At 56.8% G+C, this 60957-nt stretch overlaps 4 protein-coding genes across 8 annotated transcripts; 2 read left to right on the forward strand and 2 right to left on the reverse strand.

Moving 5' to 3' along the window:
• The first annotated feature begins 1885 nt into the window (after window positions 1-1885).
• LOC135191319 (inositol 1,4,5-triphosphate receptor associated 2-like) lies at window positions 1886-8947 on the forward strand. Of its 5 annotated transcripts, none has more exons than XR_010308794.1 (14): window positions 1886-2262; window positions 3062-3108; window positions 3449-3525; window positions 3679-3742; window positions 4042-4117; window positions 4290-4317; window positions 4901-5041; window positions 6277-6408; window positions 6671-6818; window positions 7302-7354; window positions 7932-7982; window positions 8103-8166; window positions 8249-8362; window positions 8696-8784. XR_010308794.1 is itself a non-coding variant. In XM_064173522.1 (14 exons), exons 1-14 carry the CDS (start codon window positions 2108-2110, stop codon window positions 8853-8855), a joined length of 1314 nt encoding a protein of 437 aa, XP_064029592.1. In that variant the 5' UTR covers window positions 1886-2107; the 3' UTR covers window positions 8856-8947. The 5 variants fall into 5 exon arrangements, 4 of the variants coding, with proteins under 4 accessions (XP_064029592.1, XP_064029593.1, XP_064029594.1 ...); XM_064173522.1 differs by having other exon boundaries at window positions 8099-8166; window positions 8696-8947; XM_064173523.1 differs by lacking the exon at window positions 7302-7354 and having other exon boundaries at window positions 6671-6823; window positions 8099-8166; window positions 8696-8947.
• A 1256-nt stretch (window positions 8948-10203) lies between these two features.
• Window positions 10204-22717, forward strand: LOC135191364 (F-actin-monooxygenase MICAL1-like). The gene is given in 32 exon segments (XM_064173590.1): window positions 10204-10478; window positions 14202-14410; window positions 14487-14765; window positions 15540-15704; window positions 15706-15765; window positions 15840-15939; window positions 16067-16102; window positions 16105-16164; window positions 16246-16307; window positions 16309-16402; window positions 16630-16730; window positions 16976-17233; window positions 18058-18108; window positions 18110-18161; window positions 18239-18294; window positions 18296-18402; window positions 18635-18708; window positions 18775-18785; window positions 19176-19315; window positions 19395-19582; window positions 19696-19758; window positions 19761-19801; window positions 19887-20120; window positions 20455-20627; window positions 21281-21477; window positions 21480-21532; window positions 21534-21676; window positions 21790-21850; window positions 22005-22103; window positions 22226-22330; window positions 22414-22505; window positions 22597-22717. Coding segments are annotated over 30 exon segments (3201 nt in total). The 5' UTR covers window positions 10204-10478; window positions 14202-14410; window positions 14487-14504; the 3' UTR covers window positions 22661-22717.
• Window positions 22718-24585: 1868 nt separating this feature from the next.
• On the reverse strand, window positions 24586-31365 carry SMPD2 (sphingomyelin phosphodiesterase 2). Its single transcript, XM_064173591.1, is given in 14 exon segments — window positions 24586-24684; window positions 24686-24727; window positions 24729-24770; window positions 24772-24860; window positions 25103-25259; window positions 25333-25437; window positions 25513-25645; window positions 25836-25918; window positions 26270-26359; window positions 26447-26540; window positions 26809-26885; window positions 28909-29005; window positions 29930-30013; window positions 31091-31365. Coding segments are annotated over 14 exon segments (1467 nt in total).
• Window positions 31366-34854: 3489 nt separating this feature from the next.
• Window positions 34855-47346, reverse strand: TEAD3 (TEA domain transcription factor 3). The gene is given in 14 exon segments (XM_064173780.1): window positions 34855-34944; window positions 34946-34969; window positions 35693-35845; window positions 36048-36188; window positions 36344-36370; window positions 36372-36518; window positions 37197-37330; window positions 37721-37782; window positions 37887-37933; window position 38031; window positions 38170-38306; window positions 41287-41349; window positions 44159-44223; window positions 47132-47346. Coding segments are annotated over 14 exon segments (1227 nt in total). The 5' UTR covers window positions 47268-47346.
• Window positions 47347-60957: the final 13611 nt, after the last annotated feature.

Here is a 60957-nt window from a genome sequence, read left to right on the forward strand (position 1 = left end):
GGACACGAGACTGGGCCACCCCTGCTCTAGGGCTGAGAGCTATCTTTTGCTGACTGATCTCTCAGGGCTTATGCAGTTTGCCAGACCCCCAGAGGGCTTGCCTTGTTCCTCATTGTGCATCGCAGTCCCCAGGCACGGGGAGACTAGCAGGAGCTTCTGCATGTAGCCTGGTCCTCTGTAGTGCTGAGCATTGAGTTTGACTCCATGTAAGCTCATTAGGGGAAGAAAGCAGCTTTAGAGGATGTGAGGGATTTGGGCAAAGAAGTCGGGCAGGAGCAGGGGAGGTGATGGCTGGGTGAGAAGTGGGGCTGCTAAGAGGGTAGGAGGGATGGGAGTTTCCCAAATCATCAAATATGATGCTACAGGAGCTCCTTATCAGCCATTCTGCTTTAATTTGCTGCTGTCTCTTCCATGAAGTCATTTGGGGATCCCCCATCTCTGTGGAGATCCTGAGTGCCATCATTCTGCCCTGAGTCTCCAGCTAAGGAGATGCTGAGACTCATCTCTGCTCCGCTCTGCAGACACTGGGCACAGAGGCAGCAGGTTTGGGCTCTCCTGACTCTGGGTCCTAGCTCTCACCTCCAAAATATGGGTGCAGGATCTGGCCCCACACCAAAGGCAGAGGCCTCTTGGCTACCGTTCGGCCCTCCCCGGCCGCAAGCAGGGAGCTCCCAGCTGTTCTCAAGCATGTCCTTTAAAGGCCTTCTCGCCTCCAGCTCTTCCCTGGGCACATCCTTCTGCCTCAGGACGACTTCACTTTCCCCTCTGGCAGAATCTGCCCGCCTGCAGCTTGACCGTGCGGGGCCCCGCACCTCTTGACCCACCATCTGCCAGCCACGCAGCCTTCCCTGACCCACTCCTGGCTCTGCCAGGGACCATACAGCGCTGAGTGCCGGGTCCGAGCTGGGTGATCCTGCGTCTGCCTACAGCTGCTTGAGACAAGTTCAGGCTGGTAACGACCTGGGGAGCATTTGGTGGAGCCACCAAGGCGAGGGACAGTGCTGGGGCTGGCTGCCGGGGGTTCTGGGTGCCACGCTGGGCAAACGAGCTGCTTGTGTCTGTGCTGTCATCCGTAAAACAGAGCCAAGGAGCAGCTGCAAGGCTGCCTGAGCTGCAGCTCTCCCTGCCACAGAGCTTTGCAGCAGGGACCAGCCCCTCGGAAAACTGATGAGTTTTGACTGGTCCTTGGTGGGCTTCCAAGCCCTTGGATGGAGGTGTCAGGGACAATTTCCAGGGTATAGGCATGAAGTGGACTTGCTGTGGCAGATGCAGAGTGCTGGTGGCTTTATCACTTCCATCAGGGCTGAGCAGGCTCTGGGAGATGTTGATGGCCTCATTTGGCATGGGGGCAAGGCTTTGCACAGGCATGTAAGGCTTCACCCAGTCCCTGCTCTCTGTCCTCTTCAAATTCTGCTGCATTCTGTATCCCAGATGAAAAAAAAAAAAAAAAAACATTTCCTCTGCCCCATATCTGCATGGGTGTGGGCATGGGCATGCACATGGGCACAGCTTCCAACATGACGTCCTGCAGGAGAGTTGCTGCTACGGAGTCACTTCACCATGGGCTAGGAGCGTGACTCTGTGGACTTTCTGCCAGCTTCTTCTGAGCTTTAAAGATTCCAAAACAGCTTAAATGAGATGTCCAAACTCTCTTGGCCTCAGGAGTCTCTTACATTTGTCTATCTGGGGACCAGCCTGGCTCAGGAATCACTATCCCCTGCTTAGGGTACAGTGGGCTGCTCCTGCTCTGCACTGGGTGCTCACACCTGTGGGTGAGTGCAGACACCTCTGACCTAGGGAGATAACCCACATCAGCAGGCCCTAGGCAAGGGCTCAACCCCGTGGGAGGGAAACAGGGCGGGGTGGCTAGCAGGTAGGTCCACCCTCAGCGCTGCACAGAAATGGGGCTTGTGTTCAGTCCCTTGCTCACCTCGTCCAGTGCCCACTTGGATCCCAGCAGCATCCCCCCTGGATTGCAGCAGACCTCCCCACTTCTTTTCCCACAAATGCTGCCACGCTGAGTAGAGGTGCTCAGAGCTCCTGCTGGGTGAGAAAAATGCTTTAAGAATATAACATTTAGAGGCGTTCTCCCATCTGTGCTCAGCTAATGTGTGCCTCTCGTGCTAGATGTGCAGGCCCTGCAGCTCTGCAAATGAAGCCGCTTGCAGGGGCCTCGCTGGGAGAAGGGCAGGAGGAGACCCAGGGACGCCAGTGGCGGCAGCGACAGAGGACAAGCTGCCAGCCCAGCCCCTTGCCTCGGAGGTATGTGCATGAAGAGCTCCCGCCGTGTTCTCAGGGTGCTAACAAGGATGGGGACAACGGTGCCAGGCAAGGGGGGGATGCTGATGGGAGCATCACCCAACTCTGAAGTACTGAGTAATATTTTGGCACAGCAGCCCCTTCTCCTGTGACCTCTGCTCCCAGGGAATGATCCTCAGGCTTGCAGGGAGGAGAGGGAAAAAACTGTTGTAGCACTGTCCAGAGCTGGGAGCAGTTTGGGGTTCAAACCCTTTCCCAGATGGGCGCTGAGCTCCAGCACAAGGCTTCAGAGGACTGATTGCACAGCAGCTCCTGTATCTCCATGCGCCTCTGCCTCACCTGATTTGCCACCCCCATCATGTTCCAGCATCCCCAGCCCCAGTGAGCAGGGCTGCTGCAGAGCTGCCAGACTCTGTTGCACCCAGGACAAGAGTTTGGGGTGGTGAGGTCATCCTGATTTAAGAGGCAAGAGCATGGGCCAAGGCCTGCTGTCCCTGTGGTGGCGTGAGATGACACCTGAGCTCTGCCAGCAGCGTGTTTGTTGTGGTGCTTGCAGCGAGGTCTGGCTTGCAGCTAGGGCCAAGAAAACTAAACCCTGATGTGTGGCAGCCACAGAAGCAGATGGGGCTGCTCTGCCCGTGTCAAGGGCAGCAGGGATGGACAGAGATGAGGACAGGCTGCAGAGGATGCTCAGAGAGGACCCAGGTCCAGAGCAGCATCCTGTCAAGGGATGGCAGAAGGAGTGGGATGCACCCTCTGCTGCTGGAATTCCTTTGGACCTTATTCTGGTTTCTCTCTGCAGGGAGCAGCAGGTAGAGCTGCCCAGACTCTCCGTGTCTCCAAATGAAGGTAAAGGCATCTCAGGCTGGGAACAGGGGCAAAGGGATGAGTTTTACATTCTCCCTTCCATGAGCACCATTGCATGGATCCAGAAAGAGACTGTCCCACAGCCCAGCAGCACTCCCCTTCCAGCCCTGGCACCCCAACCTCGATCTCTCCTCCCCCTTCCCTGGCCCAGGCTGGCTGCAGTCCCCTTAGACACACAGGGGTATTCTGGAGAGCAGTTGCCATCCTGTACCTCCTGAGAGCCTGCAGAGATGCTAGTGGTGCTTTTAGGTGTCCCCTGAAGTAGTGCCACATTGGAGGGAGCGTGCTGCTGCCCAGCTCCCACCACCCTTTCTGACTCCAGGGAGGATGAGCAGTCCCCATGGGCAGCCAGACAGGGCTCTGGCCAGGAGTGAGCAGAGTGTGGAGTGCATGGAAGAGGTGAGAATGAGGGGAGGGTGATGGGTTGGAGGCCTCTTCCTTCTGTGACCCCTTGGGCTTGACTGGACCCCCAGATGCTTGATGCTGCTCTTTTTGGGGTGTGTCCAGCATGAGGTGAGTGGGTTGCTCTGATAGTGTCCTTCTGCCCTTCAGGTACCAGGCATGGACAAGCAGAAGCTGGCTGTACATACTGGGGACAGTGATGGGACCGAGGCAGGTGGGTGAATCCCCATCCCACACCCTAGCTGAATCCTTTTAGGAGAAAGCATGAAGCAGTTGGGGATGAGTGTGGGAAGAGTGTGGCCTAGTGGGGTTTGGTGGGCTCCTTTGGAGGGGACGTGCAGAAGGCGGCCTGGCCTGGGAGGACCTGCAGCCCCACTGATGCTGGAGGAAGGACTGGGACAGTCCCACACTGTGGACATCTCCCTGCTGGGTCAAGAGAGCAGACAGAGAAAAAGGTGCTGAGGAATAGCCTTCATGTGTGGTCTTTCCCACGGCTTTGCTACCTTCCTGCAGATGTAGAAACCCTGGAGGAGCCACTGCTGAGTCTTCCCAGTGAGCTGTTGGTGCTGGAGAGATTAGGCTTGCACAGGTAAGACCGGTAAACACCTGCATCCCTGAGGGAATATGGGACAAGGGGTACATGTGGTCCAGGGACTGGACTTTCCTTTTTTCACTGCACAAGACCTGCTCTCTAGGCAAAGCATTTTCAGTGTGTGGTCCCCATGGTGCCTCCAACCCTGAGGGAACTTATCTTTCTGCAGGGCAGCTTTGACAGAGCAGGATGTGGAGGTGAGGACTACCAGGTGGGCGGAGGAAGGAGGGCAGAGATATGGACATTTTGCTGGCTCACAGTCCCAGGGCTGTCCCCTGCTCCTGGCCACCCTCCAGGCACTGCAGTCTCCTGGCAGCTGCCTTACAAATCCCTCACCTGGTGATGCTGTTGGCATTTAATGGCAGCTGCATTTCCACAGCTTCTGTGTACCCAGCAACCCCACAAAGTGCTCTGCAGCTCACCCAGATGTCCTCAGCCGGGGAGGTGGCAGAAGATGTGCTAATAAAAATAATTTTCCTGTGAGTGCCAGCACTGAGTCAGGCCCCACTGCCAGCCAGGACCTGCAGCAAGTGCCAGTGTCTCCCTGGTGTCTGCTCTTGCCAGGAGGACCTGGGATTTCCACACGTTGTCAGCTGTGTCTTGCTCAGGCAGGCAGCTCACAGCGATTGTGCCCAGCATGCAGCAACCTTATAAGCAAGTTCTAATTATCCTTAGTACTGTCCTGCTTGGTGGTCTGTCTGTGCCTTGGAGACAGTAATGTGTGGCCCTGGTGGCTTCCCCTTCACCCTGTTTTCTACCTCTTGCCCTCTCACCCCACAGGCAGCCTTTGCCCACCTTGCTCTGGCTTTTCGCTGTGACATGTTCACTCTGCAGCAACGAGTGCAGGTGGAGAAACGGGCACGGGATGCAGCAGAGGAAAATATCCAGGAGGAGCTGGGGCAGTGCCATGGTGCCCTGGAGGTAAGTGGGCACCAGAGCACGGTGATGGCATCTGCTGACAATGAGACAACTCAAAATCCTGGCTCTCACAGCTCCATCCTCTCCTTCTGTGATACCATGACCAAATGGATAGATGAAGGCAGAGCTGTGGATGTCACACACCTTGACTTCAGCAAGGCTTTTGATACTGTCTCCCACAACATCCTCATAGAAAACCTCAGGAGATGTGGCACAGACTGCTGGTCTGTGAGGTGGATTGAAAACTGCTTGACAACAGAGTTCAGAGAGTTGTCATCAGTGGCACAGAATCAAGTTGGAGGCCTGTAACAACTGGTGTTCCCCAGGGACCAGTATTGGGTCCAGCTTTGTTCAGTATCTCCATCAACAACCTGGATGAGGGCACTGAGTGCACCCTCAGCAAGTTTGCTGATGATACAGAACTGGGGGGGGGGGCTGACACCCCTCAGGCTGTGCTGCCATCCAGTGACATCTGGACAGGCTGGAATGTTGGACAAAGGCTAACCACATGAAGTTCACTAAGGATAAGTGCAGGGTCCCACATATGGGGAGGAATAACAACAGGAAGTAGTACAGGTTGGGGCTGCCCTAGTGGAGAGCAGCTCCGTGGAGAAAGACCTTGGGGTGCTGGTGGGCTGCCAAGAGAGCCAATGGCAGCCTGGGGGGCATCAGGGAAAGTGTGGCCAGCAGGGCTAGGGAGGTGCTTCTCCCCCTCTACTCTGCCCTGCTGAGCCCACACCTGGAATACTGTGTCCAGTTTTGGGCTCCCCAGTTCAGGAGAGACAGGGACCTGCTGGAGAGAGTCCAGTGGAAAGCCGTGAGGATGAGTAAGGGACTTGAGCGTTTTTCCTATGGAGAGAGACTGAGAGCCCTGGGGCTGTTTAATCTGGAGACAGCTGAGAGGAGATCTGTTCAATGCATACAAATATCTGAGGGGTGGATGGGGCCAGTCTCTTTTTGATGGTGAGCAGCAATATGACAAGGAGCAACGGGTACAAATTGGAACAGAGGTTTCACCTCAAGATGAGGAGAAACTTCTTTACAGTGAGGGTGGCAGAGCCCTGGAGCAGAATGCCCAGAGAGGTTGTGGAGTTTCCTCTGGAGACCTTCAAAACCTGCCTGGACGCATTCCTGTGCGAACTACCCTGGGCGATCCTGCCTTGGCAGGGAGGTTGGACTGGGTGATCTCTGGAGGCCACTTCCAACCTCTAAAGTTCTGTGTCTCTGTGATTCCACAGAAGCTGAGCCCATTCTGCACCGACATGGGCTGCAAGGAGACACTGGAGCAGCTACAGTACAGCCTGACTGTGCTGGCAGCTGCTGTTGAGCGGGCAACCAGAGCTGCAGAGAAGTTGGGGGCTGTACATCAGGTCTGTGCATCTCTTGGGAGACCCCCCACCAGGGCTGGGAGGGCTGGAGGGTGCTGCAGCTGGGCTTGGGGAACCAGTGCTGGCACTGACCTCATGTTTGCATGTACCAGGCTGCAAAGGATCTGCCTGCCCTTAGGAGCAGGCAGGACATGCATTTGCACTCCCCAGCTGGAGGCACTGATAAGATACACAGTGAGGGGCTGGTAGGCTCCTTCGGGACTGGGAGATGTGGGGCCTGATCCCCCATCCTGCCTGCCTGCAGGAGGCCCGGATGAGCCGAGCAGCAGAGGTGATGGTTCAGCACGTGGAGAACCTGAAACGGCACCGCCTGCGTGAGCACACGGAGCTGGAGGAGATGAAGCGCCTGATCCAGCAGAACTCCCACAACCGGCAGCTGGCAGAGACCCAGGGTGAGGTGGGCTCTGCACCAGGGCCTGCATGGGCTGGCATTCAGTCCCAGAATTCCCCAGGGGGTCAGTATGATCCCATGCTGCAGAGCTGGTGTGTTGTGCAAGCTCAGGATTGGGGGTGGGTGACAGCTGGGACAACTGGGACTGATGATGACAAATGTGAGGGGCCAGTGTAACAGCAGACACAGTGTGAGAGTAGGTGCTGGAGGCTGCAGAGACATCATTCCACAGCCCAGCTGGGAACGTGGGGCAGAAGGGCAAGGCGCACACAAAGGACACTCTGTCCCTGGATGCCAATCCTTACACACCCCATTGCTACACATGCAAATGAAGTCCCCCTGGTCCCCTGGGGCACCTTGGAGACTTGTGCCAAGCACAGAGCACATGGGCAGGACAGCTTTCAATGGGAGAGAAGTTTGCAACCATCTGTGCATCCCTCTGAATTTTGGAAGGTGACATAAAGCAGCTTCATTTTGCCACCAGATGACATGGAGCCATGGCTGAGGCCTCATCCTCTGATGCGAACCTTCCAGCAGGTAACTGGTCCCAGTTCAATGGCACTGGAGTCCCCTCCGCAGCCATGCCCTGCTGCTCTTTCTCACCCAGTGGTCCCCGCACTCTTGCTAGTCCCTGGACAACGCCACTCCTGCCAGCTGCTTGCTGCAGATGAGGTCTGCTAGAAATTGCCAGAGATGAGGCAAAAAGTAGGGATAGCCTCAGAGGGTTGTGAGGAGACAGGCTGCCCAGGGATGAGGAGTTCTCTGCTTTGCAGGGTCATTAGCACCAGAGCTGCAGGCTTGGCTGTTCTCTAGCACCAGCTCAAATCTGGCACCGATTCCCCAAAAGCTCAAGAGGTAGGGGAGTGCTCGGGGAGGGGCCTATGCCACCCTGCCAGCACAGCTTGAAGCAGTAAGGACAAATGCAAACCTTCTGGTTTTGACCTCCTCTCATCTCCTCTCAGCTTTGCCTCATAGCTCCAGGGCTGGTGGGATGTTGGAAGTGGCCTTTCTCCTTGGTGTCCCTTGCTATGCTGGGGAGGCAACAAGAGTAGAGGGGACAGGAAACAAAGGGAGGCAGTTGGCACAGTGCTCACCCTCAGCCACTCCATTGCAGGGGTCTGCCCGCCGCAGAGTCAGCATTGCCGTCATCCCCAAGCAGCTCTTGGTAAGGACATGGGCAAGGCGGGGCTGGACAGGAGCTGTGCCCTGCTCTCAGACATGTCACCAAGCTCTGTGCTACTGAGGGGCTGGGTTCCCCCTGATGCCCCCTTCGGCCTCCAGCCAGGTCCCAGCCAAGCAGCCCCAGCTGGTGAGCTGGAGAGGGCCCAATGCCAGCACAGCACCCAAAGGTAACCATGCTGGGTGGCAGAGGCCACATCACCAGCTGCTGCTGGCCGATGGAGCACAGCACCTCATCCCCTCCCTCCACAGGAGCAAGCTGGAGCTGCAGGGTCAGAGCAGCACTGTGACTGAGGAGTTGGCAGCAGAGGTGGACAGCAGAGGTTCAAGTGCAGAGGTCACGGAGCCAGAGCAGCTTGGGCATACGTGAGCACCACCCTGTGTGTGCCCAGCATCCCCCCCACAGCTGGTGGACTCTCTGTGGTCCCATATTGGCCAGCATATGGGAAATGTGCTGGGAGATTTGTTGATGGAAGCTGAGATATTGTTTGGCTGCCCAAACTCAGTTCTGCTCTGCCTCAGCTTCTGCAGTACATTGCAGTCACCCGTGCCCTCCTCAGGCCTGTTTCATTTGGATTTGCAAAACAGCCAGTGAAGTTTGGGATGGAGTCAAACTCCTTCTTCATCCCCAGCTGGGCTGGAGATGGGGTTTGCTCTCCCTGCCTGGAAGACAAGTGTCCCTGGTCACCTTCTCTCCAGGTCCAAGGGGTCTCCAGGAGAGCTCTGGCAGCCGTGGTTGTTCTTCCCGCAGCACTACTGGGTTTTCTTCTGGCTGCTTCTCTTGAGCATCACTTTCCTCGTCCTCATTCACATCCTGGAGCTGCAATCGCTGCAGCCTGCAGCATCGCCCAAAGCCTAGCCAGAGCCGGGAGGCAGCTGGGAGGTGTTCCCTCTCCATCACTGCTCCTGCCTCACACCATGGAACACCAAAACGCTAGAATAATAAAATTGGAGGAAAACCAAGGAATTGTAATGCTGGAGCAGGGGGGCACAGGCCGTGCTCAGACCTAAGGTATGGTTGGCAATTCCTTAGTGGTGCAAGGGGCTCAGGGAGCTGCAGGCACCCTAACTAATGCTGTGAGTTTGCTTGTTCTCTTGGCTGGGGACAGACCAGGCTGCCCATGGCCAGTAGGTCTGCATCAGAGCTGTGTCCCACCGTGCTGGCCAGGTGCCCTCTGCCACGGCACCTTCTTGGTCCCTGCTGTAATTGAAGATCTAAGGCTGCTCTGTTGCTGCCCGCGGCACAATGCTGGGGATGGAAGGCGCGGGCCAGCGCTCAGACTTCCCCCACGGCACCGCGGAGGCCTCACACACGGAAGGAGCCCACCGGCGGCTCGCAGCCCCAGAACTTGCGTGGGCTTCCTCGTGCCCGAGCCCAGCAGCTCCGCAGCAGGCTGGGTGGGCTCAGCGCGTTCCGGCCGAGCTAAGGTGGAGAGGTCCTTGGGGGAGGGGCGGTGGGGTGTCTCCACGAGGACCGCCAAGAGGAGGCCCGAGGGTGCGGTGGGAGAGAGCGACGGAGGTGCTGAGCTGCCCGGCCCCGCTCACCGCGGCCACGGAGACTCCGCCCGCTGTGGCAGCTCGCCCCGTGTCCCTGAGTCACCACGGCCCCAGCGTCGTGACACATTATCTCCGTGTGTCCCCGGCCGCGAGCCCCTTCGTCGTGACGCCGACCCCAGCATGTGCCCAGCGGCCAGCAGTAACCAGAGGACGTTACCATCAGAAACCAGCAGCGATCTGCGGTGACCCCGGCGACTCCATCCTCTGCCCCAAGGTACCTTGACCCCGGCGGCTCCATCCTCTGCCCCAGGGTACCTTCGTCCCACCGAGGTTATTCCTATCCGGGATCCCATCTGGAACGTAATCCCAAAAGTTTTCCAGGAGGGCTGTGGTGATTTGGGACAGAGGTCAGGGATCCGGGCTGGCATCGAGCAGGTCCCTTCATGCCCACAACTCCCTTCTGGCCCCTTTTTCTAGCTGGGGGGGAAGGAAGTGGCCAGAGCCGTGGCGGAAAGCGAAGCTATTTGGTTTCATCACTTGAATCTTTTTAGTTTGCTTTACATAAAGACTGGTTTCTCACCGCAGAATTCAAAGCACTCACCTGGGTGGTGCTGTGCATCCCCTCCAAAACCTCCCGTCGTGGGGAGGGCGGGGCCTGTCCGGTGGGGGGAGGGTGGTGGTGGTGTCAGCCTTCAGCAGGAAAATAAACCCGCAATTGCAGCACCATTTGCAGCGGCACAAAGCAGGAGCAGCCCACCCGACCCCGCCAGCACCGCGTCCCAGCAGCCAGGGCGCCTGGATCCCCCCGGCCGTGGGGGATGGGGAGGGGAGGGGACAGACGGATAAAGAGGGAGGAGAGCGCCAGTCCGCAGCTGCTTGCGGAGGCGAAGCCCGTTTCCTGCTCATCCTCGCCCTTCGAGCAGCCTTGAGCCCCTCCCCAGCCCCCGGGCTCTGCCTCAGTTTCCCTCTCCGAAAGGCTCTGGAGGTGAGTGGGGGGGCGGCCACGGGCAGCGCATCCCTGGGGAGATAGGGGAGTGAAGACTCTGCTGTCCCCTCCCCGTGCCCATGTTCCCAGCTCTCGCTGGGATGTGGGCACGGGAGAGGATAGCGTCTCTCTGGCTGGTCCCCTACGCTCCGGGCTGTGCAGGGTGGGAATGGAGGTGGGAATGTTGCCAAATCCGAGGGGTGATGTCGGGGTGCTGGGAAGGAGTGGGGTGTGGGGGGGCTGTCCTGCGTGCCCCCGGGTCACCCAGCAGGAATGCTCGATGGCAGAGTGGCAGGTCCCTCCCCACAGCTTCTCCTGGAGGGAAGCAGGGTCCCCCCCCACTCCCTCCTTGCTGCTTTTCCCCTCCAGCCTGTGGGCTCTGCTCCCCCTTTGACAAAGGGAAAAGAGAGCAACACCCACTCTTCTCGACGCCATTCCCAGTACCAATCAGTGCTTCCAGTGCCAAGTGAGATGGGGGTGGGAAAAACTTTGCCAAGTGCTTTTCTCCCATTCCAGTGACTCCACCCAGTCCCATGGGGACAGGTGCTCCCTGGACCCCCCACGGTGGAACTTTGGGTCTGTGCCCCTACCCTGGAGTTGAGAGTAGAGTACACATTCACGCCCTGTGCCTGGGCCGGATGAAGTTCCCAGTACATTTCGGTAACTGGACTTGGGTCTTAGCACTGTACCCCAAGACACAGACCACAGAGAGAGGCAGGAGGAAGAAGGGGATGTGGGGTGTGAAGCCTGGCTGGGAACAGACCAACACTAGAAATTCTGCTTGCCAGAGGCACTTCTTACCATGAGATTGGTGCTGGCCAGAGGGGCAAAGCTGAGTAGCCAAAACAGGGGGGACAGATTTGCTTCCTTTGCTAAATGTTGTCTTCTGCCCAGGGCTTCCTGGGACATGGCTGAGCTGTGGTCTGTGGATCCCCTGCAAAGGGTAACACCAGAGTGTCCCAAACTGCCCATTTCTGCCGACAGCAGTTGCAGGGTCCTGCACCTCTGAGGGGGGGTTTTGCCCTGTGGATTCCAGGGAGGGTTGTTATGCAGCCTTGAACAGGAACCCGCTCCGCCGCTACACCCCTGCTGCTGCCAGTCTCTGCCCTCGACAGTGCTGGTGCCAGATTTGTCCTCTCTCCTTACCCATGCTCCTCACAGCTCCATGCTGGGCACTTGCTAAGGGATCTCATCTGGGGTGTGCTCATGCACCCTCATTCCCAGCTCAAACCAGAGGAACTAGCAGAGGTTCTTTTCCTCCTTCCAAGGTTCAAAACCCAGCCAAATTAGGGCAGGTTTCCATGGCATGAGCCAAGGCAGTATGCCCACTTGGTCTTACACCTGGGGTGGTTGTTCTGAGCATAGCAATGGTGGGAAGAGCTATTCCAGTACCAGCTTCACTCAACCCAAGGCTTGGGTTGACCCCAAACGGGATCTTTGGCCAAGCTTTTGAGTGGCAACAAGAATACCTCTGTCTTCCCTGACAGCCTTGGGGCCATCCCAGAATTTTACGGAAGGATTTTTTTGGATCCTGTCTGCCTCAGCAGCTTGGCCCAGGGGTCTTCAAGCTGGATCCCAAACCCAGAGCAGCCTGGTTCATGCTGAGAGCCAGCGCAGTGATGAGGCAAGGTGCTCATCTGGAAGGGAATCTACTGCTGATGGAAATCCGCCCAGCTTTCACTAGCTCAGTATGGAGCTGTGTCCTTTTCCACCACATTTCCACATGCCTGGAAGACAGTGAGATCACAACAGCCTAGCACCACCAGGGTTGTTCCTCCACCATCTCCCAAAGGGCTGCTCCTCTCCATGCAAGGACAGTGGGGGGGACCCTGACCAGCAAAGCGTGATGGGGTGTCCCTGCTCCAGGGATGCTCTCCATCTACCAATCCCTCGTAATGTCCCTATGGGCTGCATGTCTGCAGCCACCCCAGCTAGAACCATTGAGCTGAGTCAGGGTTGGCTGCAACCCCCCACAGTTCCCCACCTCTGGCCCCCAGGAGAAGCTTTAAGGGAAGGCAAAAGGGGAGAGCAGAGCTGGAAGCAGCCTTCTGTGCTGGCACTGGCCTTTGGGAGCTGCAAGCTGTCTATGCATCTAACCTGCAGGAGCTGAATATCCTGGGGATTTCTGTCCTTGTGTGCAGTTGCTGGGGGTGGTTTAAGAGTGTCAGAGGGGATGCAGTGTCCTGGCATGAGTGGCACTTCCATAAGAAACTTGGTGAAACACAAGGCTTGTTCTGCCTTCTTGAGGCCTCCCTGCCAAAGCTTTACCAGACACCATGCTCCTCCCGACGTTATGTCTGGGGGGATGTTTTTTTTTCTCAGAGCCAGGAGGTGATGATGCTGGAGTGGGTGCTCCCAAGCAAGGCAGCTACCTTTACCCCACCCCCATGGGGCTGCTGTGTGGTGGTGTGGAAGGCACTGGTGCAGTAATGTGAGCTCCTGGGGGAAAACCCCTTGTGCTCAGGCAGCACAGGACACTGGAGCCTGCCCAGCCAGTGGTGGAGGAGGGCAGGTGGCTGAGGACATGCGTGCACACTCTGGTGAGGCTTGCAGGTCTGCCTCAGTTTCCTGAGGCTCATCCTGTTCCACGAACAGAGCCAGAGGGCTGGTACCACTTGGGCCAAAGGCAGAAATCTGTCCCCAGGTCTCGCAGCCCTGCCGTGAATGCATTGCTTGTGTCCTCTGTCCCCACACTGCTGCTCTGGGGACCAGTGAGTGCCGGCTCCTGCTCTGGCCCCCAAATGGATATTTTATCCGTGTGTCTGCCCAGGAAGGAAGAGGTTAAAAATGCCAGCATTTCCTGGCTGCGGTGCTGGGGAGGGAAGGTGACCTGCAGAAATGCTTTTGCATCCGCTGTGGCTCCAGCTGACCTTGCAGAGTGCCTGCGGGTGTCAGGAAACTGCTGGAGCAAGACTGAACTTAAAACCCTGCTAGAATTTAGCCTTTTCAGCTCAATTATAAGCCCAGGTTTAAACAACTGCTTTCCCCTACCCCACTAAAGGCGGCTTGGCTCAGACATGGCATCCTTCCCTTTCTGGTGCCCTGCTGTGGGGCTGGAGCTGGCTGACACCTTCAGGGTGCCACCACATGCCCAGTGGTAACACCTAGCAATGAGAGGGCAAAGAGCGATGGTTCAAAGGTAGCAGTGCTCTGGTTTCCTGACTCTTTCACCACCAGTTCCTCTCTGGTGGTGCCACATCTCCACCAGCTGCTTTGTTCGGTTGGGGGAGGTTTTTGCAGTCCCAGGCCATGGTGACGATGGTTGTAAAGGGCAAAGATTTGTGCTTGGAGTTGTGAGATAGAGGTGTAACTGGACAGATGCAAGGAGTGCTGATCCCCTCAGAAATGCCAGGAGGCCTGGGGGGGGGGGGGGGGGGGTGCTGCACCTCTCCTCGCTGTGGGTTCCTTGGCACAGTGGGGCTATTTGTGCAATGGCTTGTTCTTTTTTTTTTCCCAGCAGTGCTTCCTCTGTGCTAATCTGCTTCCTCCTGTGCCGCGGGTGGCAGAGGCAGAGGTGGTGCTGGGGGAAGTCTCTCAGGTTCAGTTGCAAAAGCCAGGCTGCTGGGATGGGTCCACTTCTGGTCCTTCCTGCCCAGGGGCGGATCTTGTTGGTTTCTGGGGCAACTGTGATTTGTCCCTGCAGCCAGGACCCCTCTGTCCCACCGTGAGGCTGAGAGTGAAGAGGAAGGAAGTGTCACGTCGCTCTGTTTCTCACTTCTGCAGGTACACAACGTATGGAGGGAAGCTGCTTGCTGCTACTGTAGCCTTCCCCGTCCCCTCCCCTGACGTCACTGCAGCAGGGTGACACCGTGGCTTGCTGGGTGCAGCACTCCAGGGAGGCTCCACCAGCTGCTGCTGGGAAGGGCCCCCGTTTTGGCAGCACTGTCACCCAGCAGGGCCCCTGGCTGGGAAACCTTGCACCAAGACAGCAGGTCTGGTATGGGATGGATTTGAGGGTGCGGGTCCAGAAAGATCCCCTCTCTGCTTATCTCCATGGTCCTTCTTCAGGCTACTGGGTGAAGCAGGATGAATATGCCAGCTGAGGAGCCAGGCAACCTGGCCCATGCCACCTTTGAGAGATTCCTGCATGCCAGCGAGTGCCGGGAGGTGCTGGGCTGCTTTGGGGAGCTGTGCCAGCAGCTGGAGCTGCAGGGCAGTGGACTGCAGCTCTACCATGGCCTCAAGGCTGCCCTTAACTACTGGAGTGCCAAGGCCCTGTGGAGCAAGCTGGATAAGAAAGCTGGTCACAAGGACTATGAGCAGGGCACAGCCTGTGCCAACACCAAGGTACCATGGACATGGGGGTGTGGGGTTTGGGTCTCTCTTTTCCCTGGCCCCTACCCCAGGAGGATTCAAGATGTGCCAGGTGGGAGGTTGATGGAGTTTAATGGGACAGGGTGTTAATTACTGCTAATCCTCTTGTCATGGTGTGATGCCACCCTGGTGTCACCCAGCCAGTGATCCTCCCAGCTGCTCTTTGCTGGGGCATCCTATGGTGGGCTGTGAAGGGGCAGAGAGACCTGCGTGCCCTTTCCTGGGGGACTGGAGCATGTTGGTTTTAAGATGTCCCCACTGAGGGTGAGTTAGGATGTCCACATGAGGCCGAGGGACCCTCTTTCTGATCCTTTGTCGCAGAGCTTTTTGTCCTCACTACTGGTGCTCCCCTAGTCCCCCATACTCTGTGCAGGAGATAAAACCAAATCCTGGGTTTGAGACTGTTGCTGGTGAAGTCTCCCTGTTCCGGGGCTGTGGCAGGCAGCAGGTGCGCAGCTTATCTCATCCAGCACTTTAATTGCTGTCATGGCCCTGTGCAGAGGCAAGGTTCAGGCAGGCAGGGAGGGGGGCGACACTCCACACAGCCCCACTTCAGAGGGGAGAACCCAGCTTGAACCCTGGGGAAATGAGGGAAGAGTGGTAAGGGACAGATCCTAACTCAGGGGAGTTCCCACTGTCCATGGGTGGTGCTGAGCTCCATGGGGATTTTACCTAAATCCCTGCTCTTGGGTGTCCATCCCCTTTGTGCCACCCCAACCTCTTCATACTCCCCTGACCCCTTCACAGTGCCTGGTGGTGGGGGCTGGTCCCTGTGGGCTCCGGGTGGCCATCGAGCTGGCGCTGCTGGGTGCCCACGTGGTGCTGCTGGAGAAACGCGACTCCTTCTCCCGCAACAACGTCCTGCACCTCTGGCCCTTCACCATCCACGACCTGCGGATGCTGGGCGCCAAGGAAGTTCTATGGACGCTTCTGCACTGCATGCTGGACCACATCATGAGCTTCCTGGGGGCAGGTTGGAGACCAGCTTACTGTGGGGTGCAGCTCTGAATACCCCTCTCTCCCCTCGCAGGGTATCCGGCACTCCAGCTGATCCTGCTGAAGGTGGCTCTGCTGCTGGGCGTGGAGGTGCACATCAACGTGAGGTTCAGTGGCCTCATCCCCCCCTCGGGCAAGGCAGGCGGACAGGGTAAGGTATCGATAGGTGGCATCTGTAGGGACAAGAACAAGGCTGTGGGTGGCTGCTCTGCTCTCCCCACCCTGAAGCAGGTCCCAGCTAAGACCCAGCATGCCGATGACTGTCCTTGTCCCTACAGGCGGCTGGCGCGCTGTGCTGCAGCCTAACTCCTCTCCCTCAGCCACTATGAGTTTGACGTCCTCATCTCAGCTGGTGGTGGCAGATTTGTCCCTGAAGGTGACAGCAGTGGGTCCCTGCACCCCTGGGGACTAGTACTGGGTGGGCTGGTGGGCATTCACATCTCCCCCAATCCCACAGGGTTCAAGAGAAAGGAGACACGGGGCAAGCTGGCCATTGGCATCACCACCAACTTCATCAACCCGCCACAGCCGGGCAGAGGTTGGAGGTGGCCGAGATCAGTGGTGTGGCCAGATCTACAACCAGAGCTTCTTCCAAAACCTCTACAACAGAACAGGTCGGTGGGCCTGACCTGGGGGTGCTGATACTCCTTGTCCCCTCCTGGTGCAGCTGAAGGCACTGCTCTGGGATGTCCCCTGTGTGATTGGATGCATGCCCCTGCATGGTACTTGTGCTGGTTTAAGGCACCAGTAGTGCCACTGTAGGGGGGCATCTGAAGGGGCTGAGCATAGTGTGGGGGCTCCCCATGGCTGTGACTCAGCTCTGCCCCTTTTTCATCACCAGGCATTGACCTGGAAAACATTGTCTACTACAAGGACGACACTCACTACTTTGTCATGACAGCCAAGAATCAGAGCCTGCTCAAGAAGGGGGTCATCCTCCAGGTAAGGAGGGCAAGATCCAGCTCTGGGATCCTGTAGCAACAGAATGGGATGCAGACATGGGTGCATGACCATGCACCCCTGGGATAGTGAGGCTTCAGCAGCTGTGGCCAGTTCAGGGGAAAAATCTTTCGGGGGGGCTCAGTCCTGAAGCCAGTGGAGTGGCTTTGCCTTCCAGCTGGCTACACAGAGGCTGGGAGACAGCCACCAGCTCCTGCATCCCAGCCAACTTTACCCCATCCCTGCAGGACAAAGTGGACATTGAGGAGCCTCTTGGCCCAGAGAACGTCAACCGTGATGCCCTCCTTAGCTATGCCAAAGAAGCTGCCAACTTCTCCACCAACTACTGCCTGCCTGAGCTGGAGTTTGCCCTCAACCACCGGGCACTGCCAGACGTTGACATGTTCGACTTCACCTGCATGAGGCGCTCGGAGAACGCGGCGCTAGTGCGGGAGCACAACGGAGCCCGTCTGCTCCTCGGGCTGGTGGGCGACTGCTTGGTGGAGGTGAGGGTCCCCTTTCCAGCACCTCTGGGGGCCTCAGTTTCCCTTGTCCTTGAAACCTGTGTTGGTTGCAAGGTGTTTCCCCTTCTATAGAGCTTCTTGCTCCAAACTGGCCTAATGCACCACATCCCTGGGGGCAGACTCCCCAAGTCCCAGCAGTTGGGATGTTTTGGTGGGGTTATAGAATCAGAGTCACAGACTGGTTTGGGTGGGAAAGGACCTTCAAAGCTCATCCAGCCCAACCCCTTGCAGTCAGGAGGGGACATCTGCAGCTAGAGCTCAGAGCCTCAAATAACATGACCCTGGAGTGATACCAGGGATGGGGCATCTCCCACCTCTCTGGCAACCTAGGCCAGTGTCTCGCAACCTCAGCACAAAAAAAACTGTAACTTTATCTAGTCTGAATCTGCCTCTTAGTTCAAACCATCAGCCCTTGGTCCTCTCACAACAGGCTCTGCTCAAAAGTCTGTCCTCAGCTTTCTCATCCTCCTCAGGTCTCCCTGGAGCCTACAACCTCAACTCTCTCAGCCTGTCCTCACAGCTGAGAGATTCCAACCTTAGGGTTATCCCCTTCCCAGGCCCCACAGGAGAACTGGGGTGGGTTCAGGGTAGGGCAGCAGCCCAGGGCAGCAGCCCAGCTCCTCCCCAGACGCAGCTATACCAGCTGGGCAGGGACACAGCCACCCATCCTCTCCTCTTCCTCGGCGTCCTGCCGCCGCTCCCTGCTTTCATTCCCCAGCCAAGCCCAACAGTTTCCAGTCTCCTCCCAGCCACTCCAACCGGCACACGACTGCAGCTCCACCTCTCTCTGCTTTTTACCTTCACAGCCCTTCTGGCCACTGGGCACTGGCGTGGCCAGGGGTTTCCTTGCTGCCTTTGGATGCAGCATGGATGGTGCGGCGTTGGGCAGCTGGGATGCCCCCCCCTGGAGGTGCTAGGCTGAGAGGTGGGTGTCCCTATCCCACTGGGCCAGTGCTGGACTGAGCAAGGTTGTGGCACTGAGCCCAGTCCTATCCTTCCCACCCAGGGAGAGCATCTATCAGCACCTCTCACAGTCCTCCCAGACAACATCAACAGAAGAACATCAGCCAGTACAGCATTGACCCAGCCAAGCGCTATACCCCAACATCAACCTGCAGGCCATCAAAGGCCAACCAGGTAACCCTGACCAGGTCCTGCCATGGGGCAGCCACCCAACCCAGCCTCCTTAGCAGTCAGGGTGACATCAGTTTACATGGTCCTCTGTCCTCAGAGGTTGTGAGGCTGAAGCTGTTGGGTCCCCTGGGCATTGTTGTGGGATATTGGGTTCTGGGGATGTCCTGAAGTGTTTCTGAGAGTTCCTGTGTGGTGTTACTGGCTCTGTGCAAGTGACGGACCTGACAGTGGCATGTCCCCCATTGGCAGGTCCCGGGACCTCTACCTCGTGGGCATGGTTGATGTGGACCACAAGAGGAAAAATGACAACCAGCTCAGCACTGGTAGGAACAGTCAGCCCTACCTTGGTGCCCCCAGCACCAGGACCCCCCAATTCCTCTTGGCCGCAGCAGCTCCTGCCGTTTTTCCTCCCCATCCTTCTTGAGCCCTGGCTGGTGTCCAGCTGGCTGCCACGCTTCTTCCAGCAGCAGTTGTACTCCCATCCCAGTGACACTACCGGTTTCTGTTCCCTCTGCCCATGGCCCTGTGGGGCTACAGCTCCCTGTCTCCAGCTGCCTTTGCTGGGGGTGGGTTTTGTCCTCCTCCTCCTGGCCTGCAATAGTGCTGAGCTGTGAAATTGTAACCGATGCTTTAGCCTATGTGGGCAGGGTTGCATGGTGGGGTCTTGCATCACTCTCTGGGACCCCCTTCCCCACTATAGCACTGATGTTGGTGGGGGACAGTGGGGTGACGGAGTGTTCCCTGTTCTTTGGGATGGGGACACTTGTTGCCTCCCCAGCAGTCTCTGGAGATGGCCTATGAAGAGCTGCTGAGCTGGTGTCAGGCCAGCACGGCTGGGTACCGTGGAGTGGCTGTCACTGACTTCACCACCTCCTGGACCAGCGGCTTGGCTCTCTGTGCCCTTATCCACCGCTTCCACCCTGACCTGGTGTGAGTGCCTGGAATGCCCTCCACCCTGGGACCCCTACTCTGCAGAGCCCACCCTGACAGCACCCATGTCCCCTCACAGAGACTTTGATTCTATAGACCCCCAGGATCCCATCCAGATCCACCAGATGATGCTGGACAAGGCGGAGCAGGAGCTGGGCATCCAGCCTGTCCTCTCCAGTGCCGAGATGGCTGCCATGGCAGAGTCTGACCAGCTGGGGCTCATAACCTACCTCAGCCAGTTTTATGACACTTTCAAGACCTCTCCAGGTGTGAGATTTTGGGGGGGCGTTTATCCCATCCTGTGCTCCACTGAGGCTGGCTGGATGTCTCCAGCTTGTTAGGGTAAGTCCCACAAATATGGCTGTGCCCCCTCTGTGCAGAGGAGGCGGTCAGCAAGAAGCCACTGTCTCCTCGTGGCACACGAGGGGCCATCCTCTTCCTCAGCAGCTGCAGAAGAGCTGGAACCTGACACACAATCGTGCCCAGGTGAGGGACCCCCCACCTAGACCCTTAATCACACCCCAAAACCATGACCCTCCTCCCCATCCTAGTCACTCTTTGCATTCACCAGGACAATTCCCAGAAGGATGCTGAGACCAAAAGGATCTGCAGGGGACACCAAGGTGGGTCCCTTGCCCTGGGTACTTTAAGGGATGCTCTGTTGGGGCTGCAGCTGAACCAGGGAAAGAGCAGGGGACGGACCCCTCCTCTTGGGTTGCTTGTTAGGTGGACATGGGGGCTGGATGGAGACACTCCAGATGCTGCCACAAGCTGCCACAAACCCCCCACGATGCACCCAGAGCAGGTCAGTCCTTGTATTGTCCCTGGAGTGAGGGGACACAGCTCTTGACAAGTGGGTGCTGTGGGGACACTGGGGACTTGTGGGACTGAGCCAATGGCTGGGAGTGGGGCTGGTGCAAGAGAACACCCCACACTTCTGCTAGGCTCCTCCCTGCCTGCTTCCTGACCCAACTGGTTTTCCCCGGAGCCAGGACTTGCCGCTCCCCTTACTGGTGCCAACAAACCGAGCAGCCCAGACCCACCTCTGCAAAGCACTCCTTGGGCTGCCAGCAGAGCCCCGGGCCAGGGTGAGTGCCGGCCCCTGATATCACCTCAACGTGCCCTGTCCCCCACCACAGCCACTGGCCCGTGGGGACAGCAGTGACGCCTGCTACTTCTGCGGCCTCCGCGTCTACATCCTGGAGCGAGCCAGTGCCGAGGGACGCTTCTTCCACCCGCAGCTGCTTCCAGTGCCAGCGCTGGGCGGGGCCACCCTGCGCCTGGGCGACTACGGCTTCGACGAGGCGGGACAGTGAGTGGGCTCTGGGTGAAGGGGCTGCCCAGGACAGGGCTTGTCTGCCTTGCAGTTGTTGCATGGCTTTGGACACCGCTTCCACCTCCAGGTCATTTTTACTGCTCAATTCACTACCCCACTCCACCCAGCATGGACGTGCTCCGGATGAGCCCCCGGTGCTGTCTGATGGGGTAAGTCATTGTAAATCCTTATAGGTGGTGCAGGAAAGGCACTGTCATGGAATCATAGAATGGTTTTGGCTGGGACGAGGCCTTCACAAGCTCATTGAGTCCAACCCTGTGCAGTCAGCAGGGCAATTCTGCAGCTAGAGCAGGCTGCTCAGAGCCCCAAACAACCTGACTTGCAATGGTTCCAGGAATAGGGTAGCTCCCACCTCTCTGGACAACCCTGGGCCAGGCTCTCACTAATCTCTGTAAAAAATTTCCTTACGGGGGTGATGCTCAGGCATGGCCCTGTACTGAGCATCACCCTTTTGCTGCTGGCTATGCCCTAGGATGTCACTGCCACTGGCCTGCCCTTGAATCTGGGAGCCCATGTACATCCCCCCAAAGAGGGGGCACCCAGTCCCCTGCAGCCCCTGATAGCAGCCCCACAGCCAGAGAGGGAGCCTGGGACAGCAAGAAGATGCAGAGAATGCTGGAGACATGAAGCAGCAAGATACTGTTGCCATGGAGAAGCAGGAGGATGCAGGTGATATGGACGAGCAAGATGATGCTGGTAACTTGGAGGAGACAAAGGATGCTGTATGACATGGAGGAGCAGGAGGTGCTGGCACAGCCCAGCAGAGATGCGAGGGAGGAGGAGGGTCCCAGAATGGAGCCCCAAAGGTTGACAGAGGAGACTGAGAGTGGGGGGCAAGAAGGAAGATAGTCCTCTCACCGCTGGAGAAGTTCAAGCTGTCCCACACTGAACCTCGCCAGTGAAGCAGAGCCTGAGCCACCAAAGCCAGCTCGTTTGCGGCTCCAAGCCCACCTGAGGCTGACCTTGCCCTGTGGGGGGGAACAAGGCACCTGGGAGGAGGAGGACATAGCCATGGAAGGAGGTAGGTGGCTACAAGCTGGAGCCTGACTGAGCAGGGCTCTCTGTACCTCTGCTATCCTGCTGTGCCTCACGTTTTGCTTATGAGGCACTGACCCAAAATGGCTCTTCTTTGGGACAGCTTTGGAGGAGAGGTGGACAGTGAGGAAGAGGACACAGACTTTGGCACCATGACACAGTCGGTGAGTGCTTTCCCCTGAGTAGTGGCAGCCTCACCTTGGGCAGTGACTCGGGCTTCTGCCAGCACCCTCCTCTCACAGGAGGGCACGGGCGTCTGGCTCTGCTGTGGCTACCTGGGACTGGACCTCTTTGCCTGTGCCCCCTGGCCCCTCACAGCTCCTGAACCTGGGGCAAGATGGGAAACCAACCACGCTGGAGCGCACGTTCAACCGCCAGGCCCGGAAGGCCCAGACCAAGCGCTTCCGCAAAGCCCAGGTAGCTCCATAGGAGGAGCTGGGGTCCCCAGCCCAGGGCCATCCCCTGTTCCCTCCATCAGCTGCCTGGTGGCCACATCCCAGGAGGTGCCAGCCCCATTGGACAAGCATTGCCCCTCACAGGCCATCCAAAGGCGGCTGGAAGAGATCGAGGTGACATTTCGGGAGCTGGAGCAGCAGGGCATCAAGCTGGAGAAGTTACTCGGGAGGAGGGAAGGTAAGGCCAGGGTGGACAGGGCATCATGCCCCCCATTACCCAGTGTGGTCTGCACCCCACTCATACTCCCCCCTGCCCCACAGACACCCCCCAGAAGAGCAGAAGATGCGGTGGATGAACCAACTGCCTGTACCTGGTCCAGAAGAAGAACAACCTGCTGTCTGAGGAGTCAGACCTTATGATTGTGTAAGGCACTGGGGAGTATGCTCCCCGGTCAGTGTAGGGGGTCAGCTCACCCCAAGCCCAGTACCCAGCACCCCCTTTCCCCTCCCTACAGGGTGCAGGAGCTGAAGCTGGAGGAGGAGCAGTGGCAGCTTGACCAAAAAGCTCCGGTACTATGAGAGCAAGGAGGGTGAGTGCTGGCACGTGCCTGTCTGGCTCCCTGTGCACAGTGGTGGGGGAGCAGATCCGGGCTTGTTGCCCATCCAACCTGCTCCCAGCCCCCCTTGCTCCTGCAGAATCCCTGAAACACCCGAGGATCACATGGCTGCACAGGAGACCCTGGCACAGCTGCTGGAGGGTGGTGAGGAAGCGCGACACGCCTCATCCTCAGGCAGGAGGAGAAGCGCCTCAGTGAGCTGCAGGCCTGAGCCACGTAGTTCTAGAGCATGCGGGGACATAACGGTGGTCCTCCTGCCTTGGCATCACCCTGAGCTGCCTCCTGATTGTGGGGGATGCCTGAAGCCTCCCTGCAGCAGCTGCTGCAGCGATTCCAGGCCCCCACTTGCAAAGCCTGCCAGGAGAGTGACCAGACCTGCAGGCAGTCCCCCAGGACTGTCTGGATTGCCTTTGTCTTGTGCTTGCTTGAAAACAAGATTTGCAGGGTGGCTACAAAACCATGGCAGCTGTGGTGACTCTGCCCAGGGGTTTGCTGCAGGAGGATGTCCCAGAGGGTGTCCCCCAGTGCTGGAAGTCCCTCAGCCACCACCTCTTCAAGAGTTTTGTCTAGCTGAGCCCCCTCATGCTTGAGCTTCGTGGATGGGATGCCTCAGGACAGGCTCCAACTGGAGCACTGGATCCCATCACTATCTGTCCAGCCCCCATGTCCCAAAGGGCTTTGCTCCCAGCGGCAAGGAAGTGACCATGGCCCACCACTGTGCAGGTCACAGTGGAGATGCCAAATATAGGAGAGGCAGCACTGGGACTGGCCCCTGAAAAACCACCCTAGGACACCCTACACAGCATCTTAACTCAGGACCTCCAGCTCAACTGTAGACATCTATCCCAGCCAGGGACATCTATAAGTGTGGCCACTGGCAAGCAGACTGGGCTGATGCCATCACTCTGTGTTGCTGCTTTTGAATGCCACAACCAGCTGTCTCTGGCCACTGCCAGAAACCAAGGTCAGAAAATTCTGTGAAGTCCCAGGACCAGGAAAGGGGATTTTTGTCTAGCAGCTCCCCAGGAATATTGTGCCCAGGGCTGGCACTGTGTGGATGCCAAGAGCAAGGGATGCTGGGGGCTCTGGTCTTGCCTCTTGGGGTTTCTCCTTTCTTGATGAAGTCACATTGACCCCCCTCAGGCTTTCTGGGAATCCCCAGTTGTTGGGTGGCCTCTGTGGGAAAAATGGTGCTGTATGGCATCCCCAGCCGTATCAGTCTCAAGGGCCCTGGGGCACAGCTCCTCCATCAGCCATACCCAACATGGTCAACACTCATCCTACGGCTCCCTTCAGTGCCTCCCCAAACCCTACTATGTGGCCTTTATTTTTGTACCAGCCTGCTGCAACCCGTCCCTCTCCGAATAAAATCTTCCTGACCAGCACCAAGGGCTCAAATTCCACCTTTATTTTCTACCCAAATTGAACCTGTTACCGGAGCAGTCACAAGCTTCCACCAGGAGCTCCCCACGACACCATGGGCAAGGGGAAGGCTGAGCCTCCTGCATCTTCTGGCCACACTGATGGGTGCCCCCAGGTAGAAAGAGTGTATTAAAAACCTCAGCAATTAAAACCGGCCTCTGATGGCGTTTTCCATGGGGAGGCAAAGTGCCAAATTTTCCCCTTCCAAATCTTCATTCCACCCAGAGAGGCAGTTGCTGACTGCATTACTGAGCCAGCCACAGTGCTGCTTGCCTAAAACCAGAAATCACCTAGAGAAAGGGGACTAAAAGACCAGGATGGGATTGGAGTGGAATGTCATGGGAACATACATGAGGCAAACCGTTGGACCACCCACATTCCCAGCTTCAGCTGTCTTGGGGCAGCTCTTGTCAGTGCCCGCCAATTGCCATCCGCATCTGCTCCTCTGTGGCCCTGCCAGCTTCTTCACCTCTGTGGTGTGATAAGAGGTGCAGGCCGGGTGGGCAAGGAGGAAGATGACACGGCAGCAAAGGCCAGCAGGGAGAAGGAGAGCTTGGGGAGAGGGCTGTTCATGGCCCAGCCCCACCAGTGTGCCCATTGCAAGGCTGTACCTGCACCACCAGCAGCAGAAGGGCCAGCACAGCCATCCTGTCCTGTGGAGTAGCGCTGCCGCTGTGCTGCTCGCAGCCCCACGCCCACCTCCGTCTGTGCTTCTGTCACCACATCTGCCATCATTGGCTCTGCAGAGAACAGGGTGGGGCTCAGCAAGGGAGACCTCCCTTGCATCCACTTTTCACCCCCTTGGTGCCCTTTATTAACCCCATTTCTACCACTCTGCCCTGTCCATGCATTCCTCCACAAGCAGCCCCCCTAAGAGATGCCCCAAATAAAGGGAAACACCACTCTCTACAACTCCATCAGTCCCTCCACCAGTCCACCCTCCTGGTACATGGGATACCCCAGCAGCACCCCCCAACCTTACCAGCTGTGCCAAGCGTGTCACCTGCAGCCTGTCCCTGCCTCTTGATGTGCAGCGTTGCCATCACAGCTTCATGGTCTGAGAAGGGGATATCTCTGCCTGGAGCTGTCCCTGTGGTGGTCTTCAGCTCTTTGCACTTCACTGTGAAGCTGGAGATGGCCTGGGCATGGGGACAGGAGGGGTCATGCTGGTCCTCATCCCACCCACGAGTGGGCTGAGGGTAGCCCTGGTACCTTGTAGAGGATGTAGTCGATGCGGATGCCCAGTGGGAAGGGCAGCAGCTCTGACTTGTCAGTGAAGCAGTTCTTGGGGATGAGGGTGCAGCCATCCTCACAGCCCTGAGAACAAACCCCTGGATAGGTGGGTGGCTCTTGTGGTGCCCTGGGACCCCCCTCTCACCTCCTGATGCTCACCTCAAAGTGTGTGGCCTCAGCAAAGGCATCTCGCAGTCCTGTCCAGCCACGCAGCAGCCGGATGCCCACGTCTTCAGGGTGCATGTTCAAGTCCCCTCCCAGCAGCACCACGTCTGCTGCCTTTGAGGTGTGTCTGTGGGCACAGGGATGGCTAAATCCCTCCCCACCCTGCCCCATATTGGACTGGGTTCACTGGGACTTCCACCAGTGCTCCCCAGCCTTACTCCTGGATGGGACTGGTGCAACTGTGAGCTGTCTGTAGTGCAAGCCTCAGGGGTAGGTATGACTGCAGGGACCTTGTGGGACACTGTGGGGCTGCTCACCGGATGAACTGGGCCAGCTCCCAGGCCTGCACCAGGCGGTGGGGCAGGTAGGCGTCCTTCTCCCGGCAGTACTCAGCATGCAGCTGACGAGAAAGGGGGAACAAAGAGACTGTGACCTCCTCCACCATGTCAGTGTCTGCCCTACTCCTAGGCTCCCTGCAAACACGCTCAGTCCCTGTACATGGTCCCTTTGGGGTCTGTCTGACCTCTCTGCCTCATCTCACGCCTCCTGGGGACTGCATGGGATGTTCACTCCACTGGACAGCCAAGTTGTGGATCCCTGTCCCCCACCCCCCCCCTCCAGAGCAGTATTTAATTAAATCAGTGTAGTCCCAGGAGAGATGGTGCAAAGCAAGGGGACAGTGAAGGAGAGATACAGCCACTTGCCCCACTCCTCATCAACCACATGCCAGGTCCTCCTGCAGGGCACTCACATGAGTGACATAGACATTGAAGAGGATCCCAGAGATCTTAATGATGACGAGGCCGACAGACTTGCCACAGAACCAGTCCCCATGCTGGAGCTGCCAGAGGGGAAGAGAGCAGGTTGGGGCTGGTGAGGCTGCATGGGAGCAAGCACCATGGTGCCAGGTGCCCCCCACCCCACTCACCATGTAGGGGTACCCATTCAGGGAGTACTGGTAGAGGAGGGTGTCCAGGATGGGGAACCTGGAGAAGATGCAGAGACCACTTCCAATCACCCCGCTGTTGAAGGGGAAAAGAACAGTGAGGAAGCATGGTACCCTCCACCTCTGCCTACCCCCAGCATCAGGCCATTGGGGCTCCTCCAGTGGCTGGGCACCCCTGTGCTACCATAAGCATCCTGCTTTCAAGGTGTGGGGTCTCCCATGGGGACAGAAGTGACCTACAGCACCCACACCAGTCTTTCTACTTGGCAAACACGGAGGACATGGCACAGACCTGCCACCACCCCATGGACAGCCCCAGAAGGAGCTGCCCCAGCCCCTCTCACCTGCGAAAGTAATGGCAGAAGGGGTAGCAGCCTCCCAGCTTTCCCTTCAGGTTGTTGTAGTCCTGCTCACTCCACACCTGGAGAACAGTGGGAGGGGCATGTTCAGCTCAAAATCCCAGAATTCCATCATGCTGGGGGTTGGAAGGGACCTCTGGAGATCATCCAGTCCCACCTCCCTGCTAAAGCAGGGGCACCCAAAGCACCACAATGCCCAAGTGGGTTTGGAAGCTTGCCCAGGAGCACAATGACATGGGGGGTTTGGAAGCTCTCCAGAGAAGGAGACTCCACAACCTCTCTGGGCAGCTGCTCCGAGGCTCCAGCACCCTCACACCAAAGAAGTTTCTTCTCTTGTTCAGGTGCAACCTCTTGGCTTCCAGTTTGTGCACACTGCCCCTTGTCCTGTCACTGGGCACTACTGAGAAGAGTCTGGCCCCAGCCTTTTGCCCCCCACCCTTTAGCTCTTGCTGAGCATTAAGCAGATCCTCTCTGGAGCTGCTCTTCCCTAGGCCCAGCCCAGGGCTCTCACAGAGCTCCTCTCGTGAGCTGTTTCCAGGCCCCTCTTCAGCATCTTCAGAGCCTCCACTGGACTCTCTCCAGTAGTTCCCTGTCTCTCTTGAACTGGGGAGCCCAGAACTGGACCTCAGGACTCCAGAATGTGGGCCTGACTAGGTGTTGTGGTAGGCCTCATAGGCCCAAAATAGGCTTGTACATGTCCTGCCTTGCCTAGCATGTTTTTCTGCTCCCACCAGAGGAGGCAAGTGTGGGAAAACGGATGCAAAAGAACCTGGAGTCCACTGAATCTGGCCTGCCCAGGGCCCTGTGGTGTGAGGTACACACACTTGGCTTGTGCCTGCCTAGTGCAAGGCCTGTGCTTTGCCCAAATTAGGGAATAAGTGAGCCTGTGCTTAGCCTGATATGGGTAAGGTTTGGCTAACTGCCATCCTGATTGGCTATGTTGCGTCCAAAGGGCAAATTAATCTCAGCTCGACATTGATAAATAGGAGATATGCAGGTGAACAACCTGCCTTTGCTTCCCTGCTTTGCTTCTCTGCTCGTGTGCCTGCTCTCTCTGCTGTGCCCAGCCCTGCTGGCCATTGCACACTGCCTGTAATTGCTGCCTGCTAAACTCCACACTGCCACCAGTTTACCAGGAGCAGACCCCTGGAATGTCTGCATGCATTTCGGCCTGTGTGGCCAGCGTGACACCGTGCTGAGACTGCACCACATCTGCCTCTGCACCTGAAGGTCCTGCCTAGAATCCCTGGGACACATACACAAATGTCCAGAAGAAGCCAGCAGACAAGGGCAGAGATTGTCTGTGTCCTGTCCCCAGGAGCTGGGAAGATTCAAGCCTCAACATCCAACAAGACAGAGTCCCCTGAAAAGCATTTGGGCACTGCCTGGACTGTGGTTAAGCCTCCACAAGGGTAATAATAATAATCTGTGAGTAAATGCTTAAGTGCCTCTTTGTAATTCTCTGTTGCCTTCTGCATGTAGAGCAGAGGGAGCTTGGGCCCAGCTACTGGTGCCAAGGGCACGCTGGCTGCAAGCGGCACTGACCGCAGAAGTCTCTCCCGGTGCAGTGCTGTCTCTGGTGTTTTGCTGTTTACATCAGCTGCAGATGGTACCCACAGAAGGGTTTCCACAACCGTGCCAGAACCAAAACAGTATTAAAAATCAGTGCCGGAGGTGGGCAGGAGGCTGTGAACAGCAACAGTAATACACAGATTAATTTTGGAAAATATCATCTCGCATTAATTAATTTCCCCTCCCCAGCACTAGGGCAGGGCAAAGCGGGAGGGAGAGGCTCCCTCAGCCTGCTGTCCACACTCTTCTTCACACTGCACAGGATGCTTTTTGGCTTTCTTGGCCACAACGGCACATTGCTGGCTTATGGTGAAACTTGTCCCCCAGAACTCTCAGGTCCTTCTCCCAGAGCACTGTCCCACAGGTCCCCCCTCACCTATACTTGTTGCAGGGAGTTGTTCCTCCCCAGGTGCAGGGACCCTACACTTGTCGTGAGGGTTCCTCTCCTTCCAACTCTCTGCCCAGGTCTCACAGGATAAAAACAGACACACCCAGATCGAGGGCTGCCCTCACCTCCTGGAGAAGCACCAGATCAAAGTCCTCCTGGTGCAGCGTGTCCCCGATGAGCTCCACACGCTCCTGCCGCCGCTTGCTCAGGTAGCGGATGCCCCTGTGGAGAGGTCACAGCTTGAGTGTCCAGTTCTGGGCTCCTCAATTCAAGAGAGATGTTGAGGTTCTGGAAAGTGTCCAGAGAAGTGCCACAAAGCTGGTGAAAGGGCCTGGAACACAAACCTTCTGAGGAGAGGGCTGAGGGAGCTGGGGTTGGTTAGCCTGGAGAAGAGGAGGTTCAAGCAGACCTCATTGCTGTCTACAACTACCTGAAGGAGGTTGTAGCCAGGTGGGGGTTGGTTCTCTTCTCCCAGGCAACCAGCAACAGAACAAGGGGACACAGTGCCAAGTTGTGCCAGGGGAGGTCTGGGGTGGATGTAAGGAGGGAAGTTGTTGGCAGAGAGGGTGATTGGCATTGGAATGGGCTGCCCAGGGAGGTGGTGGAGGCACCATCCCTGGAGGTCTTCAAGGAAAGACTGGCTGAGGCACTTAGTGCCATGGTCTGGTTGATTGGCCAGGGCTGGGTGCTAGGTTGGACTGGATGATCTTGGAGGTCTCTTCCAACCTGGTTAATTCTATGATGGGACACAGGGTGATGGAAGCTGTTGGGACATGATGGGGCACATTCGGGACCCAAAACTGGGGAGAGAAGTCTCCAGTACTGGGACGCGTAGGATGCTGACCAAGGGCAGATGGGGAGGGAAGGGGGAGAAGGCCATGGGTAGCAGCTGTGTGGCAATAGCTTTTCCCCCCTGCAGAACGGAGGCAGCTCAGCCCTGGCTGGGGTGTGAATGGGTGGCCCTTTTCTCATGGAGGAGACAGGGCACAGTTTGGGCCAAATGTCTCATGACCCTCTGAGGGCTGGGAGAGCACCATGACCTTGAAACAAAGGGGGACACAAAGGTGACCCTAACGTGGGACCTCTCTTCCAGTGCTGGTGTCCTGGTCCCATAACCCACTGTAGCCCCAGTGAACTTGGACTCACCAGCAGTTGAGGTCAAAGACTCGGAGCTGCAGGGAAGATCTGCCTCCATCACCAGCTGGGGGCCAACAGCAGATAGAAGGGGGTTCCTGTGCCGAGTGGGTGAGGGGTGACAGTCCCAGGGAGGTGACAGAAGGTACAGGGCAAGAGCTAGGGTGTCAGGCTGCTGCAGCCACCGGGCCAGTCAAGCCAAAGGCCCAGGAAGAGCACTCGGGGGTGCTCCAGCATGGCCCATGCTATCTCTTCCTCCCTCACCTGCAAGGCCCATCCCAAGCCACAAGGGTGGCCCCTCCACCCCACAGACACAAACACTGGCGGGCCAGAGATGGGGTATGGCACTCAAAGCCTTTGTCTGGTTCCCTCCTCTCGTCCTGGGGGACTTCACACCCCAGGTTCAAAGCAGCACTGTAAAGGGTGGGGCATTGGCCACCCCACCACCCACTGTCCCACCTGAGGAGCCCACAGATCCTTCTGAGGAACCCCAAAACCTGGAGAACCCAGCAGCTCTTGGAGCAGCTCCAGTTGTGGGGCAACTCTGCCAGCTTCGCTCCTCCCACACCTTTCTCCGGGGGAAATGGGTACAATCTGTACCCATTTTAGAGCCCAAAAGAGCAAACCCAGGGCCCTGGGACGCTGGGGATCAGCAGCAAGGGCAGGAGGCAGGTGTAGCAGTACAACCTGATGGGGTGCAGGCAGCTGGCTACGGGCAGATGGGCAGTCTGCTGGGGAAAGGCAGATGGGCGCAATCATTGGGGTACAGGCAGTGGGGTACAGGTAGTGAGCTACAGGCAACCCGGTACAGGCAGTGGGGAACGGGCAGCCGGGAACGGGCAGCCAGGCTCTGCTCATCCTACCGGATTACCGAGTGCTCGTCCCGTCCCTGCCCTGTGCCAATATACGAGGTCGCCTCCTGAGCTGAGCCCCCTCGAGGGTCGCTTTTCTACCCCCATCTCTTCCTCCTCGCAGGTCCCCGCAGGACCGGGCGAGCAGCGAACCGGGACGGGAGCGAGGAGCAACAGGCGGAACCCAGAGCGGGGACACGGGAGGTGGGAGCGGAGCAGAGCAGAGCACAGTGACAGGCAGGACCAGGGACCAGGACCGGGACCGGGACCGGGACCGAGACCGAGGGAAGCGCGAGGGGAAGCGGCGAGAGCGCGGAGCAAACCTGGGTCAGGCGGGGAACGGCTCCGGGCAGCGGGACTACGAATCCCGATAGGCAGCGCTGGGGCGGAGCTGGGACAGGAACGGGAAGGGAGAAGTGGGGAGGGAAACGGGAACGGAAAAGGCTCCGGAGGCGGGGCTGGGGTGGGAACCGGAAAGGGGTGAGGCGAGGGAGGGGCTGCGAGGGCTGCTACGGAGGCGCGGGGCGGGCGGGAGCGGCTGCATGGCTCGGGCCGTGTTAGGTCGTGGCTCAGAAGCACGAACTGTAAGAGCCCCATCGGTCCGAGCCCCTGCAGGCAGCAGGGACTTCTGCAGCTAGAGCAGGTTGCTCAGAGCCCCAACCAACCTGCCTGCGGTGGTGCCAGGCATGGGGCAGCTCCCATCTCTGGGCAGCCTGGACCCGAGTCTCACCCAGTCGTAGTGTAAAACATTTCTGCTCTCGAGTCTGAATCTCCTTTTAGGGTCAAACCATTACCCCTTGTCCTGTCATAAGAGGGAGCTTCCTCCAGGCTGAGCACCCCCAACTCTCAGCCTGACCAGTGGGGGTTGGTCTCTTCTCCCAGGGCAACCAGCAACAGAACAAGAGGACACAGTCTCAAGTTGTGTCGGGGGAGGTCTAGGCTGGATGTGAGGAGGAAGTTGTTGGCAGAGAGAGTGATTGACATTGGAATGGGCTGCCCAGGGAGGTGGTGGAGGCACCGTCCCTGGAGGTGTTCAAGAAAAGACTTGGATGGGGCACTTGGTGCCATGGGTCTACTTGATTGGATAGGGCTGGGGAATAGGTTGGACTGGATGATCTTGGAGGTCATTTTCAACTTGTTGATTCTATGGTTCGTGATTTCCAGCCCGTCTGTCATTGCTGTGGCCTCCTCTGGCTCCACTCAAAATGTTCCATTATTCTGTGCTGCAGGGCTCTTAAGGAGTCCAACCATCAACCTCAGATAATCTTGGCCACAAAAGCAATGTCCTCCAAGTGCCACGTCCACACCTTTGTTGAACACCTCCAGGGATGGTGACTCCTCCAGCTCCCTGAGCAGGCTAGTTCAACACCTGACCACCCACATCACCCAGGCAAGGAGATTTTGCAGTCCCTCAGAGTCCTCAGAGGAAATCCACATGAAATAAAGAACAGGAACTTCAGAACCGCTTATCCAACCCATGAACAAATAATTTTAATGTTTGTTGGGTTTTTTTTGTTGGTTTGTTTTGGTTTTTAACAGACTGTAGTTTTCCTTGAGCTCCACAGTCTCCTCTTCAAATTTGGGACAGATACAGTAAACACTACAAATATATGATACAACCCATCCACAACTGGATTAAAAAAATACACACACAAAAATATAATACATTAAAAAATTGGATTTTTACCATTGTGGACTGACACAGCTCTAAAAATGGTGATTGTAACCCTGGAAAGCTTTACAAAGTCTTTAAAAAAATAAAACAGTACTTCATGTGAAATTCATAAATACATTGGAGGAGACTGAGGGGCTGAGGGATATGGGGAGGGGATGGGGAGGGGCTGGTGTTTGAGAAAGTGTTTCTGGGATTGTGCTAAACCTGGCCAGGGTCATGGGGGCACCAGGCAGCATGTGCATGGGGTGGAGGTGGGCACCCTAAGCTTGGTGCAGGTGGGATGCAGGGATGAAGGATGGAGACACAAGACCAGTCCAGTTTCAAAGAGCTTCATGCCCTGATGGGCCAAGAGCAGGGCAAGCTGTGTTTTATGGTGTGGTAGTTTGGGGGTTTCTGTTCCCAGAGTTTTAGGTCAGTGAGTGAAATGGAAGAAAGGGAAGAGCCACAAAACAACAAACAAAACATGCTACATATGAGAACTCGGACAGGCAGCCCCTGCAGAGTCCTGCCATGGGATGCCAATTGCCGTTCCCTGGTGATTTTCCCTCTTCCCCCATTGCTCTCTGTCCCAGCCCCAACACTAAGCCCAGAGTGGCCCTCCCAGCAGCAACAGGTTGAAGTCCCCATGCGTTCGTGGGACATGTGGCAATGGTGATGGCACCTGCTCCTTCACACCTGGCAGCATCAAGCCTAAACCCCCTCCACCTGCTCTGTCCCAGGCTCCAGCACCCCTCGAACCACTCCTGCTCTCTTGCAGTACCCAGCTCTGCAACTCGTGCTGCCTTTGCTCCCCTGCCAGCGCCAGAAACCCATCAGAGACCTGCCCATCCTGAGCTACCCATCCCCCTACCAGCCTCCAGCCACCCTGCTTTGTGCCATTGCCATCAAACCTGACCTCTGTCCCTCTGCATCTGTCCTGCACCCCATGGATGCTCTCCCTATGCCGTGTCCTTCTTTTGACCTGGCACACTGTCTTGGCTTATTTTCGCTGCAACTACAAAATACCTCAAGCAGCTCCCTGTCCTGGTGTCCTCTGTCCTCTTCCTCTCTCTCTGAAGCTATGCACACTCACAGCCTGCCCTGCTTTGCACAATGTGCTTCTTCCACAGGAGCTGAGTCCCCAGCTGCTTCCCATGGATGCAAGTGAGTGGGAGAGCAGCTCAACCCGACCGGAAAAAAAGGTGGGGAAAAAAGACAGAAAATGTGCATGTGTGAAGAGGCAAAGCTGCCTGCACCGCCAGTGCCCCTCGGCAAGCGACTGCAAGGGTAACATTTGCCCTGGGACTACTTCCCTGAAAGCAGACACAGAGCTCAGGGGATCCCACTGCCACACGAACACTAGGCTCTGTTCTGCAGTGACCTCAGGGAGAATGGGAGACATCTCCAAGCCTTCCCTATACAAGCCCCATCCCCATCTCCAACCCAGCAAACCCAATTGTGTCACTTCTTCTGGTCACTGGCACATGGAAGGTGGAACAGAGCAGGTCCAGGGCCCTGGGGTGGCATCATCCCTCCTACAAGCTTGATGCCTTTCAAAAAAGTATTCAAACCACTTTCTTTCCTTTTTTTAAAAATTCAAAACAGAGCCATAAATAAACAGGTTTGCATGGTCGATGCCCTTGCACCTTCAACACCCACTGGTTCCTGGTGCTCTAGGGCAGGTGTAGAGAAGCATCATTTCAGGTGCCAGTCCCCAGAGAGGGAGCATCCCAGGTGCCAATCCCTAGGGAGGAGCATCCTGGGGTGCTGACCCCCAGAGGAGGAGGATATGAGGTCCCAGTACTCAAGTTGAAGAAGCATCCCAGATGTCAGTCCTCGGGAGGGAGCATCCTAGGTGCCAGCAGCCATCAGCATCCCTCCTCTGCCATGTTGCCCTGCCTGCTCCCCACCTTATCACATCCATCCCCACATTTCCACCACTGCCTGGGCTCTGCCAACCACCACAGCCACTGCCAAGCTGATGGGTTTGGGACCAGACCTGGCACAATGCCACATCCTCCAGCTCATCCATGCTGCTCTCTCCACTCATGATTAGGATCACATCTGACAAGGGAGGGGGCGGGAGGAGCGGTTGGGCTTCCTCCACTCCAACATCCCACTGCTGGTGGCACACTGGGCTCCCAGCCTTCCTTGGGAGACACCGAGAGCCAGTCTCTCCCCATCCAGTGCTGGCTGTAGGGTTTCCTTCCTCCCTCTGCTTCTCTTTCCCATTCTTCCTTTTTTTTGTTTATTAAAAAAGAAACGTTCCTAAGTAGAAAACATCTGCAGTCACAATCAATAGTCTTTTGGCTATTGGTTTTCTTCCTCCTCTTCCTCCTTCAAAGACTTCTTGCGAGGCAACAGGCACAGGTGGGCTTTCTGTGTGCCCCCCCTATACCCTGCAGCACTCATTCCCCATCCCTGGGGGGGCCCTAGTCCTTGACCAACTTGTAGACATGGTGCTGAGGCACCGTGCTCGCTGTGGACACCTCGTAAACGGAGGCAATGCAGAGCTAGGTCTCCCTGGGTGTCTCTGTTTGTCACAACCTGTGGCATAGGGGAGAGTGGGTGAGGAGGGGACTAAGCCCCTGAGGAGATGCTGTGGTTTGTGGGGGGTTGCATGGCTCAGACATAGGCCAATTTAATTACTCCACGAAAATTGCTATACCCAGTTTTGGAGGGAGTGCAAGGGGGTGTCACAGAGGCTCAGGTACAGCCAGGGCAAGCAGCACACAGTGGGGGTTGCAGGGTTGGTGCTGCCATGGTCTCCCTACTCCTTATGGGAATCATAAAATCATGGAATGGGTTTGAGTTGAAGGGACCATAACTGGATCACCCACTCCAACCCCCCTGCCATGGACAAGGACACCTCCCACCAATCCAGGTGTCCAAGGCCTCATCCAGCCTGGTCCTGAATACCTCCAGGGAGGGGACATCCACAACCTCCCTGGGCAACCTGTTCCAGTGTCTCCTCATCCCCACTGTCAGGAATTTCTTCCTAGTCTCCAGTTTCAATCTCCCCTCTTCCCTTATAAGAAGTTCCTCCCTCAGCTCCCTGTAGCCTCCTTCACGTACTGGAAGTATGCTCTGAGGTCTCCCTGGAGGCTTCTCTTCTCCAGGTTGAACAGCCTCAACTCCCTTGTCCTGTCCCTACTGGGGAGATTCTCAGCCCTCTGATCATCTTTGTGGCCTGCTCTGGACCTGCTCTAACAGTTTGATGTCACTTTTGTGTTGGGGGCAGCAGAATCCTTGGAAAAGGCAAGGAAATACCTGCAGGATGGTGAAATTCTCCAGGACGCTGTTCATCATGTACTTCTCCGGGAGGTGCTTGAGCTTGTGGATGAAGTTGATCATGTACTCACACATGGGGGAGCGGTGGATGCGGTAGACAAAGCGGCCATTCTCCAGCCGCGCATACTCTGTCTGCAGGGGACAGCTAGAGTCAGCAGCCACCTCAAACATTGTGAAAACAGGGGCATGGGCAAGTGGTGGCCAACTAGGACATGAGTCTTCTTCACCCATGGGCCAGGCATGCAAACATGTCTCCTACACCCAGCTCTGGGGACTTCTCCATCTTAAGACCAAATTCCCAGCCCTTCCCAATGCAGCGGGGCATAAGACTCACCTCCACTTTCTCCACAACCTGCTTCCCAAAGGAGCACACCTTGGTGGAGACTGTGATGGTCATGTTCTCTGCACTGCTGTACTGGCTGCTGACACCATAGAAAGTCCCCGGCCCATCCTGGATCGTGCTGTTCAGATCCGCCTGGAGAGATGCGAGTGAGGAGAGGGTCCCATTAGGCGCCGTTACGCTCAGGTGACAGCGCTGCCCAGGATGCTTCCTCTCCATTGGAGCCTAAGCTGCAGCAAGCCCATGGCTCAAGGACAACCCTCCCTATCCTCATCCTCCCAGCTTTGTACCCAAAATTTGACGAGAAAGAAGGAGTTTCTGGGGGCCACGCTCATAGAGCTCCTTGAGGCCACCTTTCTTCTCGGGGAACTTGTCATAGATCTGGCGGATGTCCACAGCCTCCAGCAGTGGGTCGCTGTATGAGGGGTTCGTCTGGCCAATGTGCACAAAGAGGTGTTTGCTGTACTGTAAGGACAAGAATGGTAGTAGTGAGATAACAGCAGAGAGGTCAGATAGAGCCTTAGAACCACAGAACTGGTTTGGTTGGAAAAACCCTCTAAGATCGAGTCCAACCACAGACCCAACACCATCATGGCTGCTACACCATGTCCCCAAGTATCTTGGCCACACCTTTCTTGAACATCTCCGGGAATGGGGACTCCACCATCTCCCAGGGCAGCATGTTCCAGTTCCTGACCACTCTTACAGGAACGAAATTGTTCCTCATGTCCAACCTAACCCTCCCCTAAAACGGCAAAACTTCAGGCCATTTCCTTTCCTTCCATCACCTGATACAGGGAGAAGAGCCCAACTTCCACTTGGCTCCAGCCTCCTTTGAGGGACCTATAGAGAGCAATGAGGTCTCTCCTCAGCCTCCTCTTCTCCAGACTAAACACCCCAGTTCCTCAGCTGCTCCTCACCAGCCCTGTTCTAAAAATCCTTCAGCAGCTTTGTTGCCCTACTCTGGATCTACTCCACCCACTCAATGTCCTTCTTGGAGTGAGGGGCCCAAAACTGAAGCCACGATTCAAGTTGTGGCCTCCCCAGTGCTGGGGACAATCCCTACCCTGGTCCTCATAATGACAGCAGAATGCCACCAAGCACAGTAGGGATGGACACCAATGCAGCTGAGGAAGCTGTTACCGTTTCAGCATCCCGTGGCACCTCCATGAAGGCTGAGTACTCAAGGAGCCGCAGCTTGGCGGAGGCGATGGTGCGGTCCTGCCAGACAGGCACGGCCGAGGCAGCTGGCGGCAAGGGAGCCAGGGGCTCGTAACCTGGGACACACAGACATAGTGACCACCCATGAGCTGGGATGAGCCCACCTCTGCTGTCCTTACTGTGTGTGTCCCCCCTCCCAGCACACCCCAGCAGGGAGATTTTCAGATATTTTTGGCTAAAACATGAGATTTGCTTTGGAGTTTTGGTGCTTGACCAAAGCATGGGCAGTGCCAGTCCTGCTCCTGGGTCAAAGGGGACTGGGGATGATGCAGCAGGAGCAGCAAGATCCTGCCCACTGTGGGGCTTTTCACTAGGTTTAAACTCATTAATTTCCCCTGGCAGAGCCGGGAAGTGACTGTGAGTGAGACAGTGGCACAGAGCAGGGAACAAATGGGGACCTGGCAGGGGTGCAGGGTGCCCTGCTACAGGGCAAGGAGGGCACTTACTGGCTAGTGATGAAGGCATGGGTGGCTGGATGGGGTAAGCTGGTTGTGCAAACGGTTTAATGCTGCAGAGCAAAGAGTGTCATTAGCTTATTGAAGTCCAGGCTGCCCCAGCCCCTCACCAAAGTGGGGTCCTGGCCAGTGCAGCAGCAGGGGGTGGGTCTCATACTTACCCTGAGAGGGTCCAGGCTGTCCTGGGATAGGCCCACTCCAAAACTGGGGGTACAGCACAAGGAAGAGTCAGCAGCTTCTGACTGCCCCCCACTACAAATTCCCCTCCTCTCCTGCTGCAAACTGCAGAGTTCCCCCAAACCCTGTCCTGCATTGTGACCACAGCTGAGGGTGGTGATCCTATCATCCCTTTGTCTCCTATGCAGCATGGGCATGCGGAATCCCTGATCCCACTCCAACCCAGAGTGTTTTTCTCCGACCCCCCCAAGGGTGGTCCTTACCCTGGGGCAGCAGAGAAGACGGCCTGAGGAAGAGGAGGGGGGGGGCTGAGCTTGTTCTGCAGGACGCTGGCCGACACGATCTGTGCGGACGACATGGAAGCCATGCTCTGCAGAGCCTTATCCTTTGAGACCTGGTCCTGGCAGGGACAGGGAGAAAATGGGGGAGGTTACAGGGGCAGACTGAGACCATCCACCACAAATCTGTGTGCCCAGCAGGCTCTGCAAAGCTCTGAGCTGGGTGTGCAGCCTGGCCAGGGGACCAGGGCAGGGAGATTCTCACCCATCCTCCCAAGATGCACTCAATATGCTTAAAGCTTGCAAATGTCTGCTGGGCAGGGAGCTGATGGGTCTGGAAGGTGTCCCCTGCTTTGCCAGGGAGGGGAGCAAAAGGCAATGGGAAATTAAAAGGTATCACAAAGGCAGGTTCAACTTACCAGGTTCATAGCCTGTGCACAAAAGAAAGGAGACACAAAGGTTAGAGCATGGTGGACACCCACAGGCATCACGCACCCCCCAACAATGTGTGTCCTACCCCAGCTCTTTGCACAGCCTGATTTGGGAAGCAAACCCCTCGATCTGGCTGGTCACTAAGGGATGAACGTGGTGGGTGCCAATATCTGGACTTATGCCACCAGGAAGGGGAGGGCAAAGCCTCCTGCTGCGTTAGGGGGTTGCTATGGTGAGCCAGGCTTGTGGCTATAAAGGCCTTTGCAGCCTTTAACATCCTCCGAAGCCCCCAGGGTGTGCAGCCAGGGCATGGAAAGGAAGATCCTCCTGGCTCCTGCCCATCACAGGGCACATGCAACCTGGCTACCCTTGGCTGTGGGCACCAACACCCCTATAAGCACACTGGGCACACACACTCTGTGCGGGGGTGGGTGTTTACACAGGACACCAATGTTTTGTCCTTTTCCATTTTGCTCCAGGGGTCACAGCAGCTCCAGGCAGAAGCAAGGGGACTCTCAGATCTTGTTCCCAGAGCCAGGCTGCTCCTCCAGCTGCATCACTGGGACATGGGTGTTCTGGTTTCACCACATGCCCTCCGCTTTCCTCTGAATGATCCTCAGGGAGGAACTGTTTCCTTTGTCTTCACCTGGGGCGGGGCAGGGCAGGAGCACGGGCAGGCAGCCACACACTTGGCAGCACCAACGCAAAGAGGGCTGCAGCTTAAAAACATCTCTGTATAAATCCATGGATTCTGGGAGGGAGATTCCATTCGACAGAACAAGTGCTGGATGAGGGCAAAGGGCTGCCTGTGCTGGGCCCTGCCTCCCAGTATGGTTGGGAAGGGATGTTTTGTACACACAGCTCAGGAGGATCTCTGTCTTGGCTCTTCCCTGATGAATTCCTGCAGGCAGTGGGACCAAGGATGGAGAACGGAACCAAGAACACCAGCCCTAGACCCTGGGGGTGCAGGGGTGTCTGCTTTCCCCTGCTTTTTGGACCTTGAGATTGTGGCCTCTGACAGTGTGTCCTCCACCTCTGCCTCCCCCTTGCCCTGTGCTGTGTGGTAAGGAAAGGTGATTTTATAGTCTTTTGCTGTTATGTTTATTCTCTTCTATTCCTTTCTGGTTTAGCTTTTTGTTTTTCTGTGCAAAGGTTTCTGCTGTTGCTGCCCCTGCCACCTGTGCTCACTTCTTAGCTGCCTGTCTTGTGCTTGGGAGATGGGTTTGGGTTTAAGACATCCCAGCCCAAAGAATCCTCCCAGAAGAGTTTTGGGTGCCCTCTCTTGGCTTCTCCCAGCAGACCAAACCCACTGGGGTGTGTGTGGGTGCTCTCCTGGCTTACAGATCATGGGGCAGCCCTTACTGAAGGGCTCTGGAGGGCATGGCTTGGTGGGCTCCCAGGCAATGTGACCCAGAGCTCCTTAAAGCTTTCAGGACCAAAATGGCAGTGCTAGCTTATGGTGGTCCCTGCTGCCAACCTCAGTGCCAGAAGCTTGGACACAGCGCCCAGGGCAAGCAGATGGGCTCATGAGGAGCTGGTGATGCTTTTGGGACCTTGAGGTCATGGCAAAAGCTACAAGTTTTCCATGGCTCCCACAGCCCTGGCAATGCAGCAGGTCCTGGTTCCCCCAGATCCTGCCCAAGAAGATGCCCCCTGGTGTAATGGTGCAGGGATAAACCCAGGAGCGTCCTGGGCAGTCAGGAGCCGGCTGTCCCCAAGGATCAGTGGGGACCGCTCTGTCCCCACCTCACACCATGTGGGTCCAGCTCAAGCAGGGCTTGCTCCCTGGGCAATGTCCCCAGTTCTGCCCACATCCCCACCCATCATCGCCCTTCCACCGCCAGAGCTCACGGGAATAGTTATGGAAGGGTTAGTCGGGCTTCAGTTAGGAGGAAGGAAGGAAAGAGAAGCCAACAAGAGAAGAGGATGATCCAGTTTTTCCTTGCTCAGTTCCCTTGGCCCCTGGAACCACAGGCTGACCTAGCACTGCCGTGTCTCATCCCTGGCACTGCTGTGCCCTCTCCCTGGCAGCATGGCCTGATCAGACCTGCTGCCACCTGCAAACAGCCCTGAGGTGTCACATGGGCTGTATTTGGACCCTGGAGCATCACAAGCTGTGAGGCTGGCAGCCTGCACAGACTCTGAGGACAGCCCTACTTCTGCCCCAGCACCTATCCTGAGTGGAGCCAGGTCTCAGCTGGGGTGGAAGCTTTGCACCCCTTACCTGAATGTCACTTTCCCTCCCTGGATGCTTTGGGGAGGTCCTTCCTCTCCTGATAGAAGCTGAGAAGAGGGGGCAGTTGTGCCTCACAAGAAGAGGGTTTAAACCCCCGTTTTGCTACAGTGAGGTCCTTATCTGGGCTAAAAATGGGGATTTGGCACCCAAATTCACACTCCTGGAGGTGAAAAAGGCACTCTGGGGTCCTCACCAAGCCTTGGAAGTGGAGTCCTCTCCCCACACTTCTATCTGGGCATCACACAATGATGCCACTGAAAACGATGACATTAAAAACCCATCCAGTCTCAGGAGCCAAGGGAGGGGGAAGGAAAAAAAAAACACCAAAAAAGAGAGAAATACAAAGGCAAGCAAGCAGCACACCACAGAGTCCAAGGTGTTAGTGGTGAGGTGAGTGGGCAGGGCAGGGGGCAGGCAGGGCAGGGGGCGCATACCTTCAGCTTGGACTGAATCTCACGAGATTTCCGCCGGGCAAGAACCTGCAAGTGGCTAGAGACCTGCAGAGAGAGAGCAGAAGGAGAGGGGGAACAGCAGAGCCGTCAACCAGAGGAGAGGAGGAGGAAGGAGGAGGGGCTGCCCATGCTCACAGAGACACCGCCGCAGACACCTGGGCAAGGGCGCCAACGTACCTTGATGCCAACCTGGTACTCCCGCACCTTCTTCCGAGCTAGAACCTGTATGTGGCTGGACACCTAGCGCCCGCCACGCCGTTCGGAAAGGAAAACACAGAGAGCGTGAAGATGCGTTCCCCACTTCAGGTGGGATCTCTCCCCAGGGAAGGGAGTGTGGAATGGGGAAGGGAGCATGTGAGGTGTTGGGGTGATGGTCCTGGAGATGCTGCTGAGGGTCCACCACAAGCTGAAAGAAGAAAATTGATGGGGAAGCCCTAACGCTGCACTGGTTGGTGCTTGTTTGTGGCCCTTCTTGAGAGTGGAGCTCCTGAGAATGAAGTTGCTGCAGTTGGGGCTTCCTGGACAGAGCACCCCAAACCTGAGTGCAGTGAGGTGCTGCTTGCATGCATCACTGAGGACATGGCCCAGCTGGTCTGGGGTGCCCCATGTTGCCCCAATTCGGGCGCAGCAAGACTGCTGGTCCCAAGGGAGATCTGGGAGGGACTGGCTCATTCAGTGGGCTCCTGATTCTGCAGGTGAGAAAGATGAGAAAAAGGGTTTTATGTGTCCTGAAGATGAGCCAGTATGTGCCCAGCTGGGCAAGAAGGCCATCAGCATCCTGGCCTGGATCAGCACTGGTGTGGCCAGCAGGAGCAGGGCAGGGATTGTCTCCTTGTACTCAGTAGTGGTGAGGCCACACCTCCAGTGCTGGGCTTAGTTTTGGGCCCCTCACTCCAAGAAGGACATTGAGGGGCTGAAGCAGGTCCGAAGAAGGGCAACAAAGCTGGTGAAGGGTCTGGAGAACAGAACGGGGGAGGAGCGGCTGAGGGAGCAGGGTTGGGTTCATCCTGGGGAAGAGAAGAGACCTCATTGCTCTCTGCAGCTCCCTGAAAGGAGGCTGAAGCCGAGTGCGGGCTGGCCTCTTGTCTCAAGGAACAAGTGACAGGATGAGAGGAAATGGCTTCAAGTTGCACTAGGGGAACTTTAGGTTGGACACAAGGAACAATTTCTGCCCCAAAACAGTTGTCAAACCATGGAACAGGCTACCCAGGGCAGCAGTGGAATCCCCATCCCTGGAAAGACATGGTTCAAGAGTGACCTGGCAGTGCTGGGTTAACGGTTGGACTCAATGATCTTGGAGGTCTTTTCTAACCTTAACAATTCTGTGATTCTATGACCCCAGAAGAGCAGAATCCAAAGAAAAGGGTCTGATGTACAGGCAGGAAAAGTTCAGGTGCCTGCCCATAGCCTGGGTGGGGAACTCTGTACCCACTCGTACTGATTTTGGCTGATCCTTCTCCCACTTGTGCCAAGCTGTCCAAGAAGGGGATACCAGACTGTCCAGGACACAGAGGGGACAATTCCATGTGCATATTTCCCCTTCCTGAGTCCTTTTGCCCAACATCACATCCCTCCTCCCATGGAGGTGGGGGCAAGCAGTCCAGTGAAGACTTTAAGCCAGAAACCAGGAGCTGCTCAACATTGATCCGAACACAAGGACCCATCCCTCCCTATCCAGCACTCTGGAAGGTTGCTTTCCTCAGTGGGACCAGTGTCTGTCCTTTCTGGAGACTCCAGGAACAACAGTGCCAACTGTATCCCCATGTCCCACATCCATCCATCCACCTGCTTCCCAGCACCCTGGGCCACCAGCTCTGCCAGGACAGGCAACACAGGGATCACAGTCATTAGGGGACAAGCTAGAGGCCACCATGGAGGGGAAGGAAGTGCCACCAGAAGTGTGACAAATGGACACATCCCTTTGAGGACTGCAGCTGTCCACTCTCAGACAGGTTTGGACTCTGGCACAAGGGTGCAGTGAGAGCTGGCACCTGGGATGGATGTGACCCTACCCCTGTGCTCGGCAGCAGAAGGAGACCTTTTCATCAATAGCTAAAGGGATGGGAGCAAAAGGATGGGAATAATGGTGCCCAGTGACAGGACAAGGGGCAATAGGCACAAACTGGAACCCAGAAAGAGAAACACCTTTGGTGTGAGGGTGCTGGAGCCCTGGAACAGGCTGCCCAGAGAGCTTGTGGAGTCTCCTCTGGAGAGCTTCCAACCCTAACCCTAGCCATTGTGACCCTGGGCAAGCTGCTGTCGGTGCCCTGCTTTAGCAGGGGTATGGACTGGGTGATCTCCAGAAGTCCCTTTTGACCCCATCTTGCTGGGATTCTGTGACTATTGTTTGCCCCCCTTGTCCTGCCATTATCCTTGCCTATTCCAGCACCCAACACTGCAGGGCACTGAGGTTGTAACAAAGCTCTGTGGTACCTCTGGGGCCCCCAGTACCTGGCTGGCATAAGGATTTGGTGGTGCCTTCATCATGGCACCTGGCATAAAGCCTGGCAAGAGGCAGAGGCGGAAACGGTTCCCACATCCAGATGGAGCAGCAAGAAGATGCATGTGCTGCTGGGATGGAGATTTCTAGGGCTCCAGCCAAGCATGGTGGGGGGCAATGCCTGCTGCCCCCACGTCCCAGATTTCAGGGCATCCCCAGGCCTAGCTGGAACTGGATTAGCCCAAGGAGGTTTGCTCAGAGACAAAGCTGCTAGCAGCAACAGTGGCTTCAAAGGGGCACAGAGAGAGGACAGGTGACGCAGCCAGAGACGTGCTTCCTCTGTGGCATACCTGGCACCCACCTTCCATGCACCCCGAGCCCTCCCAAGGGAAAAAAACAGAGCCATGGTCTCACCTGCTTCCTCGTCCGTGTCTTCCCTGTCCGCAGCTTGATGTACCGGGCGATCAGTTCGTTCCGACCTGTGGGCAGAGCCAGGGGTCAGTCCCAGGCAAACAGGGGGGGCAGGGGCACTGGCCTCAAAAGGCACCTCAGGCCCCCACGTGGCCTGATGATGCTGGTCCTTGATGAGGCTGGTCATTGACGAGAGAGGCACTGCCAGGAGATGGCGCTGCCATGACAGCTGTCCTGCTCAAGGGGACATGAGTGTGGCCTGAGGGGAAACTGGGGTGGCCAGTTCCTCCTGCCAAGCCAGCGAGACCCACGTTATGATCCCCCAAGCAACTGAGTTTGGCAATCCCTACCCCAGACACAGTGGAGCTCAGAGGGAGAGGCGGCAGCCTCCAACTGGCAGCCACCACAGGAGTGTCCCCAGCCACAGAAAAAAGCCTTCGTGGGAGGAAGTCAATGAACCCTGCCCCAACAACCCTTCACAGGCCTTCTGGGGTGCCCCTCCTTGGGTATCCCACTTCCCATTTGTGATCCCTGTTGGCCTTTCCACCAGGATTTCCTAACGTCCTGCATCTAATTTGAAGCAGAAGTGCTTTTGGGCCACATCAGAGCAGCTGTGAGCTTTCTACTGTGGAGCCCTGGCTTCCCCCCCAAACCCCAAACTTTGCCACCACCTGCACCCCCACACCCGGGGGTGGCCCAGCACGCCAGATTTATTTTAATGGACCAGATGGTTGCGGTTGGAACCTGTCAAAATGCCCTTGGAGTGCATTTTCTCCAAGCTGGAGAGGCTTCAGTTTGGATAAAAAAAATCCCTTAAAAAAAAGTCTGTCCCCCCCCACACTTCCACCCCAACCAGTCTCCTCCCAGCCCTGGAGCAACTGGGCTCTCCTGGAGGCAGGGGACACACACTCATATGGGGTCAGACAGACAGGACCAGGTGGCACGCAAGGGTGGCTGTGCCTTGGGGTGCCAGCCCTAGAACTGGTCAGTGAGTGGGTCCAGTATGGGTCCTGGAAATGGGGCCACCTCAGGGGCACCCCAAAGCACTAAGCATGACTCCCACCTCACCCAGTCTGCCCTGACTCCTTGATCTCAGTTAGCACCTAAAGAGCACCAGGTCCCAAGGGTGGCCTTCAAGCCCAGAGGTGATGATGTCCACAGCCAAGGGGTGCAGACGCCAATGCCGAGCCTCAGGTTGGTTTCACCCAGCCCCACAGCATCCCACTCTGCACGCTTCATGCTCGAGTCCCATCCTCTCCTAACCCATACTCTCAGCCTATGGGAAAGAAATAATGGAAAAAAGGATGGAAAAGAAATAGGGGAGAGAAACATAGGTGCCTTCATGTAGCCTGGTGGGGCAGTGCCAGCCCAGAACCTAAAGCCCAGTGCCAAGCATCTCCTGCACCCATCCTGCCGCACACCCTCACACTTCATCCTAGTCACCACCCCTGGAACCATCCCTGTGCCTAGCACTGTCCCTGTGATTCATTCTGGCCCTGGCCAGTGCCATTCCCTCGGAGAGGGCATGTTCATCCTCCTCCAAATCACCACATTCCCCAAATTCCTCTTCCCTGACACCATCACGTGAACCAGTTGGACTGGCTGGGTTAAAATAACTCAACAGGCAGTAAGGTGCCTGTCCTACACCCCCCTCCCGCCCTCCAGTTCCCACCTGCTTTACCATTCCCACACCCCTGGCACCAGTGGGGCACAGGGTGGTGTGGCCATGGGCATCCCATGGCATTCCCCCCAAAAAATGGGTGGTGGTGGAAAGCAGCACTCGCACAAGTTTATGTCAGATGCTGGCATTGCCTGTGCCAAAGTGGTTCTGGGGGTCCCAGTGAGCACCCCACCACTGGTCAGGAATCCTGGGGGTCCCAGTGGGGAGGTGTGGAGGGAGATGAAAGTGGCCGGTAGGGGCTGCTGCCTCTTTAAGCCGCTGCCAGATGTCTCCGGAAAGCTGGAAAAAAACCGGTCGGGGCTTGGTGAGTGCGGCACAGGGCTGCCGGCACTTCAGCTATCCCGGGAGAAATCCAAAACATGCACCCGCTTGGGAAGCCCTCTGCTCCCCCCACCCCAGACACCAGGCCCAGACCAGGGGCCCTGGTAGGCAGGGTGGTACTGGGAGACAGCATGGAGACAGGGACAGTGGCACAGTGCTCACTACAAAGCTTTGTTGCCTTTGCCCTGCTCTGGCAGCGGCAGGTGAGCCAGGAGGGTGTATTTGGGAAACTGGGGATGGAGATGCTGCTCTTGGTCCCTTGTCACCACATGGTGATGGTGACATGGTAATCTGTGCCCAGCTCTGAGATCACCTGGTGGGAGATGCTACCAGAGGTGGAGAGGAGGGGGGACCAGCCCTTACCCGGCAGGGATGAGGACACCACATCACCTTCCACCGCTTTTTGGTGGCACCACACATTCTGCGCCAGCACCACCCCCTGCCTGCATCACCCTGCCTGATCATGGCAGGGGCTTGGAACTGGATGATCTTTAAGGTCGCTCTCAACGCAAACCATTCTACGGCACCAGAAACTGGGCTGAGACCTCCCCCAAACTCATCGTACCAGTGAGGCTGACCAGCCCTGCTGCTACCAGCAGTCACAGAAAGCTGAGCCACCAGATCTGTTTGGGAAGGGTCTGGGAAGCAATGCAGAGGCACACAGGAGCAAGAGGGCTGGCACTAGCCCCGCACCCGCTCCCTGCCCGCACCTGCTCCCTGCCTGACTGGCTTCACCAAACCAGTCCATCCGGCACGGTCGAGAGAGGGAGGGACACGAGGGAGAGCCAGCACAGAGGGAGGGGACATGGGTCACCGCCACCTCCCTGGTCCAGTCCCAGGATACAACCAGTGAAGCTGCTTTCAGGACTGGGGAGTGCTGGAGGGCAATGCCCCATTGTGTGTTTGGGTTGGGAAGTTTCACCTTGCCCACCCCGGGTGGCAGCACAGTGCCCTGCCTGGCCCCTCTCACTCACCGTACATCTTGCCCTCATCCGACAGGATGATCTTCCGCCGGCCGCAGGGCGGGTAGATCGCCAGTGCCTCCTGGAAACTCTGCTCAATGTCCGGACTCCACACGCCCTCGGCATCATTGTCCAGACTCTTGTCCATGCCGTCCTGGCCATCTTCCCGCCCCTCCCCGGGGCTGCCGCTGGCGTTCCAGCTGTTGGACGCTATGGTGCTGGCTGCTCTGGGCTCCAACCCCGAGCCCCCACGGACACGTGACAACCTGCCAAGACACAGGCACACCAGTTAGACCCACAAATCTCTTGATGGGGCTATGGGACTGCAGCAACAGTGTGGCTTAAGATCTGGCCCCAATCCCATGGGCATACAGAGCTGGGAGCAGCATCCCAGTGTGGGGCATCAGAGACACAGACAGGCTTTTCTAAGGGGCAGAGACCACGATTCCCATAAGCATCCACAAATCCAAGCCACAGGTCACCTCTAGGGTCCACTCAGATAAAGTCTGGGTGGAAACAGTCCAGATGCTGTGTTATCCACACGACGAGGATACATGATCCACACCAGCAGCTTGGCCCACATGGTACCCAAGCTTAGGACAGGGTGGCAGCAGCCCCCCACAACCTATCAACCTCAACCTCATGCCGGTACCTGCTGCCACCCAGCCAGCCTTGAAACCATCCCCAGCCCCCCCAAATCCCTGATCCACCATCCGGTAAAGGCAGAACTGGGATCTGAACAGAGATGCTGAGCCAGACCCCAGTAATGGGACCAGGTAGCCAAAGTCCTCATGCAGCCCTACTCCTGGCACCAGGAGAGTCCCCTTGCCCCGAGGATGCTCAGACAAGACCCTGGGTGCTCCCTGGACGATGGGTGATGCCAGGGCGTCTTCTCCTGTACTCCTCCTCCTGCCCTTGCCCAGCTCTCGGCACAGTGTTTTGCAATAACATGTTTGGCGGCAGCTGCCGGTGGTGGGAGCAGAGAGGTGTCTTCTGCTCTGCTGCGCTTCCCGGACGGGCTGGGAGTGTACAAAGGTCTCCGGCGCAGACATCTCCTTTTAAAGGAACTCCAGCAGCAGCCACTGGCTCAAGTGTGCTCCAAGGCAGCTTTTTTTTTTCTCTTGCCTTTTTTTTCCTTTTATAAAAAAAGAAACTTCCCCCCCTCCGCCAGCCTCCCCATCTCTCACTCCCTCACCACAATGTGATGTCAGCCCCCTTTGGGTCCCCGCTGCCCGCCCTTGCCTGCCATCACCCCCCCCCCGCTTGACGTCCCCCCCTCTTGCCGAGCACTCTGGCCAAATAAGGAGAACTGGATCGTAGGATCGAGCCAGCCAGCCAAGGGAGCGATGGCAGCAGCAGTACCGGAGGTACATGCAGCACCCCAAATCTGCAGTACCCCAAGTCCAATGACACCTTGAGTCCCATGGCATGTCAAGTCCCACAACACCCCAATTCCCATGACATCCCAAGTCCTGCAGCACCCCAAGTCCTACAGAACATGGCACAGCAAGTGCTGTAACACATCAAGTTCCCACAACACCCCAAGTCTTGAAGTCCTGTGACACTCCAACAACCATGACACCCCAAGTCCTGCAGCAACCCAAAAACCATGGAACAGTAAGCCTTGCAGCACAGCAAGTCTCACAACACGCTGAGGCTTGCAGCACCCCAAGACTCATGGCACATCAATTCCAGAGACATCCCGAGTCCTGTGGCATGCTGATTCCCACAACATCTCAAGACTCAAGACATCCCAAGTCTTGCAGCATGCCAAGTGCTGTTACATCCAATGGCATGCCAAGTCTCAGAACACCCCAAGTCCCACACCACTCTGAGTCCTGTGACATCCTAAGTTCTGTGACATCCTGAGTCCCACAGCACCCCAAGTCCTGTGCACTCTGTTGTGCCTGCCGCAAGAGTGCTCTCTGGGGCAGGCCTGCTTGCCATCCAAACTAAGCAGGGTGTCAGAGATGGGAGGGCAGTGGGACACCAGGATGAGACACTGGGAAGGAACAGTGGGAGTGGCAGACTGGGATGGCCCCAGTGGGACTCCCCCTTTACTGCTCCCCTGCAGCCCAGTGAGCACAACCACACTCCATGCCAGTGGGCATGCCACTGCCTCGTCTGAGTGCTGAGTCCCAGCTGCACCACGGCAGCCCAAGATTGCATAGTAGCTCAGGGCCCCCAAGGTGTTGAGGAACCAGACACCTGCCAGCTGCACCACAGTCCCCCAACCCAAGACTGACTACGGAGCCCACAGTAGCCTGAGACCACACAGCAGCCCCAATGGCAGCCCAAGACCATTTCAGATGCACTGTGGTGTCCCAGCCTTTACCAGTGGTCTGGGACCTTGCAGCATGCTTGGACCCAACAGAAGCCCTCTGCCTGCCCTGAGGGGTGCATTTTGGAGCCAAGATGGAAGCTACAGGGCTAAAGGAAAGACATAGGGTTAAAGGTAAAGCTATAGGGCCAAGACTAACCTACAGAGCTGGTGGCACCAGGGTGGAACAAGCAGCATGACCAGTGCCCTGGGGTCACCATCCTAATGCTGGGCACTGCCCACACATCCTGCCCACAGCACATGTTCCACCTCAGCACCCCTAGCCCCTTCCCACCCCCATTGTGTGCCCCCCAGCAGGGAAATCCCAAGCCCCTGACTTTTCAGACTTTTCAGGTGATGCCAGGGCCAAGGTGCGAGGAAGCAGCTCCTCCTCCTCCTCCTCCCTTTCCAGTGAACCTGTTCTCGGCCAGGCCACGACGTTAGATTTCCTGGAGGGAGGGTGCAAGGCACTGCGCTGACGCCAGGCCGAGCGCTGCGCTCCACCCAGCCCTTACGAAACACCGAGGGGAGCAATTAGCAAACCGGCGGGGCTGGCCAGCCTGCGGGGACACCGCGGCCAGACCTGCTCCAGGCAGGGGAGGGGACCGGACCTGCCGGAAAACATGTCACCAGCTCCTGCCTCGCAGCTGCTTCCCAGGGGCCAGGGAGAAATCCCCTCCCGTGGTTCAGGCATCTCGCTGGGGTCTGGGGGGCACCAGGACCACTGGGGGCACCTATCACCCAGGTGGGGATGGTCACTCCCTATGGGGATGCCTACTCTCCATGAGCAGGGATGCCTGCTGGCACCCATGCCAGGAGGGAGCCCTGGCACCCAGCTTGCTTACTTTGCCTTTTGGGGGATGTCACGCTCCAGTTCAAGGGTGCTGGAGTGGGGCTGCACCCTTGCAAGGTCACCCAGTGGGTGCAGGATAGGTGCCTACTGTGGGCAGGAAGGATGCTGCCAGGGCAGCCCTTATGTCCCCACAAGGCAAGACTGTGCCAAGGGACAAGACTCCCATGGGGTCACAGCGCTTGACCCTGGCACTACATGGGGGGGCAGCGGAGAAATCCAGAGCAGGCAGTGGAGACGCAGGTCACCACAAGCTGCTTGGGGCTTGGAGAGCCTAGAGAAGCAAGAGGAAGGCTCTTTAAACCTGGCAAAAACAAAGAGGAGGGATGCAAAGAGGGAGGGGGCTAGGGAGTTGGCTGTCTTCTGGTGGGTAGGGGATAAGAAATATTTTGGAGGCAGCAGCTGTGGTCAGAGAGGCACGGAGGGCACCTTGCATGGGTGTCGAGGTCAGGAGTAGGGTGCTGCTGGGACCAGCACAACTGGCTGTGATAGGGATCAGATCAGGGGTGTGCAGCGGAGAGGAAAAGGACATAACAGCACAGAGCTGAGGACTGTGGGGCTGTGACGTGGGCAGACACTCTGCCCCTGTGCTGGGGGGCGCAGTTCCTCCTCTCCAGCATGCTCAGCCCCAAAAGTGTTTTCTCATCTTGTGCACCACAAGGCATAGCTCCAGCAGCCCCCACACCAACCTAAGCCTGTGTCCCAGCTGCACTGGGGCACACAGCAAGGAACTGGGGTCCTCTCAAAGTAATGGAGGTCATGGCCCATCCTGCCATACCACCCAGCCCCACCTTGATCAGTGTCACCACACAGGGACCCGATGCCTCTTAATATGCTCGTTGGTGGCACTGGCCACCCCTGCCCTTCCATCTGGGTCCTATGACCATAAGCAGTGCCACCTCTGGGCTGCCACTTTCTCACCCTTTGCAAACTGGAAGAAGGGAGCACGGATACTGCCACAGTGTCCCTCCAAAAACACGGCATGGCCACCAGCATCAGCTGCAGCATAGCATGTCCCCAGGTGGCACCACCTGGGGGAACAACACAGGGAGCAAGAGTGGCCGCTAAAGTCTCATCCTTATCCAGGGTTATTCCAACCCAAGAAGGGCAGAACCAGGACCCTACAGGATGATCCCCCATGATGATGGAGACACTGGGGGAGTCACCAGCAGCTTCTATAAAGGTGATGGGGGGCCCACCTCTGCATCCCAGCTCCATTCCACCTTCCCATGTGGGGTGCCCTGAGGCGATCCAGCCCTGCTCCCTCCCTGCCTGCACCCGGACCTTACTGCAAAAGGATAAAAGTTCACCGACAAGCCTGGGCAGGTGCAGCACAGTGCGGGGCTCAGCCTTGCACTGGCACAGGCAAAGCACCACCACCCGCGCCAGCCTTGGCAAGGGCACGTGTGAGGCCACCAACACCCCCTTCCTGTCGCTGTTATCGGTGACACTCACACCTCGGGGTGAAAGGAGCCCACTGCAGTGAGGTCTCCAGGGACAGATGTCCTATGGGGACACAGAGAGGGGCTGCTCTGTCACATAGCAAGCTCTGCCAGACTCCAAATGAGCAAGCTCCAAAGCTGAGGTCCCCCCAGCCCCTCCCTTATGCCTCCCTGGTATATCAAGATTCAGTAAAAACTGTGGTCAGGGTCCAAGAGCAATTTCTTGGCAGGCAGAGACCTTCCTTAGCATGCTCCTTGTTCCAGTCAGGGGTTATTATCCTTTCAGGGGATCCCAGTAAGACCATGACACACCAGTGAAGATACTGTCAAGCCCAGCACTATGCACAGAGCCTGGACACTCTTGGCTTAGCCAAGCACAGCCCTGCTTCACTTTTCTTGCAACAACCAAGTGCTGTCTGCAGAAGCCCCACATCCCTGGCAGCTCACCCAGGGACCCTTTGAGAACATCCTGTCTCACACCCTGCCCCAAATCAGCAAGGGACACTGTCCTGATTGGCATCCATTTAGCTGTATGGCAGCAAACAAACAAGATGCAGCTGAGTGGGGAGGGTGGTGGAAGGAGCTTTGTTTACATCATGCTCCTCTTCTGCACAGCTCCTGGGCTATGGTGAGGGATTCCCCAGCTCAGGAAGGGAAGAGTGGCTTCCCTCCCAATTAGGTCTGCACCCCTCTGATGGGGATGACCAGTCACTGAAGGGATCCCTGGTGTGGGCTGGAGAGCTGGGTGGTGGCAGAGCCCCTCTGTGCTTCAGACCAGTTCCCCATGAGGCAGCCCAACTAATTTCCTCCCCTCTATCACTTCCTGTCCCTTCCGGCTTGGCGGGCAGCTCAGGAAGCAATCAGAACAAGGAAACTACAGGAGGCCACGTGGCAGCATCCCATCAGGGTCTGGCAGTGCTGCCAGGGCGAAAGCCCCATCACCAAAAGGTCCCCCATCTCTCAGCAAAGTCCTGAGCTTCTGCTCAGCTGGGATGCAGCTGGTCTTCACTCAGTGGTATGAGGCTGAAGGATGCTCAGATCCAAAGGGCTGAGGGTGAACAAGAAGGAAACATGAGTGAGATTTGCCCTAAAAACATTTCAGCATGAGGGAAGGAGGGTATCAGGCAAACCCCAGGGCACAGCCTGATGCTCCATCGTAACAGCAGAATCATGGTGTGGAGAACAACCTCTCCATGTCTTCCCCTTCCTCCAGCCCTGGTTGGGCAGGAGAGCTGGGTTTCAGCTGCTCAAGCCTCCAGGCTCAAGACCTGAGGGCAGGAGACAGACGGACACTGTAACCCAGCCTCCTTCCCTGGCCCAATTAGGGCTGCCCTGCCCAGCTGGGATGGGGCGTTTCACCCAGCAGTGCATAAATAGAAAGCTTTTGCAGCATTAATTGCTCTCTATGTTATGAAACAAGCTGGATGGAAACAACAGGCTTGCAGTCACCTGCCAGGGATGGGCAGCAACATCTCCAGTGTTGGTGGCCCATTACATGCCCAGCATGGGGCACAACACCTGCTGGGGGCTGTTCAGCTCTCTTTGCCACTGGGTCAAAACACACCCACCCCACGATGACTCTCACTGATGGTGAGCTTGGGAGTCGCCACCATGTCCCGAGTTCCCAGGGACTCCCACCACTGCTTGCCTAATGGGTCTGTGGGGTGAGGAATGCCCCATGGGGAGGCAGAGTCAGGCAGTCCCATGCCCGCAGTCAGCTGGTGTCCCAGGTACCCTGCCAGCCCTCAGGCCCACTCCTGGGAGGATAAATATCTCCCACAGAGAAGTTTCAAGTGCTGTGATCCATTTTATACCGTCACGGTAGGGCCAGAGAAAACATATTCTGGGAGGATGTCGTCTGCCAGGCAAGGAGGAGGAGGAGGAGGAAGGCTGAAATGCATTTCACACTCGCCCCCAGCTGCCTTCCACCCCCGCGAAACCCAACCCTGCCCAGGGAGCAGCTGCACCCGCTGCCTGCACCGGAGCCCAGGGCCAGCACCATTGCATTCCCAGCTGAGCACCCATGAGTAGAGACCCAGCGGGGTGGAGGGGAGCCATAACTGAACCCCCTCAACCAGGCACCCGAGACACAAAGCAGTGGGGGTGCTGTCAGGCATTACCACCACAGTTGAGGCACTTTGATGTCCCTGGCTGCCAGAGTCTGGAGCACACTCATGACACAAGAAGATACTTCATGGTGAGGGCGATGGAGCACTGGCCCAGGCTCCCCAGAGAGGTTTTGGAGTCTCCTCTGGAGACATTCAAAACCTGCCTGGATGCCTTCCTGTGCGGCCTGCCCTAAGAGATCCTGCCCTGGCAGAGGGGTTGGATCTGATGAGCTCTTGAGTTCAAAGCCCTAGCATTCTGTGATTCTGTGACATGGCCATGTCATCTGGCCACCATCAGCAATGCAGCGAATTTGCAGCACTTGCGACAGTACGAAGCTGGGGTTCTGCATTTAATATGGGAGCTGCAGGAGCAGGTAGGTGCTGCCCCATGCAATCCACATCAGCAATTCGATTTATTCACAGAAAGGGATGTTCAGGTTCAGCACCACTTTACAACATACTGTCACCTCAGACTGGCCCAGCAGCTGCCCAGCGGGTGCCCATGGCAGAGCATCACCTCCTGGCACCTTGATGCTGCCTGAGCCAAGATTTGGAAAGGGACACAGTGAGCACTGCTCCTGCAGATTGAAAAAATGGCTCTGGAATTCCTGGGGAGGAAAACTGCTAAATATGCATGAAGGCAGGATCGAGTGAAAGAAGCAGCTCCAGCAAGCAGCACAGTCCAAGAGCTGCTGGAGCGCCCAGCATGGTATGCTAGTCCCTGGCACAACACACTGATGTTGGAGGCAGACTCTGACCCCTTCACTCTGTGATGCCACCTGGGCAAGGTTGTGAGTGGGGTACAGTGGTCACCATATGAGAGCTGGAGCCCAAACTTATGTCATAGATGAGCACAAGCACCAGTGACCAAGCACCAAGTGGCCACCAAATGAGAACCAAACGAACATCCTGCCCAGTCACCCACCAATCACTCAGGCAAGAAGCAGGACAGGAAGAAAGCAAGGTCTTACACCCAAATCTTTTGCCTCTGGCCTGCAAAGGGCCCAGATCCTCCTGCTAATAAAAACCCGACGCTGGCTTGGGTCGGGGGCTCGCGTGCCTGAACTCGGGGTGTGCTTTTTCCAAAACCCAAACTGCCTAAGCCGGGGAGGGGAGAAGGCAGGAGCTGGCTGCCTCTGGGGAAGGGCGGGTGGCGAGGAGCTGGCATGGGAACGGCAGCCCATCCTCCACGCACGCCGCGCGTTCTGCGCCTGTAAACTTTGAACATCTTCCGGAGAGAAGTTTAGTGGCTATTGTGAACAGCTGGATCTAATTTTATGAGGAGCAAGGAGGAGACAGTCGTGGGGAAATCATAAGGCTTGGCGCTCCCAGGCGAGGATCTCCGAACCCGACCAACTCTCCTGCCTCCATTGCACCCCACCAGGCAGCAGCGCCAGCAAGATGGCACCGGGAAACTGAGGCACAGAGTGGCACGATGCTCAACCATGCACTGGGTAACCAAGCAGAGAGTCCAGGTGTCCCCGTATCTGTCACCACTCCATCAGTGGTGGCACAGCTCTTCCCCACAGTGGGATGCAGGGCCACCTCTTTGACACATCCCCACAGTCAAGGACCCCTGGCACTCATTCTCAATGCTCATGGGCACCACAACACATCCTCCAGCCAGTTGCTTCCCCGCCAGGCTCTGCCCACCTCCTAAAATTAGCTCCAGTTCTGCTATCCCATCCCCAGCCACCCCCTGCAGCCAGAGAACTCTGCCAGGACACGCTCCAGGTCTGTACTGATCCCCACCAGCAGCGAGGGTGAAGGGGACAAAGCAGCCTCCTCCATCACTCGCGTCTCGCTCAGCAGCCATGAGTTACCGGCGAGCAAGCATTTCCCAGTGGTGTTGCTGAAGTCAACTTCTGTGCCTCTGGCTCATAAGAGGGTGGCCAAGGTTAACCCTGGGGTTGGCATTAGCCAGCTGAGACCTGGCACATCTCGTGACACACCCAGTGCCTGCTGGGTTTCAGTACCACTGCTGTCTCATGGCACATAACAAGGGACATGGGAGACATCACGGGATAGTATGATGAGGGGACACTCTCTGACAGGATTTACAGCACCAGGATAGATGTGCTTTATGCAGTCAGACACTTGTGTGTGCCCTAGACGATGCCACTCTCACAAGGCTACCAGCTGCCCCCCACCAAGGATGAGACCATGTGGTCCATGACCTGTCCCCTCCAAAGGGTTTGGATATGGTTGTTCATCGTGGAGCTGCACTGGAACCCCAGAATACTACCTGGCACTGTGTGACCCCCAACTCCCACCATCACGTCCAGCATCACAAGAAAGTTTCTCTGGGGCCCCTTGCTCCCATTTCACAGCTGGGAAAAACCAAAGCACCGGGAGTTGTATTGGCATGTCCAGACTCGCAGCAGTATCCGGCCATGTGTTATCGCTGAGGTGTGGGGGGTGGGAGGGTGGCTGCTCCTGCCGTGTGCCCGCTGCAGGCTGGTGCAGGGCACGGCCCCGCTGGCTGCTCACCCCATCATTACCTGCCCTCCCTCCAAAAAACATTTCATAAGCTGCCCACGTGACAGTGGCAACAGTGAACACCTACACGCCTCAGGTGCCCTGCCCCAACCGCAACACGCAGGTGCCTGGCATCAGCCTCTGCACAAGCACCGGCCCCGAGTAACACCTCAGATGGAGAGCAAGGCGCTCAGAGCATGGCCTGGCCACCTAGCTGGAGACAACAATTCCCAAAATCAACAATCTTCAGTTATATTCCATCCACCAGCAGCACCCAAGGAGCTGTAAACACCATGGCAGCCTTGTCAGCCCTTTGCAATTGCCATCAAGGATTTAATAGAAGAGAGAAGCTCCCAGGGATGAGACATTTTTTGGGCAAAATCTGTCCCATGCATTGATGGACAGAGGGATCCCAACCCTATGAGAGCCCTGGGGATGGCTCTCACCAGACAAATCCCAGCAGCACCTTTGATTAGGGCTTTTGCAACCTCTTTTTCCCTGCATCACAGGCTGCTACAGGCAGGAGAGGAGGCACTAGGCATGAAAACACATTTTTTTTCCCTGAAAACATCTCCAAGTTGCCATTTCTTCCCCTTTCCAGCCACTGCATGCCCGCACACTGCCAGGAAAAGGCTCCTTCCTTTGGCACAGCACCGGGACACTGGGATTCACCTCCTGACCCGCTCAGTGCTGGTGAGATGGGAATTAAATGGCAATTAAAAGGGTTTGCTGCTGCAGGTATGACAAATTGTGACCATGTGTTGTGGGAAATGGATGCAAGGCCCTTCTCTCGATGGTGATAGAGACTGGAGGGGGTTTAGCTTGCAAGAGGGGTATGTTAGTGGTAAGATGGTTGCTGGAGAGTCCGTCTCTGCAGTCTTTTGACCCCCAAAATGCCCGAGCATTCAAGCTGAGCATCAACACTGCAATCACCCCAGCTGGGACAAGGGTCCTCAAAATGCCCATGTGTCACTTACGCAAGGCCTGCCATGGAGCCCACTGCTTTCAAAGGGTTACTTTTGTTAGGAAAGCCAGTGCAGTGCCAGCCTCATGTCTGCCCTGGGGAGCATGCAGGGTATCCAGGTACCCAAGGTCCCCTGAGTAAGGGAATGTCCCTCCATGTCATGCAGCAACCCAAACAGGGTCAAACCCAGCACCTTCTCCCAAAGGGACAATCCTGCCCATCCTCTCTGGTGGGGAAGTGCCAGCAATGCCACTGATGCAGTGCTTTGGTGACCATCACCCACCCTGCCAGCAGGGTCCTAGCTGCACCACTACCCATATATTCCTCCTCCAGCTTCGCCACTGGGTGACCTTGGTGACCATCCGTTTTGGAGACACTTTTCCTCCTATCCCATGGGGAAATGACCTACCCCAAAAGTTGGGTGTGAGCAAGGGCTTTGGGGCTGTGGAGGGTACCAGGGTCATCGGGTGCATAGCAGATGCTCAGTCCTTCACCCATCATGGTAAACACCCCAAAACCAAGGGAACTGGGGGTTTGGCAGTCTCACTGGCAGGGCCCCCCCAGGGTGGCCGGGCAGTGCCAAAACCCTGACTCACAGCACGCATGTACCCACGCGGGGTAAAGCGATAGGAGGGGAGAGAGGACGCTGGAGCCCAAAATACCCCAGCGCGCCTGACACTGGAGATTAGCGCTTCGCTGGTGGGACGCTCGCCCGGCCGCACTCGTCCCAGCTCCCCATAACGAACCAGAAACCTGTACCCTCACCCCTCCTCTGCCAACAACCCAATAGCCGTGGGGAGCTGTGAGGTGCCCATTGCCATAGTAGGGCCTCCAATACTATTTCCAGCTGTTTTTTCCAAAAAACGTACTTTTTTTTCCAGGTGGCAAAGGACAAAGGTATTGCACAGTAGTTTTGAGGGTGAGTGGCACTGCAAGGGTTTGGCTTTATTTTCTTTCCAAGAGGGTAAGAGAGGACGATGGCAAAAAAAAACAACCATTCCAAATCCAAAGAGGGTGTTAAAATAAAACAACAACAACAACAACAATAATAATAATAATAATAAAGATGACACACTGCTGAAAATGACACCCGTAATTGCTGCCTCCTTTGCAATGCGCCCCTATGACGAGGCACAAAGTGCTCAGCACCTAGTCAGCCCCTGGGCATCCCCTACATGCCTGTGACACACATGTAACGTGACATTACATGTGGCCCCCATACCCCACCCGGGCCTCCCCCACCCCAAGGTGGGGGGCATAGCCGGGGATGGTTTATTGCTTTATATTATGCCCTGGCGCCCGCCTCCTCCCCGCTCCAGCTTATGGCCCATACCCTACACAAGGGCCCTTTGTAACCCTATAGCCCGGGGATGCGCCCGCGGCGGGGACACAGCGCAGCCCCGACAGGGCGGGACCCTGGGGACCTGGGGGTGGGGGGAGACCTGAGGAGTGCGGAGTCGCGGTCAACCTAGGAATATGCTGCCTGTGCCGTTTCCCCCCACCCCCTCAGCATGCGCACACCCCCAGCTCAACCAAACCAGGCGAGCCCCGCGGCGACCCTCAGTACCGAGCTGCCGAGGGTTGGGGTGAAGGGAAGTCCGTCGGGGATCGGTGCGTGCGAAGGGCTGCGGGCCGGGAAAAAGGAGAAGGAGGAAAAGGGTACGAGAGTCTCTTCCCGGCGAGTTCTTACCTGCTCCGTACTTCGGAGTTGGTGGGCCGGCTGCGGGTGCTGGGACCGAGACCGGACCGGGACCGGACCGGGAGCAGGAGCGGGGCCGGAGCCGGGGCCCGGGCCGGGTCGGAGAGGGCGGCAGGAATGCAGGGAGCGCGGCGGGCTCCCGGGTCCGCGCACGGAGCCAGGCGCAGGGACGGGAAAGTTTATGCAAGGGAGGAGCAGAAAGTTGGGAGTCAATCAGGAGGCGGCGGGGCCGACTCGACCCTCCTCCTCCTACCCCTTCCCTCCTTCTCCTCCTCCCCCCGCCCTCCTCCACCCTGGCCCTTTTTCCCTCCCTCCTTCCTCCCAGCTCACCCTCCCTCTCCGCCTGGGGCAGCGGAGCTTCCCCTCCGTGCAGGGGCGGCCTTTTGGAAAAAGGAAGGACTGGAACGCCTCTCACCTCGGATGAGGCTCTGGGAGCGGCTTCTAGGAGCCTTCCTCCTTACCTTCCTCTTTCTCCGGGGCTGCAGCCTTCGAGATACAATCTGGGGCTGGGGTACGAGGGTGCTGCTGTCTTGTCACGTGCTCAGCCAGCTAGGGTTTCCATGTCACATCTTCATGCCCCTCAGCACCCATTCTCTTCCACACACTTTCATTGTCCTCTGCATTCCTTCACCTCTTTCTTCATCCCCCTTCCCACATCCTCATCCTCTCCAAAAACCTACACCAAATTACTCATCACCCATCTTCACCCCGTCCCAAACACTTATTCCCATCCTCAGAACTTTATTCTCTCCAAACACCTTCATCCTCACACCCTCATCCTCCCCAAACTCTTTTATCCCTTTCCTCATCCCCCATATGTCCCCTCAGCCTTTTACACCCCTCCAACATGCAGATTCCCACTCTGCCCTGGACACCCCATAGTACCCAAGATGGAGATTCCCAAGAGAACCCAGCCAGGAACGAGGCTGTGGTCATCCCCCTGGAGCAGGTTGATGGGTGGTACCACATTGAGCTGCAGCCAGCTGATTGCATGTGAGGCTGTGGCCATGACCCAATGTGCCTGTTTGGAACCACATCCCCCAATACACGCAGCACAGCATGCATCAAGGACCTATGCCATAGTACCTAAACCCCATGGAGAGGAGGTACCAGCAGGGCCCTGCTTGGAGAAGGGCTGTTCTGGGCATTCCATCCCTTCTAAGAACATATTTTTCTCATTTTCGTGCTGAGCTTGGTTGTATTGAAGCCTTTTGGGATAAGCCAGCACCGCAGCATCCAGCACACACAGCAATTGGGGTGATTCCCAAAGCCCTATCACATTCTTCCACCCTTGGCCTGCTGCTAACTTGTAAGAAATATGGACCAAAAAGTGCAACAAGATGGCTACTATTCTCCACAGGCCGTTCAGAGCACTCGTTACTCATCCCTTACTTGGGCATAAATGACATTGACTGCTCCTGGAGATGACAGCCTTAATTGAGTTCAATAGGAGTTGGGGCTGAGTAAGGCATGAGCAAACAAGCGTGCCTTAGCCCATGAATAAAAGCTTGATCTGCAAATGTTTAGGACCATATGTAAGGCTCCACGCAGGAGAGTACCAAGGGAGTCGCTGCTGTGCTGGGCCTGGGTTTCAGCTCTGTTACAGCCTCCAACCCAAATGCTGGCGATGTCAGGATGAGCTCTGTTGGAAGTGCAATGTTTCAATCTTGTGATTTCTTTCACTCCTGTCTCTATTTTTACTTTTTTCCTCCTTCAGAAGTCCATAATCCTCTCTTCTGCTACTCTTTGTCCACTGGTGGGAACAGCACCTTCCTTTTCTGAATTATAATATAAAAGAGCTTCAAGCAGCAACTTCATAAATAATATTTTCTTATGGCCAGAACATCCAAGTCTAGGCAAGACACCAAAACCAGCTACAATGTTGTAAAACTTCAACACTTATCCAGAATGGATTCACTAATTAAAAAATCATTCCTTTTTTTTTAATGCAGTCAAAAAGACATTGGCTGTGGCAAG

The sequence above is a fragment of the Pogoniulus pusillus genome, chromosome 39, assembly GCF_015220805.1.
Source record: "Pogoniulus pusillus isolate bPogPus1 chromosome 39, bPogPus1.pri, whole genome shotgun sequence".
NCBI classification, from domain to species: domain Eukaryota; kingdom Metazoa; phylum Chordata; class Aves; order Piciformes; family Lybiidae; genus Pogoniulus; species Pogoniulus pusillus.

What these genes read in the sequence shown, in the direction of transcription:
- LOC135191319 (XM_064173522.1), top strand. Translation starts at nt 2,108, where the DNA reads ATGTGTGCCTCTCGTGCTAGATGTGCAGGCCCTGCAGCTCTGCAAATG. An exon ending in GTGTGGAGTGCATGGAAGAG is followed by an intron (nt 3,526 to 3,678) that starts GTGAGAATGAGG and finishes TCTGCCCTTCAG; the next exon opens with GTACCAGGCATGGACAAGCA. An exon ending in TGATGCGAACCTTCCAGCAG is followed by an intron (nt 7,355 to 7,931) that starts GTAACTGGTCCC and finishes ACTCCATTGCAG; the next exon opens with GGGTCTGCCCGCCGCAGAGT.